Here is a 72,089-nt window from a genome sequence, read left to right on the forward strand (position 1 = left end):
AAGGTTAAATCGAAGTTGTTAATATTTTATCACGCAATTCAATTTGCTTTAAAATAACTTTTGAAATAGATTTTCAAAAATACCACTAACAGGCATGGACTAGCATGCATGGTAAATTATATCCGTTTTCCAACTAACTGTTAAAGTATCACTGACTAATATCATTTTCATAATTATTAACGATAATTATACTGGTGCACATAATTGATATCATATAAATAATTTGCAACATTATGACCAATGTCGATTTGATTTGGGTTTTTTTTTATTGTACAAAAATACCATTGGGATTGGGCACAAGTTCCATAACTTAGACCGCCCTCTCCCATTACAAACATATGATACAATATACAGTACACGTATATATGTACACAACATAAATAAAGGTCAGTGGATAGAATGACAGTATACATAATTATATGCAACAGACATCTATATAATTATCAAAGGTGTACTAGTAGTTTTTAGATCAGTTAAATTTTTCAGTGTTTTTGTTTTAATTATAAACTGCATGGTGTAAATAAATGCTTGTTTTCATTGTCACTTATTGCACTGTCACCCCAAAGTGAAACATGAGTATTGACAATGTTAAGATTTACAATTTGGAAAATGCCATTAAATAAAACAGTTCTTACATCTTTATATTTAAAATTTATTACATGTGAAAAAATAATGGTAAGTATCCTCGAGTTTACTGCCACCAACTGCCCATTGACCAATGTTTCGCCATGAATTTTTTTTTACTGCTTTGCCTTATCAAACCGCTTCAAATGTCCATTGTCGAGTGAGTCGTAGTATTTACAATATGTATGTTCAATTGAAAGTTGATCTAAAATCGTTGCTTCTTTTTACCATTTTTTTTCAACATTCTGCAATAGCTAGGCTATATTATTTTTCATTTATTAAATAAGCGTGAAAGAGAATGATTAAATGAACTTCTCTCCTTCCGCGTAATTTAAAACCTTATTTTAACATTTAATCGGGCATTGAACTAGATCTGAACATTGTGTGCTGGTGACACTACTTTTTTGGCTTTTTGCACTATTTTCATTCGCGGATGAAGCGCGCACTTGTCGAGAGATTACGGCGTGGTCATAATCTTGTGAGCGCTTTACTAGCAGAAGTGCGATCTCGGCAACAGCAGACTGTTTATTTGTAAATATCATCTCTCACGATATGATTATTCGAAGTGCTGTAATGAATAACGCTGGATTATGGCTGGTACTAATGGGATTAGTCATTGTAGGAACAGGTATGCATTCAAAATTTTAATGTATGTTTTTTTGGTAGTGATCAATATAGCAATATTATAATGCGGTGTAGGCCGTAATCTTGAGAGTCGACTATCATTGTTTCGAATTTCCCTCCTTCGTGGGGTTTATTTTGAAGATTTTAAAAAAAACTTGTTGACATTATCTTCTGAATTTGAATTCTAAAAGTCTTTCAACATGTAATATAATACAAAAACTGAACAAAAAGAATGTGAAATTAGTCACACATTTTTCTACGTTTTGTGACAGATAGGAGTGTCATTTATTTATAAATAGTACATAAGGTACCTATTAAAAAATATGTAATATACATAATATATATTGGTCTTGATTGGCCCGTATTGTTAGAAGTGATAGGTACCCTTATCAACGTTTATAAAATATCAGCTACAGCTTTTGCCTGTCACTTGTAGTACAGTCATAAATGTGAAACAACTTAATTGCCTTGGGAAAATAAACAAAGCTTCCTGTCTTTACTTTCACATTGAAAGAGTGTAAATCTTGGACTTTCGGTTCCGATATTGGTTTTTTTTTTTCATGACATTTTAATTGTATTCTTTTAAGAATTGTTTGTGAATTCATATAAATGAAAATGTGAACAATATAATAATACACTGTTATTTTTTTTTTAAAAAGAAGTGGACAATATAGCTTAGGCCTAAATAATTTATAATGTTATTAGTGATCTGTATATGTAGAATATTCTTTTCCATTTGAAGGAACAATTAAATCTACTAGTATGCTTAATACCAGCAAATTTACTTTGCCTTTTAGATTTAGTAACTAATATTCATAACAAGATGAAGAAGAGTAAGTTGAACCTGTAAACTTTTGATTTTTTCCCCAAACATACAATATTACTTCAGACAGGAGCTTATAGAAGAGGAAATGTTGTTAAGTGTTTCAAGATAGTTAACAAAGGTCAAGTTTATCAATAATTTGGTACTCAAGTGTTTAAAAAAGATAGCATGGGTTCTTGCAAACCCATCCATTATTTTACCATAAAGAACACTGGTGTGAAAGACCCTCACCATCTGCCTCTAATTAATGTGCTGTTTCAGAGCCTGAAATGCTTTGTGTCTAAGTGGTCCATTTCATTGACCTGACCAAAATTTGGAAACAATGGATGTCAGAAGCAGCCTGTTAACTCATCTGTGACCACATATCTCTCAGAGTGATCTTAAAGTTCTGTCTAATTATAGTTTTCAGTTGAGAGAAGAGGGAAAAAAATCAATATTTTTCCATCAATACCAACTGACACTCTAGCCCTTTATATTGACTAATATTGCAAATTTTTCTTGGAATTACAGTTATTAGTTTCTGTTATTGAAGTATTAACTATAATCCGATGTGAGCTTTATTATGTCATTTCTTGCAATTTTTTCCCAGTTCAGTATGTATTGTCATCTAATGGCATGTCCATGTGTGTTTCAAAACAACTTATTTAAAGGTTGTGTAAAAAAAAAAAAAAAACCCAGAAAACAAAAACACCATTGACATTTTGCACATATACTTAGAGCTGACAAAAGCTGTAAGAGTGGTTGATGTTTTTTTCTGTTCTTGATGTGGATCATCCAAATGTCTAGAAGATAATAACCTGTGGATATCAAATGCCAGCTAGGGAGAATGTCTGAATTCAGCTTTATTCGATCAATAAGAGCACACTTAGAATGAGAGTCTGCTGGAATCTTGACTCAATTTTTTATCATGCTCTCAGGAGGAAGATCATGCATAGTTTATTTAATTTTTTTTGCAATATTTGATTTTAAATCCTTTTCAACTGTAAAACGTTTTGGATGCGTGTAATTTAAACATGTTTGTTGTTGTGGGCATAAATAATAAATATTAAGTTATGAAATAATCAATGGACGAACCTTTTAATTTTTGTCTTCATAGTTAACAAATGTGTACATGCTAAATTGTTATCAGTATGCAGACTCTCTCATCTGTATTCTTAGTACATATCTGAGATGTGTATGAATGTTGGATAACTTTCAGTATATGTCACCTTTCTAAGCAAAAAGCAAACAAGAGTTATAATATATTTACATTTTTGGTTTATTTAATATAATATGTATTGTATAAAGCATAGTATTAAATTCACTATATTTTAGCTTTGTAGGTGTGGCACACTGTAAACTATAAGTATTTGACAATACAAGAGGTATTAATATATGAATTATTCCTAAAGTACTTGTAAGTAGTTTGAAAGTAGATTCTGAAGTACATCTACTTATAAATATATACATTTGCTACAAAATGGTGTTAATTTTATGTTCATATACTTCCGTAACAAGAGAAGAAATGGATAAGTGGTCTTGCAGAAATTTTTGATCTTAAACAAAGTCAACGAAGGTTAAAGCCTGCAGTTGACAAATCTGCATGCAACTTTGCACCAATTTTTAGAATGTACATGTATCAAAAACTGAAACTCAAGATATACTTGTCAAGTTGTATTTATTTGAGCTTTGAGTTTTCTTGTTTGTCACTGGATATAATTAGATGCAGGTGCTAGTCTTGAAAGCTCAACATTTCACCGCTATCACCATGAGATAAGACATTGTTAAAAAGCATTGTTCACCAAGGCAAGAGATACTGAAGGCTGAACTCACTGGTGCAGTGCATGTTTTGGCAGGGAGCTTCAAATGCTCAGGGCAACATGGTTTTTTTCATGATTAGCCGTAGCTTTGGGAACATTTAATAGTTAATGTGTCAAGTGAAGATTTGACAAAGAGAGTTTACTTTGTATAAGTTTACATCCCCAATACAGTGCAACATTGTAGTTTTGAATGCAATGCATGTTGTTTGGGAAAAAAAAATAAAATGGACATAAAAAAAGAAGCCAACCAAACCGGGAGGTTTTAAGCTGTATGTTAGCATCTTGATGAAGACAATTGCTGAGTAAGCCAGTCTGAATAAAAAAGGTAGGGGGGGGGGGCAGAGTTTTATCAAATGTACATCACTGAAAGACTTTGCCAAATTCCCATCAGTAATTTCATTTGGTCATTACATCTGTATGGAGTTTTGTAGGCACTGTGTTTTCCCCTGGTGTCATTAGCCTTTTGCAGATTTCAGGATGTGGGATGTCAGTAGATTTATTTTGGTCGCTCTGTGCTGAGGCTGGCTGTATTATTCTGGAAATTTCATACTTGTAGAATCAATATCCTTGACAGGACAGTTTGTGATGGAGAATTGAATTATGGTATTGTAGAGTAATGCAACAATAGAATAATGACTCATAGCTCTTCAGGCAACCCATTGCTGGTTAGATCTTTCATTCTTTAATTCATATACACAAAATGGTAGCTCAGCTAAATGCCAAATTATGCCAAACAAATTTCAATTATATGATTATCATAATTTCCAAACGATGGGGGTCTCAAATTTTTCAGATGGTACTCATTTATACTGAACATGTTCTACTACATTGCCATGTGCACACTACATGCATTTTTTAACCCCACGAGTATACATCAATTACGCTTTCTTCCTATGAGGATAAATTCCAGACTACACCTTGAATATGATGCATGGGTTTGTCAATATGACAGATGTAGTTTGAACTCTGACCTGGAGTTCTGGGTCACCAGTCAAGATAAGGCTCAGATTTGGTGGGTAGCTTTGTCATTTAGTGGGTCTCCCGACAAGTACAGAACATCTGGCACTAAAGGGGAACAGCCCAGACAGACACCAAGATATTTCCATAAAAATCACTGCTCATCCTTGTCACCAAAAACAAGAAGATGTAGTATTAGTTTATCGGGTGATGCCATGACTGTAAGATGTTGACTTAAAGAGTATGTTTTGCTTTAAACATGACGCACTGGTTGATAGCATAGCTATTTATATGTGTAATTTGTCATTGAAGTAAAGAAGCAATTTCAGCTCTCATGTTGGGAAAAGTTCTACTTATCAATATTTCATTTTAGACTTCAGATATTTTGGTTAATGTAATTTAGTTTGACTATCACATATATATAAATTGCACTCAGGATTCCTGTTTCAGCAACATTTTTTTTTATATTGAAGAACTTGATGTTTTCCAATGTAGAATTTATATTTGTGATATTGATTGATATGCATATATGCCCTTTGCATTTTTTAGTCTGGAAACATTGCTAGTCAAACAGATGCAAAAACATCTGTTGAAAAGTGAAGAGCACTTGATCAATAATAAGCTGATCTACAATATACATCCACTGATAGCCACACACAAATATCAGGGAAGTTTGAAAATTGACCCAACAGACTGAAATGATTGCCATTCTGATGGCCCATAAAACCTGGCTTGTGAAAACCAACTCGCTGTAAGACTGGCCAGACAGCTAGGAATAATGTTTGGAATGAATATTTCATTGGGACTCACAAACTGTAAATTATGATAAACTATTCCATTGGTTACACAAGGAGCTCAAGGTTGCTGTAGACAGATGATGTATAAATATTTATGGAACTTGAACAGCATTCTGATGTGTGATTACACACAATATTTAGGATTATCAGACTGCAGTCTAGCTGCCAGATATAATACTATCCGAGCCAGCAAAGCCCGACTGGACATAATTGCCATCATATATATAAAGTACTCTCCAGACAGTTCTCTGCTTAGAATGTATTTATTGCCCTGAGTCTGTATAGACCGAGAGTTTATTTATTCTTCAGAGTCAAATAAATAGGTATAATTCGCTAGAAGGAAAGTGCGATTCATTTTCAGTCTTGAAGTTGTAATTTAATCTTCTTGAGAAATTAAATTATAACCATGCCTATTGTTGAAGTCAATTGCAAATGACATGACAGATTGGAGCAGTAATAATTTCTTATCAGTTTTCAAAGTCTCAAAGGACATGGGCTGAGCTCAGGCCCTTCCTTTGGCTTAAGATCACTAATGATAATGTCCAGGATGATGGGATGGTTTTGACAGAACCCTCTTGTTCACAAGATGGAAGACATTAATACCAACCCTTTGTCCTCCCCATGTAGACACCAAAATGTGGAAGAAAACAAGCAGGCACCACTAGCCTGCTGCCATCAGCAATTATCACCAGCATTCTAGGATCGCCAACCCTGAAAGTCAGAGACTTGTTTACAACTTCATAGGACATTTTTTTGTAGGGGTTTTCAGTTCTCAGAAAACATCTGTGTTGGTTCCAGACAGTGGAAGTGACACGTTTTATGTTCAAAAGGTTGAAGTGATAAAGGGATGATGATTATTTGCATTTAGTTTTGTCAGTCTTTGATGATTGCATACTAGCTAGCTAGAGGATGTGAAACTAGCTTTCAGAAGTGTAATTACAAATAAACCTGTTGGTTAATTTAATCCCTCTTCTTCTAGAAGTAATATGGAAAGTGAAGCGTTTGATGATAATTAAAACATGGAAATATTTGATTAAGATACATGTAGTCTGTAGAATGAAAGTACCGGTATTACTTTTTCCTCAAGATCCAAAATATTGCCACCTTGATGATTTTGTTTTTGGATGGTGCATTTTTGCGTTTTGGAACAAATGTCTTGAAACATTGTTAGTATAAAATTAATATCATAAAATTTTTACAATCTATTGCACGATCCATCAATTTTATGAAGTATCTTCAGACATGCTTGTTAAGTTTTATTTACAGCAAGAGCAGTGGGTCATGTAACCTGAACAGTCAGTGCACGTGCATAAAAAAATGTAAAGATGGAGATGATGAAGATCCAGAGAGAAGTGAGAAAAAATCTACTCCCTCTCCTACACAAACAAACTTACAGAGCAGACACGGGGAAGCAATTTATCCAAAAAGACAAAAAGAACTTTATATATTTCGTGTAAAGAAGGATTGATTTAATAGTCTGATTCTCCAAAAATTTTTAAAATAGCATCAATGGTTCCTTTCCTATGTACTTTTGGTAAAACTGGGAGAGTCTTACAGATTTTTACAGCTTTCTGTAGCACGCTAGAATAATTTGTGTGGACAGTGACCTGCTGGTTTGATTTTAATTGCTATTGCTCTGAAATTTATGGGTAGGTTTAATGTATGTGCATCCTGTCCCATGCCCATGGATAATTGCTGGCAGTCTTGTGTAAATAGAATATTGATTACATGAAATGAAATACCAAGTGTCATTTCACAGTAAGCAGTGCTACCAGTGCAAAATTTAACTTGGTTAGAATTGATTTATCTCAATCACTGCAGCAAATATGTGTACACACAAAGATATGGTAGTCTGCACTCTTCTAGAGTATTTGTGTTAGAACTAACAGATGTGGTAGCAAAAACCAAAAAGCCTTGGCACAGTTCAACAGAATTGTGTTTGAGAGTGTGTTTTGTATCTAACTGCAAGTGTCATGTGCATTTTTCCTTGTTGATAATTTATCTTTGGTAAAGATACAGGGAATCTTTCATCTTGTTGAAAGATAGACATTACATGAAACTGATCAGAAATGTGTTCTGTGGAATTTAGGAGTATTTCTTCCCTCTGTTTCGTAACAAACACTTCAGAAGCTTTTAGGAGGACCCTCTTTGTAAAAGCTAGTGTGCAGTAGTTTATTTCTCTTCACCCAAAACCCAAATGTGAAATATGTTTGCCTTCCTGATCTGCAGGTGTTTTGAACTTTGCTTCTGTTTCAAATTTTTTAGACAGTGTTACTGCACCAATGTAATTGATTGTGCCAACTTAATTAAGATACTTAGATTGCAAATGAAATGCAATTTTTTATTTGAGCTGGCATTTATTAACCTTTTCCTAGAGTGCAAAGTCTGAGCTTTTAAGCTATGGTATCTTTATTTAGAATATGCTATGCTTTGATTTCTACATAATACTCTTACTCTCAGAATATATTTTAGTGGGCATTGAATGAAAGTTGGACTCACTCTCAACACAGGATTTTCAGTTCAGTGAATATAAGTTCAGTTAAGGACTAGTCTAGTTTAACAGTAAATCATATGGTTATGTTGATGTCTTGATTAGGATAGCTTCTGAAACCATATGTGGTGTAATATCCATTTATAAATGTCTGTTGTTTTTAATCTTTAATGATCTGAGAAATCAATAAAGCTATTTGTCAGATTAGTGTGCATAGATTTGGGGAATCATTGTTCCTACTAGTATGCAATACCAAATATGATACAAATTAGATGAACACTTTTTTTTTTATAAAGCTAAAGGCTGTTTTAATATATTTTTGATAATATCGTGCTGGATTGAGAAAACTATTTGCATCAAGGAGCGTGAGATGAAATTTCAGAGAGTGGATGATATTATGTAAAGCATTCCATGCAGTGTACTTGGTACTCAGAGGTCTATTTGAATTAAGATTTCGAGGTCTATTTGAATTTGGATATCAGCGTTTTAAACTCGGCATCAGCCATTTCAAATTTGTTCTTGGTGAGCATGATAATTTGCAAAGTAAATTAGGTAACAACTTGAAATAAGAAGGAAAGTGATTAGGGTCTGGGTGTGGCAAGATCGGTGATTAGGTCATGCCTCATCTAGTTTGCTAATAAAGAGCTGATTTCTTATGTTGGAAGCTGGGAATGTGTTGACTGTGATATACAGCTTCAACATCTGTAATCCCCATTCAATGTTACAGATGTTTTGCAGTGTTTTATTGTGCTGGTCTCTTTGTGGCGATGTATTCATGCAGAAAGAAGCTGTGTTATTACAGAAAAATGGGAGAGACAATTAAAAGTATCTGTTATACACAGACAATCTAGTTATTGAGTTTCTCGTTTTATTATGCGTAATCCTCGAGAAAAAAATCTGCCTTTCTCTTCTATTAACTGTCAGTCATTTGTAAAGATACACTTCGAGATGAAGTGCATCGAAGGCGTTTTATATGATGGATGGGTTGCTATGTTGTATATTGAACATGCAGCCTGGCTGATGAAACACTGCACATTTTATCGATTGGGCAAACAGGTAAATTAAGCAGACAGGAAGCTGATCCCCTAGCATTGAACAACCTTTTTATTTTTCCATGACTAAAATTAGCTCTAATCTGGATTTATACACATATTAAAGACATTCATCAAAACTTGATTAATTTTGCATTGATTTTAGGGATCGCCTTCAATTAATATAGCCATTGGTCAGGGGTCAAGAATTGTCTGTAGATAGAAATTAATTGATTTCTTAAATTGCATCTAAATTCTTGAATGGTTGAGCATTTGGTACTTAGATACTGATTACATGTAGTTAACTTGATATTAAATAAGACTTTATAAAATGGGAAAAAGTCCCAGTCTGAATGCAAATCTATAGCATTATAAGGACATTTTGGACCTTGTTCACAAATTTGTATTCCCACAAACAGAGAAAACCTTCTTATTCCCTATCCAAAAAATAATGTCATCAAGACCTTGTCAATTTGACAGTCCACATAGTAAAAGTCCCCATGAATTTAAATGATTGGAGCACAGTATACATAACTATATCATGTAATTTGCCTAGGATTGCCATCCATGTACACAAGGTTTAGAGACTGCATGCTAATCAGTAGACATCATTCTGACACTATATAACCTTGATGTGGTAAAAATGCATGGAGATAAGCCAATTTGATTCTTATTAGTGAATCAGTGGGACTTGCAACATTATAATTAGACAATTGACTCTGTTGATATCTTCCCTCTGATGATTCTTCATATTCCACATCATCTTTGGTTAATCAGATCAGAGCAATTTGTTAGGGGAGGATTATTTTAAATGCAGGTGGTCGTCTTATCTGCAGAACCCACTTATCCACACCACAACTAGAACATGGCCAAACTTTCATCATTATTGTTAGGCTTGGGACAAGCTTCGCACCATTCTATGGTTAAGAATGAGAATTTTCTAGGAAATGGACATGACCAGGGAGGCCAAAGATTTTTGTCATTAGCTTGGGTAATGACTGTGAGCTGTTTTCAATGAGCACACACCACTCATGATGTGAAGCCCTGATTGTCAGTTACTAAGGCTGTTAGTATGTACAATGAAGAACCAAAAAACCCCAATAAAACAAACAAACACAAAAGGATTACCAACATACATGTGTTCTTATTAAGTTTATCAGAAAAAATTCTACACGCAAGTTCGTTTTTAGGCAAAATTGCACAATTTGTACCAGTAATGCTTAAATGACATACATGTACATACCGATAAAAGGCTATTATATGTAATTTAATAGATATCATAACTTGGTTTTATTCTACAAGTTGTGATTTTAATCACAGTTTGAATGACCAGAGAGTATGATAGACAAACAATATATCTTTTACAAGAAGAAAATTAGTCTTAGGCTCTTGGAGAAAAGACTTTTATTTTACCCTGAAGACAAATCTGGAACAGGACTGTAAAGATTAAAGTGAATTGTAAATTTTTTTTGGTCGAGTTCAGCCTAGTTAATATTAAGCTAATCTATAACTGAGGCTGAGTCATCTAGTGACTTTATGCATCAAGTGTTGGGTGAGTGCACACACTGTAGCGAAGCCCTGGGACTTGATTCTGTCGTCATGTAAACCTTGGCAATCATTGAGTCATCACAAGCTTTGATATCGGCAGTATGTGATTCACTGCATGGTTCTAACTCATAATGACATCTTTGTTTTTTTTTTGTCCATGTTGTGAACTATATACATGTACAAAATGTATTAATTTGAAGAACCAATAGGGTTTAATATATTGGTCATTAAGGTATTGCAAAAAAATAAATTTGACTTTCAATTGGCAGACACAAGTACGCTAGTGGTTTAAAGATAAAGCAACTCTTGCTTTTTTGTTTGGAAAGCAATGACATTACTTATATTACATGTGGTAAAACCATAGAGGTTAAGGGGACCTTGGATGGTTAGAGTCATCTTGCTGGCATTGTTCTCAAATAAAACTTATTGGATTATAAAAAAAATGATAAAAAATTGGCCTTTTTAATTTCAAAGTATTTTTAATATTCACATTATTGACAGCTTTTCACCCCAAAACACAAACATTTTATAATTTTTACATTATTATGTTTAAAAAGTACACTGTAAATGCTCTATTTTATGCGAGTTTTTATTTACCTGATTTCGCTGCTTTGTATCAAATCACCACAATATAAACTACTGAGCAATAATTTTTTGTTTTAATATCACATACCGGGTAGTTCAAAGCTGTCTGAAAAATGAAAGCAAGATTTTAAATTCTGTGAGGGCTGCTTCTTGCTATTTAACGCAGATATTAATTCCTTATGTGTGATAAGGAATCTAGTAGTCATTTAGTCATGTCTGAAATAATTGATAGCCTACAGGTACTTTATATGGTACATACAATAAAGTTTAGGGGGATGGGGCTATACTTATATACATGTACTATGGCATTGAATTGGATAAATTAGAGTGCATCAACAAGAATCTCTACAGAAGAAGAGAATATTCCCATTTGATGGGAGTCTCAGATAGCCTGTAGTATTGTAATTTACCAGCAGTGTGAGAGATGAAACCGATGTGTGTGGGGGTTTCAATAATTTATGGCACTTCTATCTGTGGACTTGGCATATTTACAGTGGAGTTACTGCATAGATATTCTTTGTTCAGTAGTAAAGACAGCTTCTTGGGATAAAATCAATACTCAGGGACTGCAGCAATTTATTGTGTATAATTGTACACAAGCCAAGACCATTAAGTTTCCAGATATATAATACATCCAATACATTGTCCTAAGGTTTTACATAATGTACGGTAGTAGTGCAGTGCTATAGAGAAATAAAATAATTGTGAATTTCATGATCTTAATGAAATAGAGATTATATTTATACTTGCAAATATTTTTGTTGCAGTTGCTCTTATGTAGCAAAATTACTTTATCAAGCTTTTCATACTTTTTAAATTTTTTACTGTACATACAGTTGCAACTATGTTCCTTTTTTCCATTGTGCCCGGTGTTCAAAATAAAGAAATTATTTCTTTGTCATAGGACTATTTCAGGGCAATAAATTTTGCAATATGGCCCAATATATTTAAGGTGATGATAAGTACATTTTTTTTCAGAGGGTCAAGACATTGTGATTGAGGGTGAAAGTCCCTTAAAAGTGACAGGCTATTCCAGCAGCATGATCACTTGTAGAAACACTGCAGGGGGTGAGCAAGACAATCTGAAGTGGTATGGGGCCAACAAAAATGAAGTTCAGAGTTATTATGCCAATGCTTTGTAAGTATATCTCTCAAAGTTTATTGATATTTTAAACACTATTCCATCCATCAAAAGGAGTTTTAAGGTCATGGAAATATACATGTACATTTTTCTTTATTTCTATTTTGTCCATTATAGTATTTTCTTTTTATGCAGTTAGTGTACATGCTTTTTGCTTTATGTAATGTAACCAAAACAATTATGTATCCGGAAGCTTTGTGAAAGCACTACCTATGGGAAATCAAATATTGAGAGTACTAAAAGCTTGGCCATATTGATGTACATGTGCCACTTTTTAGCTCACCTGAAAGATTCAAGTGAGTTTTTCTGATCACCTGTTGTCCGTCCGTCAGTCTATCTGTAAACTTTTCACAATTTTGTATTCTTCTCTAAAACCACTGAGCCGAATTTAACCAAACTTGGAACAAAGCATCCTTTAGGAAAGGGGATTCTAAATTTGGCTAAACCTTTTTCAAAAGGGAGATAATTACGAAACAGTCAGTAAATGATGTGTGCCTTTAAAAGTCTTCTTCTCAAGAACCACAACACCATAAATGCCAGTATTTATCTATAAGCTTGTATATGTAGTGAAAATTCTAAATTGTAAAAAATCATGACTCCCAGAACAAAACTGGGGCCCCAGGTGGGGTTCAAAGTTTAACATAGAAATATATAGGAAAAATGTTACAAAATCTTCTTCTCAAGATCCACTACACCAGAAATGCCAATATTTATACAAAAGCTTGTATATATAGTGAAAATCCAAGGCGGGGCTTAAATTCTAACAAAAATATATAGGAAAAATGTTTTAAAATCTTCTTATCAAGAACTAAAATTTAACTGTATGAGATATAACTATGCATGCATGCATTTTGGAAAATGTAAATTCTAAATTGTTAAAATCCTGACCTCCTGGACTAATACTGGGGCAACAATAGGAGTTCAAAGTTAAACTGAAATATATAGGGAAATGTTTAAGAATCTTCTCAAGAACTACATTGCAACAGTTTGTAAGATTACTATGCAAGTATATTTGGCTATTGTAGATTCTAACTTGGTAAAATCATGACTCCTGCACTAATATTGGGCCCAAAGAGGGGTTCAAAGTTTAAGGTGGAATAACACACCTGGAAAAAGTCACTCAAATTAACAGGAGTTTTTTTGATAATGAAAGATATAATAATAAGTAAACTGTACAAATGTCAAATAAGCAAAAAATTTGCAGTTTGGGGATAAAAAACGAATATCTTAAATAATTATTCCAGTAAGTAACAACAAAAGCTCCTGCGGGATTCAAACTCGGGATGTACAGATCAGAAGTCCAACACTTTATCCACTGGGCTATGGAGTAAGTTATATGCTTTAGTCCATAAAATCCTTTTTATAAAACGAAATGTCGTTTCGATCAGCGGTCAGCCATTTTGTGATGATGTGTTATTCCACCTTTAATAAAAATGTAAAGGGAAAAAATTTAAAATCTTCTCAAGTACTAAAGTGTTACAATTTGAAAGGATCCTCAGATAGTGTAGATTCTAAATTAATAAGCTGTGACCACAGGACTAGCTCTGGGTACTAGCAAAGGAGGTGTTCCAAATTTAACAAAGAAGTTTATAAAGAAAAACATTTGAAAATCATCTTCCTAGAACTACAATGCTACAATTTGTGAGATTACTATGCATGCATCCTTGGATAATGTAGATTCCTTTTTTTAAATGGTGAACCCGGACTAATACTGGGGCTGCAAGAGGGGTTCAAAGTTTAACATAAAAGTTTATATATATAGGGAAAATATATAAAAATATTTACTTGAGAACTAAAATGCTTCAATTTGTCTGATTACTAAAGCATTGATCCTCAAATAGTGTTGATTCTTAATTGTTAAAGCCGACCATAAACCCTGGACCAATACTGGGGCCCAAGAAAGGGATTCAAAATTTAAAATAGAAATAGCATATGCTGTGAAATAGAATATTACAAGAAACTGTTGCCCAGGTGAGCGATGTGGCCCATGACATGATAAAAGTCAATATTTGATGTGAAGACAAAAGAAGTTAATTGGTTTGTGCATGATCCAATCTTAATTATTCATGAATGATATATATGTTCCTTTTTGATGTTGGTAATCCAGTACTGTGGAATCATATAATTTCGTGGGGGCCAATTTTCGTGGATTGTGGGATTTTTTTGCCTATTTGTGGGGACGGAATTTCGTGGATGCGTCAGTTTTCAGTTTCAGAAAGAAAACTAAATCTTTTATAATTAGTTTTCGTGGAGGATGTAAATTCGTAGGTGAGAGGTACCAACGAATACCACGAAAATTGAGCCACCTCGAATTCTAATGATTCCACAGTATGTGTTTAGCCATATAACATTGGATTTGTCTCAAGAAAAAAATCTTTCTCATGTAAATGCACATTTGTTTTTCAGAATTTATTCAACTAGTTTCGAAACCAATTCTCTGTCACTGGTATTCACAAATATCTCGGAAAATGATGCAGGAGAATATACTTGTAATGGAACAGTTAATGGAACTCCACAAAGTGCCACTGTCATGGTGATGGTGAATATGCCTCTGATAGTGACAGATGAAATGGCACCTCCTATTCAGAAAGTTCAGGAGGGCAAGAAAGGTTTCATCAAATGCACCGGTCCAGGGGGGTTTATTGTATCTTGGATTAGGAATGGAAACCAAATTAAACAAGGTATGCAACTGAAACAGACAATTAATATTTGAAAGTGGATAAAATTGTCATATTTTGTGAAACGGAAAATAAGTGTTACCATTTTGCTGTGAAGCATGTCTATGGTAAGAAGAAATTAGTTTGTAAAATTCTTGGCCTTACCAACCAAGGGCGTCTTTGACAGGGCCATTTATCCGTCATATAATAATATAAGAATAAAGGCAAATTTTTCGAAAATTTTCTATACTTCCATACATGTGGGGAAAAAGTAAATTCATGGTTATATTGTCCATTAAGCCCTCTACCAATATTGTGAAATTAATGGCCCCTGGGTCCTGGTTCAACCCATAGGGTGGGCCAATATGGCCATGGTATAGTAAAAACCAATTTAATATGAAATATTAGAAAATCTTCTTCTCAGTTACTGTGGTATGGATTTTAGAAGAACTAAATGCTAAATTCTGACAACCACTGAGGCCTTTATCTAAATTTTGAAATTCATGGTCCCCTGGACAGGCTTTCAGGACCTGAGGGCAGGGCCAATATGGCCATTTGATGAAAATATATTTAATCTTAAAAAAAAAACTTCTTTACTTCCACATACATATTTGAGAAAAATTAAATGCCTGGTTATAAGGTCAAATTGTGAAATTCATGGTTTCTGGGTGAGGGGTTCAGGCTCTAGGTCGGGGCCAATATGGCCACATAATGATTCAATAATATTTTTTCTGTACTATCTAATTGTAGAAGACATACTAATAGTCATGTGATGTTATTTTGTTCACAGTGTCCTGATGTTAAATTGAAATCTACTGTCCTGGTCATGAGGCAGAAGTTGGGGCTTTTTTGAGGGGAGGGCGGTCGGGGGTGATAAATATGGCCATATATTGAACATGTATTTTTATTTAGTATAATTGCTGTGTTTCTTCCGTTAACAATTTTAACATCTTTAAAACTACAAGGTAAATTGTCACTTGACAATATTGAACTAATATGTTTTCTATTTCAGAAAACCTACTTATATATCCTATGCATTGTATACTAAAAGTCTTGTAGAAATAAGCTTTATGCATTTTGTTTGCATTATGAATGAAACTGTGAATATTATGAAAGATTGACTATTAAAGGTCTGCAGATCTTTTATCACTTAAAGTTTGCAAATTTTGTCCCTCGAGGATAAGGTACATATAAGATATTACGGGATACCTACATCTCTTGAACAAACACCCCCCCCCCCCCCTTTTCATGAATAAATGTTTTTCTTTTTTCAAACATCAAATTATAAAAAGTATGGTAACAATCAGAGGAGTCACATAAGGACTTAAACTTCGAACATAATGAAGCTTAAAATGCAAACAGAAGACTAACTGACATGTTAATCAAGGGCTATGGTACTCAGGTGACCATCAAGGCCTGTTGGCCTCTTTTTCTCTGTCCAAATAAAAAGTTTTAAGTGAATCAACTACAGTGGTACCTAGCTCTTTTGAACTTGGTTTGATGAAGTAAATACCCTTCCAATCCTCGCTCTTAAGATACAACCAGCACTGGTTTAGCATGGTCTTCTATTTTTAATAAAAAAGGGGCTGTTTCATAAACATATTACTTATCTGTCTGTGTTCTTTAGACACCAATGGAACTGATGGTAAGTTTTAATATGCTTTGCATGGAGCAATGTTATGGCTTCAGAATTGAAATTTGGTTTCATATCAACGACTGGAGGAGAGAAAAAAATCTTTGTTTTAATTGATGCATAAACTCAACTTTGTTAATGGTTTTAAATGATGCATCAATTCAAGTTTGTAAACTAAAGTTTTGTTAGTTTGAAAAATGTAATTCTAAAATGTGAATTTTTAAAAAATCAGAAATAGCTTTAAGTGATGTGTTTATAAACATTACAATCCATGGACATTTTAAATTTCATTATGTGATGCATAACTATTTAATTTTAGGGACATTGTCTTGTGACTCATAACAAAATATATGGTTCAAAAGCATGTCATGATGTTTGTTTTGAAAACCTCCCTTTTGAATTATTAGCTTACCTGAGCTGAAAGCTCAAGTTAGCTTTTCTGATCACATTTTGTCTGTCGTCCATCTTTCCCCCATCCGTCTGTCTGTCTGTAAACTTTTCACAGTTTCAACAACTTCTCCAGAACCACTGGGTCAATTTCAACCAAACTTGGCATTAAGCACCCTTAGACAAAGGGTATTAAAGTGAAAATTAAGGATCACACCCTTTTTCAAGAGGAGATAATTGGGAATTATTGAAAAATTTTCAAAAAATCATCTTCTCAAGACCCGTTGTGCTAGGAAAGCTGAAACTTATGTGGAAGCATCCTCAGCTAGTGTTAAGTTAGGAAAATCTTTATCCCTGGGGGTAGGGTGGGGCCACAATGGGAGGTCAAATTTATGCATAGGAATATATAGAGTAAATCTTTAGAAATCTTCTTCAAAAATCTAATTAGCCAGGAAAGCTAAAACTTGTAGGGAAAGCATTCACAGGTAGGGTAGATTCAAGTTTGTTCAAACCATGATCCCTGGGGGTAGGGTTGGAGGGGTTGTTAAATTTTTACATAGGAATATATATAGAAAAAAAATCTTTAAAAATCTTCTTCTCAAAAACTAATCAGTCGTGGAAGCATCCTCACATCCTCAGGTAGGGTACATTCCTGGGTGGGTGGGGGGGGGGGGGTGTTACATAGGAAAATATAGAGAAAAATCTTCTTAAAAACCCCTTTGGTTAGAAAAACTAATTTTGGTGAAAGCAATCTTAGGTAGTGTAGATTCAAATTTTCAAAAATCAAAAATCTAAAGGATTAGGGTTGAGTCACATTGGGAATCAAATTTTACAAATTCACAAAAACTGAAATATTTTGACGTATGGTTTTACTTATTATAATGCACGCAATTTGACAAATTGCTGATTCTTTAAAACTTTTAGACTTTGGCCCTGGACAAATATTGGGCCTCACAAGGGGTTCAGAATTTGATGTAGTTTATATCCCATATATAAACAATTGTTAAAGATCTTGTTGCACTGTGGTGCTCAATCTTGTTGAGCTGTGGTGCTCAATCTTGTTGAGCTGCAGTGCTCAACATGCAATATGACTATATATCATTCTGTTAGAAAAGGGACTTGATTATAAACATAAAAATATCCAAGGGGAAAAGGGATTTCTATATACTACATTGTCCAGATATTTTGTATTATGACTCCATTAGGCTGATTTCACCATGCCTACTGTTGCTCAGGTGAGCGATGTGGCCCATATGCTTATGTTCAGTATGAATACATGTGTATATTATCTTTGACAATTTTGTCTATTTGCTTTAAATGAAATTTGTTCTTTGAATATATACATGTAGCTTAATATGTACTATCTTTGCAAATAACAGATATTTTAATGTCAGTAAAGCATATATCTATGAATTCTGTCTCCTTTTACTTCAAGGTGTTTTACAGGTACATATCATGTAAAATACAATTTATCATGAATTTAAAGAGTGATACCAGTGTCATGAATGCAAATCATATACTGTTATATTTGAAAAAAGAAAACTTTATTGGGGAGATCATCTTGATGTAGTAATATACAGGCTTGGTATATTATGGATTAAGTATGGAAAAGCTTATATCCCACTATTCATACAATCATCCCTTGTTCTGTTCAGTAATTGTCTTTATAAAAATAGTGAGGAGACTGTATGGAACAGGCGAATGTTATTTTAAAAATCAAACCAACATTTGTACTTTAAAATAATTTGTAATTTAAGTTAACTTTCTGTTTTTATTCTATGCTATGTATAGTTCAAAATCAGTTCAAAATTCATCATCCTGTGGTAAGAATATACTTTGATAAAATGGCCATGCATGCACAGCCATTTAGCCTCATTAACCATTGAGCTTTTGTCCTCTTGGTCAGTAGTCCTTGTTGATGATTCAACGCAGATCATTAAATCAAGGTTCATTGATTTTTTTGCATTCTTGTTTTCTAGAAATAAATTGACATGTACTTTACTAGTACATACACATGTATTGTCATACTGACTTTGCTCCATCCTTCAGTTCATCTTGCATTGCACAGGGAATAGCATCTTCTTTGGCTCAGTTCTTTTGTTTTGTGCCAGAAGCTTTTGATATCTGTACTACAATGTACCAGTATATAGACATATCAAGATAACTTCTGCATGCATGCCCCATTTTTGTTAATCTTTTATTTTGAATGCCTTATTATGGAGGATGTGAATCTGGAATACAATGTCATGTTATCATATCCCTTGGTATCATTAAGATGTATTTTTGCAGTGAAAACATACATGTATCTAAACAGGAAACCCCCTTTTTATTTTACACAGACAATCTAAATTAAGGCTTATCAGTTGAGAGAGAGAGAGAGAGAGAGAGAGAGAGAGAGAGAGCAAATAAAATGTGTTCTTTTGTTGACATTTTTTTATCATAAAATTTTGATTTGTTTATTAAGTTAAAGGATAAAAGAACTGTTCCTGTAATTATATTTTTGTGGGAAATCCAATTTGGGGCTCTGTTTGAAGCAAAATTGAAATTCTTGAATAATTTTCTAGATTATACTTAGCAGGAATCTTCCTCCTGATTGTGTAAATTTGAAACTCGGTCAATTTTATCATAAGTTAATGCATTATATACAAATTATCAATGAATAATATTTTTATAGCACCATAAAATTCAAAAATAACAAAGGTTTCGTTATTTTTTTTTTATGCTTAATGCATGAAAAGTACCAGACAACAAAGAAATATTATACCACATAGTTCTCTGAGAGGTTCTTGAAAACAGAGCCATCAAAAATTTGTCTGCAATCTATGAAAACTTTAAAATATATTTGTATTTAAATTTGTGTTTAAACTTTACACACATATACCGGCCGGTAAAAAATATATTAAATGGTTATTTTTCAATACATGTATATTCAGAGATGGATCATACATATCTCAATTTGATTGGTCATGTATTTATACTGATAGAGGCTCATGAGCCTTTGAAATATAATTGGTAAACATCAAGACAAACTTTTGCTTTAATGATTTCTTTACATTGGTGTACATATATATATACCGGGGGTATTCATTTACAAGATGAGCAGATATGTTAGGCTTTTTTTAAATTTTAGCAGTTGATGAGTTATTATACTACACTATGAAAATGGAGCTTAGATCATGTAATGGAAAATGCTGATTTTCATTCAGAGCAAAATTTATTTTCAAATGTTGACTTGTTGTAGATACCCCAAGGTATGCGCAAGTGCAAAATGGATTGGAAATCACAAACGTCAACGCCAGTTTGGATGAGGGAACATTTATCTGCAATGTGTTCAAACTAGGATCATCTCAATTCAAAAGAATCAACATAAATGTCAGAGTTACAGGTATGCTTAATAATGAAAGGGTCAATTTTCATTTCATTTTAAATCATTCAGATATCAAGATATTTGCTTTAAAAAATCATTAACTCGTTGTTATAAATTTAAAACTTGATTTATCAATGTTGTATTTTACAGTTCCTCCCAAAATTACCACCCCTCCCAGCGCTGGCCAGGCAGTTGTTGGGGAACAGTACAGATTTGAATGCTTAGCCACTGGAAAGCCACCCCCGGAGTACCTCTGGTTCAAGGTAAACTAATTAATAGGTAAATGGGGAGTCTTCATTTAGATTGCAGTATCTATCTTATTATCTGTGACTTCCCTCTCTCCATACAATTTTGCTGTCTATTTGAATCTGACAAAAATGAGGATATTGGTAATTTTTTCCGGTAAAGCTTTTCTAAAGTATTCAAGGTGTATTAAGTGAATTTCTGAGAAAATTCAGATTGTAGCTTGCAAATCAAATATCTTGGATAGCAAAAATTGATCAATTTTGAATCAGAATTTCATTCGATGTTGAACTTAAGTATTGTTGAAATAATATATATTTTTCACTCTTTGTTTCAGGATGGCAGTACAAATGAATTAGCAGGAGACCGATATGAAATCAACAAGCAGTCAGGCATTCTGATTATAAAGAATGTGATAAAAGACGATGAGGGAGTTTACAAATGTGATGCTCGAAACGAGGCTGACAGTGTTGTTGAATCCGCTAGCCTTAGTGTCATCAGTAAGAATTTTACTCTATCAATATATAAGAAAGGGGTGTTTAAAGATTTGATTGAATCTTAAGATTCCTTGCTTGCAGTGACATCTCCATGCCCAAATGGCAATTTTAGGAAAAGCAGGTCTTTTCCGCAATTATTTATTAGCAAATATCAAATTTTCTTAATTGATCTTATTTTTTATGATTGAGCAAAGCTTGAAAGCCATTTATTGGTGGAGTGACCAGATGTTGACAACAATTTTATGAACCAAATGTGTCAATCTAAATCTGTGGATGATTCCACAAACAAAAATATACTGCAGACATTTCAAATACACATGTTCTGGTTTTTTTTAAACAGAACTATTTGAAACACAATGTGATCAAGCTCAGTTTTGACTATGTGTGTGATCCCTGTTGTTAAAAGAGTATTAGTAGGATATTTTTGGCAAATTGTGAGATAGCAGATTTTCTTTCTTTTTAGTCCATGGCAAAAAGAGAAGGTTGTATGATAAAGTATTGTATAGAAATTTTAGGCTGTATCTTGTGTTAAAGCCCTGACATGTATGCTTTCAGTTCCACCTAAAATACTTGAACATATGAATAAGTCTGGTGAAGAAGGAAACGATGCAGTCTTGATATGTAAGGCCTACGGAGATCCCATTCCCACCATTAAGTGGTTTAAAGGCGATAAAGTTATCCAAGATGCAACAGCTGTAAGAAATTTATAGAAAAGATTTATATCAATATACAGAAACATTTCTGAAAAATTGTTTAAAAAAAAAAAATTAGTCAAATTAATAAAATATATATGGGATAAGTTGAAGTTTGCTTTTTTACATAGTAGTCTGAAAAATTGTTTTGGAAAAAAAAAATTAGTCCAATGAATAAAATATATATGGGATAAGTTGAAGTTTGCTTTTTGCTTTTGATAATTATGTGTACCTTGTGATAATTATATAAATATAATTACATTAATTTTACTAGACTCAGGATATAAATGAGAAAACTGTAGTCTCAAGTCTGACGATAACTTCCCTGACAAAGGAAAATGGTGGACAATATACCTGTGAAGCTGCTACCCAGGGTGCTCCAAGTGACAAGAAGAATGTTTATCTTTCTGTTAAATGTGAGACCATTTGAAACTTTCCACAGTTAAAGTCCTTATTTTAAATTGGAAAAAGTCCTACATTGTTTGATTAAGATGGTATGGGACATCTGTTGATATTAATTTGGATTAAAGTACATTTTAATTAAAATACTTTCACCAATTTAGAATTTTCAAATTTTTGCAAAATTTAATCAAAAAATTTGATTTAAATATTTTTAGAAAAGTAAAAAGTTAAAAATCCCCAGCATGGTTGGAACTCTTGACTGACAGATTCGTAGAGAACTATCTAACCCACTGCGCTACCCTGTTGGGGGACAAATTTAGGAAAGAAACTAATTATAAAATTACACTTGATATTATTGTTTATTTTGATAAATAATGCATCACAACATGGAAGTGTCCCATACCACCTTAAAGTTTTGGCTTTAGAAAGTCAGTTCAAAAAAGGAAAACCTTTTTGAGAAACTATTTTCATTAGAATTTTAAAAAATACGTTTGTTTGTACAGAATAGAGTCATAAGATGATCAACAGTTGACAGGAAATAATTTGTTTTTACATGTTTGGCAAAACTACATGTACTTCTCCAGTACTGATGAAATGAATTTCCTGTTGAAAAGATATTAAGAGACTCCTGGTATCTGCATTTCCTTACAGATAAACCTGCATTTGATCCTGATATGGCATCTACTGCTTGGACTTGGAAAAATGCGCCTGGAAATCTGACTTGCTTGGTGCGAGGAGAACCCAGACCTACTGTCGAATGGTATTCCATTCCCAATGAAAATGGAGACAGATCAAAGATTGAAGAAGAGAGCTTTTATTCCATCTCAACCAAATATATAGATGCCAACACAGTTCAAAGCATTTTAAGGGTATTTTTACATATATAGTATATCATATCGTTTCTTGTATAGCAGTATTAAGACAATATTTACTCAACACATTTTACTTTTTTTTTATTTACCATATTAGGTTGTGTATGACTTTACAACACCACTTGGAGACTATCTTTGTAAAGCTACAAATGATTTAGGAAGCACAAACAGAACTATAAGACTTTCAAAAGCTAGTAAGTTTGGAGTTTCTTCTTAATGGGTATAATTTTATTTTCATATGTATTTGGTGCATTTACATATGTCAGTTAATTTTATACATGTATTGCATTTGGTGCAAGTTCATCTAACTGTTAATGTTATACATAACAATAACATTTTAGTTAACTTATGGTGTAGAACATATAATTGTCATTGACCTAAAAATTCTTAAAGGTGGCTAAATGACATCTTATTATTGGATTCCATTGACCATGTATAATCTTAAAATATTCTTCCTCACTCTTTTCATGTGAATATAAATAGTAATCTTAATGTTCCAATAAATTGGGAAAAAACTGAACAGAAAAGCACAAATATGAAATGTGTTTTCCATTATAGAAGCTTTATTTATAAAGTATCCCTATGCAAACATAATAGTAACACATATTTTAAAAACATAATTATATTTAGATCATAATAATGATATATTAGTTTCCATACTTACATTTTCCTATGATCCAATGAGCAATGAAATGACTTTCCTACCATTTTACATACACTTACTATTTATAAATAAACTATGTCAAGTATGGTAGCATCAAAAACACATAGACCCACCATCACTACAGACAGTTAAAAACACCTAACAAAATTTTTTTTGGGGGGGGGGGGGATTAAAATATGCGTGAAAGAGAATGAAAATATGTAATCGTGGTAATCTGCATTATAATTACCTTTAAAACAAAATTTCACTTTCTAGCAACACAATTAAGAAATTTATAATGCATATTATGTGTTTATGTCTTAGAGCTCTTATTGTTAGACCACATACAAACAGCCCAAGAGGCTACTACTTTATAATGCAGAGGCGGTTAATTGAAGAGGGTAATAACTGTATGCAGGGAAATATTCACCCATTTTATTTTCACCCCTTTTGCCCTCATTATCACATTTTGTTTTTAGATCCACCATCCCAACCATCAGTAACAGAGGTAATGATTACACCAACCACTGCCGACTTCATCGTCAGGTTTAGTTCTGTTTCCAACGCTCCCCCACCAAAGAGGCTAAAGGTCACTGTAACACCCTTTCCAACCGAGAGGATTCAATACTTCACTGTTGGTATGTGTCATTTGCAGTATTTAATAAATGAAACAAACCCCTTTTGTAATCAAGGAAACTGGCTTTCCAAGAAAAAAGAAAAAAATGTAAGTTAACCATACATGCTACTATGCTACTCTATAGCTAAATGATCATTGATGTAGTGGATATTTGGGAGGCTGTATTTTTCCATCTTTTATGTGTGGCTTATTATTACACTGAGCAGACATGTTTGTTGCAATACGTCTTGTTTTAAAAATGTTTTATTTATAGTAGAAAGCCTCTTGTTCACTCTGGATTGTAAATTTCAGGAGTTGTGAATGGCAGACCAAAGGAAGTGACAGTCAACCTAAAAGACCTGACACCCAGCACTAGTTACACGTTTGAATTTACTGGAGAGAGTGATGCTGGAGAAGGACAACCCAAAAGGGAATCCAGGAATACCCTAGCACCTCGTGAGTATACTGCAGTGCTTGTAATGGAATGGTTGCAATGGGACAAAATATTACAATTAATTTTTTGGCGGATTTTTAATGAAATGTAAAATGAAGTAGATCACGGTTTGTCGGATGGTCCCATTCATAAAACAACTGAAGTACGAAATATTCACGTCAGTTTTTGATATAAATTTTTGTGTAATGGCATGCACATGAAGAATCTAACATAAAGCAACCTCAAGAAAGACTTTGTTTTGTTTTCACTATATCTGCTACTTGAGCGAGTTCACTTTTGATCTCTGTCGTACTTAATCACTATGTATAAATGGTATTCTTTTATTTAAAGTGAGACAGGGATCAAAAAGTATCTTGATTAGGTTTATTAGCCCTGGGACACAAAGACTGTACTCTCAATTCATGTGCTTTCAGCATTGTCAATGAGAGGCGTCGTACTGGCATCTGCATTATCCTGAGTGATCTACTTTTAGATGCACATTTTTTATGAAGCAATGATTTTTTTTTTTATTCCTAAATTTATGATTATTTTTACCTTGAAGGAGAGCCATATAAAGTGGTGATTAGGAATTCACTCAAGGATGGCGAATATCCAACGAAGTACCTTTTAGAGTGGGAGACACCAAAGAATGGAGGAGCTGATATCGATCGTATTGAAATTTGCCACAGAAGGGTATGTTTTGGTTGTAATAATCAGGGAAGCGATTTACAACAGAACTTACCACTTACGACCAGCTTGTGCATGAATTATTTTTCCTTTTGACTTTGAAGTAGTGAAAATTTGGTTCATGTGAATTTGATATGCTGTTTTAGGTCTAATTCACAGGAAAAATATGACGCAGAAAAAACCCTGACATATTGCATATAGTATAATAAATTATAATATGTGCTTTAAAATGCACACAATAAAGGCTTCAATTATTTCTCACCACTGGAGGTTAACGTGTACGATAATACAGAGTTTTAAGTCAAATCTTTCGCTTTATCCATTATAGGTACAAGTACTAGCAGACCAGTCCCCGAACAATGAATACCAGTTTAAGGAAACGATCACAGAATTTGTTTGCCAAAACGCCTTGCCAAACCAATCAACATATGAACTTACAAACTTGAACCCAAATACATATTACGAAGTTAGAATCAGGGCTAACAATGTCCATGGATTATCGGAAAGCAGCTTATACATCTTTAAAACCAAAGGGGGTAAGTGGTAACCAGTTTCAGAGTTTGCAGTAAACATATTCAGTAATTTTAGGAATTTGATTGCAATTATAATAAGCTCTTGTAACTTTCTTGGTACAAAGAGATGATCTAGCAAGTTTGCTGATGACCTCCGAGGCTGTAAATGTCTCATAATTGTAAAATTCCATACAGTAGAAACCCACAAGACAAATACTGGTGGACTATACTGTGGTTTCATCAATATTCAAGGGTATCAATTTTCGTGGATAAAGTGAAAATCACAGTTTCAAGGATACGTAAATTCGTGGCCAATGACCCTATCAATACAAAGTGTTAATAAAAATTGCTTTTCAATGAACATTTGATTTCGTGGATCAACTAAACAACGAAATCCACGAAAATTGGTATTCAACGAATATTGATGAAACTGCAGTATATGATTAAAGGATTGATCATAAATAAGAAAAAAAATTTATCTAGAAGCACCCCAATTTTTCAATAGGTAGACCTGGTTTTATGACATTCATAAACCTGTATTTGTGAGGCATTCTGCCATGAATGGAGGATAGGCTCCTAAAATGTGTAACATCGCGCAGCTTTACTTCAGCAGCATATGAATTGGATGTTTGATATTATACATGAAGTCAAATGTAGTTAAGTTCATTTGAAAAAGACCAAGTTTTAAAAGATTGTCAGTGCAGTGAAGAATTTGGCAAGTATTTATTGAACGAAATGCTTAAATTAATTAATAGAATAATATGCAGGCGATATGAATTTTGATTTTTACCATTTGACAAATCATAGCAACATTGATGCCCCAGCCTCACAGTGGTAAGACATGATTTAAAAAAACAGTGTGTTCTTCAAATGCAGACTCAAAACTCATCAATGGCAGAAAAAATTTATTCATGCAGCTGCCAATTGAAAGCAAAAGATAACTGTTTAGTCAAATCCAACTGTTTTGTAAATGTTGTGATCAGATGTAAATTGATTTAGTCACTGGTAAGTGTCAATTCCATCACATCTGGCAACTAATTTCACAACAATTTATTGATACATTTCATTAATATGTATTGAATTTTGATTAAGTAATGCCTGAAAACTGGAAGTTTTTTGGGGGTGGGAGGAGGGGGCTGATTAGAATGATTTAATGCACCAATGTACTAATGAGTTGAGAGTTTTGAGACTGTATCACTTTTGAAATTTTGAATGGTCATACCTTGTCACAGATGAACATATAAAAAGAATGTGTTTTTAGTTTATCGAAACATTTCCGCATGAACGTACCTGACATTTTCTTCGTGTATGATGAAATTGTGCAGTAATTGAAGTTAAAGTCAGTATTTAATCAGAGAGTGTTTTACTGCAAATTTTAATTCATGCCACCACAAGATTCATAGTGCAATGAACAATTCCTTCAGGTTTTGCCGTATTCTTAGATCTGGGGATATTCATCTTAGTACCCTTAAGTTGTAAAAACTTCTTGAGTGTATTCATTTTTGACTTGCAGATTTCTAGTGTTACTGAGAGTTCCCCCCTGTGATTTTGATTTTCATAGTACACACATACCGGTTAATTCTCCTTAGACAGACCTTGACCTTTGACTCTGCATGACAGACAATGTTATTCTAGTGTTTTCGTTTATCTAGCATTTTTGAGTGCATGCAAATGACTCGTTTTTTTTTTTTTCAAATGGCTTACATTTTTGGTAATACTTATAATTATATAACTATTTTTAAATGGCTTACATTACGGTAAAAATTATAACTGTATTAGTCCCTATACAATGGTGTCGGAAGCAAATTGAAAGAAAAAGGGGGGGGGGGGGAGGGGCTAGACTTATCAAAAATATTGATAAGCAAAAAAAAAAAGGTCTTTGGTAATGGCTATGTTTAACTTTGCCAAAAAAATAGCTGAGCCATTAAAAAAAAGTAAGAAATCAAAAATCTTTTATCAATGATCGGCACTGGATAAGATAAGAAGACAATTTCTCTGCATGTAATGCACACATACATGTCTATTATGAAATCATCAAATTTGCATGATGTTAAAAAGCCACTCAATATAATGATATATAATTGTTTAATGAAGCTAACATTGCTTGCTTCTATTTCAATTGAGACAAACAGGAAAATTATTATAAATGGTTATCAGTAAAGTCATGCAGAAAATGAGAAAGGAGAGGTAACGAAGATTGCAGGCCTAGATAGAAAAGTTAAAAATTCTATCTGTCTTTGCATGGATTTCATTACCATAAAGTAACCAATTCTTTAACTTTTTATATTGTAGTTAATGATCCTTAGGAAGTTTCTACCATTGAATTTTAATTCATTTTAAAAATTCCATTCAGCATTATGGTGTTTTTGAAGTGCATGGAAATTGCTCATTTCTGAAAACAGAAATACTTCATTTTTCATTTAATTAAAAGTATTTGTTGTATCTTGAACTTTACCCCCTAAGTTGCATGGCTTTTTTCTTCTTCTTTATGTTGTGCATGATAGTTATTATTTAGTTTTGAGATTTCCCAATATCAAGATGTTGGAAATTTGGAATTTGATCTGTAGATTCCAGAAAACCCCCCTCTTTTTAATTAATGAAAGTTTGAGATAGAATGTTTTCACACAATTTGTGTTTAAAATTCAAGTTCTAATTTATTTTGACATCATCCGTTTATATTTGAGTAATTGCTGAACACTATGAAGTTTTTACAATTTGAGGTGGTAAATAATAGTCCACATTTGCATAATATTTTCCTGGACTATTTAAGTTAGGGTAAGAGAATGAACTAAAGGTTAAGGAAGTCCCATTTCCAATAAAGTTTCTAACATCAAAATAAATAGGAACAGCAACCCTGTCTTCTGCACCATGTGTAAGAATTTGTGTTGCCATGGAAATTCACAACTCTTTTAAATACGATAAAATTACTTTGCAACACAAATTCTTAAACTGCTTCTTATAGATGTTTATTCAGCCTTTGGTGTATGTGTAGTGAGTCTATAAATCCTTTTTACTTTGCTTTTCAGCTCCATCTTCCGGATTTATCGGAAATTCCGCTTCTCTTTGCCAAAGTTCCCTGACTGGCCTCATTTTTGGACTGTTCACTGCATGCTTAGCAGTTTTCTAAAGCAGAAAAAAAAAACAAAAATGCAGAGTACAACTGCAGTGTCAGTTAGCAACTGATCATGATTATAGAGATTATCATTTCCAAATTTTCACATTTACGACCAGAAAGAAATGGACCGGTGCAGTTCATCAGAAAATTCGTTCCTTTTCTGATAATATGCAGCTAAACACTCAAAACGCATGAAAAATCCTTGATATGAGATCGGCATGAAAGTTATAACTATCCAAAGTGAATCTTGATATCACAACCTAATTGTCTTGTATTGCTTTTTGTATATTAAGATCTACCATGTATAAGTAATGAGACTGCTACAAGTATGAAATTGTTGAATACTCATAACTGCCTACACATCAAACAAAAAAAAAAACTGGATCAGTTTTCATTGAGACAGTTTGAGGTACGGGTGGTTCACAGCACTATGAAATCCATTGAAATTCTGTTATCATTTGATGTTTTATTTTGCAACATGGAAATTATCTTTCACACCTTATTGTTACTCGTAACAGAAGGATTTTAACATTTTCATTGTCTGAGATATCAGTCCCTTTTTTTGCCATACTGTCTGAAACATCTGTAGAGATCTGTAAATTGTGTCTAAATTGTGTTAATGTCTTCAAAACTGATATGTTCAGAGATGACAGTCACTTTGGTAAATTTTTAGCAAGTCAGAATTAAAGAAAATATCAAATGACATGATAACTGAAATATTTACATGTAAATGCTGTGAACACTGAAATGAACGGTTATCACTGATCAAGTTGAACATTGGTTATTGTCCCTCTAACAAACTTGCAAGATTGATTATAATCTAATTGAAATAATTCAGACTCCAGTGGGATTCAATTGTGATGTCCATTTTACTGTTCTTGAAATACTGTATGTTATATGTATATGTATGTTTCAGATGTACACTAGATGTGTGTTGTATACGAGCATGTTTGTTGTGAGTATATCAGAATTTTTTTTGAGTTGGTTGTATGTACATAAAGGACTGGTATGTCTTATCATTATGAATACCTATATATAGCTTTGACATTTATGTGCAATATTCATACATATTGATTATGATTATGAAGATGTTGTGGAATATCAATCGTCTCCTCCATATACATTGTATCACACATAAAGCTTTTAATGATAGACTACTTTATTTGTTGTAAGGTTGAGGAGGCATAAAGCTCTTGCCTTGTAGTTTTGAAATCTCTCCCAAGTAGAAGTCATACAGGGGAGAGATGTTGCTTCTTAGTGTTGAAATATTAGAGAATGTATGCATGCATCCTCCTGTGCTTATTATCAAATTTATTGTTCTAATGATAGATAATCAAAATAGGAAGGTTTTTTTTTTTGAGAATGATATACTTTGCATTTATATTACAGTGATAGCCAGTCTATATAGATAATATCTGTTAGAAGTAAAACATCATGTGGATTTTACCCCCTAGAAATTTCACTGTTCCTTAATATCAAAGAGATAACTCATCCCCAAAAAATTGAAAAAAATTTAAGGCAGGTTTGAATGAAAGAGTGACATATCAACATGTTTACATGATGTCCCTAAAATTGTTTAGAGGTCAATCCTTTAGCTCTACCCTTGATGTCTGTTAGTCAACAAAGGTGATAAGACATTCCAAATTCAGATTTAAGGATTAGCTTGGAGACCAGAAAGGAAATAAGATAATCTAGGGTCAAGCGCTGAAACCTAAAATAGAACACCCATGTCTGATTTTAGATGCGGCCAAGGGAGGCTATGTACTTACATTTTTAAAGAAGTTTTGCTCCTTTTTATATCATCTTTATTTTTAGACCTTTCAGGTAGAATCATTAATATTGGTGCTTGCTTTGTATTTTCTATAATTTTTTTTTTTAACTTTTGAAGTTAGGAACTTCATATTAGTTTTTTTTTTCGTAAATATTTTCATCATTGCTGGAGCAATGCTTTCTTCTATCAGACTAGAATCAAAGTACACACGTACATGTATATAGATTATAGACTTAGTTCTACAGCTAGTATAGGCTATGTTGTGAAATTACCATTATTGAGCAAAAGTGTTTTTGTGTATCGCATATGTTTAAGTGGTTTTGCATAGGTGTTGATTTTGATTGGTTGTGAACTATACAGAGTGCAAGATTAATAAAATATTTGATTTGTTCCTAAAGTCTACAAAGATTTTTTTTACAATCTTATGTATGTTGTAATGAACGGTTTCATAAATTAGTCACTGGTGTTTTAAATGTATAAAAGATAATTTCAAAACAGCAAATAATCTTTGTAAATTTGAAAGTATTAGACAGTTCTCTAAATGTTCTGTGTATATGTGCTACATGATTTTACATTTGTTAATCTTTAATAATATTTTGCATTCTTGTTTTAATAAAAATGTATTGATTTAGAAAATACTGGTAATGTTGCATGTGATTTTTTTCTGGTCTTTAAAACCACCTATTGCAATGACCTTGGACTTTTGACTTTTGACTTCGAGGGCTATACAAACAATTGGTCTTCTGACAAATCTGGAAAGGTAACATCTGAAATAAACACTGCCATTTTTTGTACCTGATGATGCCATATTGGGAGATAATGAAGAAATCACACATTTGGGATTTCACAAAGAATTTATTTTTCAATTCTTCTGATTTCAATATTAGAACTTTATAGAATATTAAATGAACTCTTAGAATATATTCTAAAGCTGTTAATGCAATTGAAAAAAAATCGTCTAAATCTGATTAAACGAAAGTTGAAATCCTGGTGATGTATAAAGCTTTGGTTAATTGCCTTGCTAGACATGCCAATTTAATGAAAATCTTTAAAGTGCAATTTCATCATACAACTTTTTTGTTTTTGATTAATTAAACTCATCGGTGTTAAAGTTCTCACTGTAGATTAGATTGTGTTGTTTTACTGAAATAACCTTAGTTATTTTATGTTAAAGTGTTTAGTAAAAAAAAAAAAAAGGCTTTCATGTTACATCTGCCAAGTTATTGTTCTAGATCAACCAATACAAACTACAGTTTCCAGTATAAAGAATTCTCGAGTCGAACCACAATCCTCAGGAGGTAGCGATCCATGTTTACTGCCATATTGCGTGCATGCCCATCCCCGCTGCTTGCCGAGTTTGAATCACGTGATTATCTGTCTCCCTAGCATTGAAATATCATGGCGCTGCGTCTCTTATTCTAGAGGGAAATTTGGCGTTTATTTTCCAAAAGAAATAAATCAAATATATTTCCACTTTTGTAAATGTTCCGCACATTAATATGTGTAATGCTTGATACTGCACCATCAATGCTTGGCTTGCCTTAGTCTTTGTATCTGAAACGGTACTTGCATAACTTCCGAAAAAAAAAGATTCATCACAAGCAAATCCGGCTCTGAGCCTCAGAAATGTTGTTGAAATGATTTAGTATTGCGTTATGTCTCTCTTTGCAGGACACTGATTGAATGCTTGCTTTGGGTTTAGTACAGAACTGTTCCTTGCCGAGAGGATTAAGTTCAGTTGTTGTTACATGTAATAAGGTTTGCATTGCAATCATGTACATCACTTCAATTGTATAAGTCGTACCATTTCATACCATCATATTGTGGATTTAATTAACATTTTTCATAGATGAAAGGTAATGACACATGCGCTTTTCCAATTAAAGATTCGCGTCTTTGCATTCTTTGAAATACTGGATAATAACTAGACTGTTACGCCTTCTGTTAAAAACAATATACCGGTAGGCCAGAGACATGACAAAAAGCGCTATAAATATGAAAGCCTTTACACTGCATGTTATACTACTATATTTGATCACTTCCTATTTTTTATAATTAGTTTGCACTTTTTTGTTGTTGATCGAGTTGACGACTGCATTTACTTCTACAAGTAATCTAAGAATATGTAACTCTTTGCTAAGAAATTTTGAGCGTGTGTGTGTGTGTTTTATGAATCGAAGATAATTTGTTTTTATCCAATATTAAGGCATAGAATATTGCGTTCATCTGCAATCGTAAAACACTAGAGATGACGACTGGTTTTATTGAATAATTCATCCTGCGCTAGTCTCTTATTGGAAGAGATTTCCATCAAACATACAGGTCAAAATTGCAACGTTATGTAAAAGGCAGAAAAAGTTGATCCTTATTTACAATCTGTGCACTAGTAGTATATGCAGTCGTCCCATCCTTATTTAATTTTCGTGTTTTGAAAAAAAATTAGGCGCAATTATTAATAATTAATAACGTAATTTTTAAAGGTTTCAAAGGCATGTTCTTTTTTTACACATTTTAAGTGTCAATTTTAGCGTTGGCTTTATATTTCTTGTCAATGGGGAAAATGTTGATCTATTGTACCAAGTTTCATCCGGGCGCCTTTTTTTGAGTTGTTGTATTGTATGTACAATGTATGTGTATGCCTGATACAGTTGTATTGTATGTACGATGTATGTGTATGCCTGATACAGTTGTATTTTGTACGATTTTTGTTTTTCAGCACTTTTGTACTCCGTGGTATAGTTTAGAAGAAACTTGCATGACTTCGGTATAGTTTTGTTTGCTTATGATTGTTACTTAAAACTATTTCAGTTGCATTTTGTTTTCTTTTTAGAGTAAATTGCACGTGTTACTTTTTATTTTTTGATTTAAAACAAAAGTTCATTATTTATACCAATATGAAAGAGATATGATATAAATGGTTAGAAAACTATAAATTGTAACAGTTCTAGATGAAAAAAAAGAAGTCTTGATTGAAATTAAACTCATTGTACAAAAAAACCCTCATATAATGTTATTGAAAAATAAATAAATGTGATTATAATTTGGGGTCAATTGTACACCTTTACAACAGAAGGTGAGGACGGTATCTCTATTGGTGTTATCATCGCCATCCTGATCATCGCTTTCATCGTCCTCTTCATTGTGGTCGATGTGACGTGTTACTACAAGAAGAGGTTGGGCGTCATCATGTGCTTCAAACAGAGGTTTTGTAGCGGATCCAGCGCCGGAGCCGGGGGCGCCAAAGACGCCGAGAAAGGCGGGGACGAGTATGTTCTTTGATACAGTAGTCCAAGACACTTTGTAGAGTTGTTTAAGTCTCTGTTTAATTATTGATAAGTGATTTTTTTAAATTCTTTATGGTAATACCAAACTGTGATAGGTAACATTTATAAGTATTAAGATGAAGAGCAGACAATTAGATATAAATTTTTTTTTGTAAAACTACAATAAAAAAAATTGACCAATCAACGCAAGAAAACAATAACATATGGAGACGTAAGAGACAGACACTGACTTGTCAACAATTTACAAGATTTTAAAATGCTACAAAGATGTACGTCAATTTGGTCTTTCTTTTTAATAAAAAAATCATTTGCGTTTTTTTTAACAGCAAAAATAAAAAGTCTGACAAACAGAATGAAAAAGAGTAAGCCACGTTTGCATGGTTTGCTCCCCTGATATACTAGTACTTTAAAAAAATCGTTTGCCTGTTAGTGTATTTATTAACAATTTGAGTATGCATAAGTTAAAACATAGTAATCCTTATTTATTAAAAATGGAAAAAAAATAAATATCATCACTATTACTCAAGGTTATTTTAGATTTGAATTTAGTTGATATAAAGAAACAGTACCGGTAATTTACAATTCTTAAGAATACTGTGCATGAGTACCAAATTATAACATTTCCTGGATTATTCTTATTTTCTGCTCATTAATTGAAGGCATGTACGTTTGATTAAAATGTTTGTCCTGGTCACGGGAATTTTTCAGCATCTTAAGTATCTTTTTGAAGCGATAAATTTTCATAAATAATGAATATTGAGTAATTAAATTTCATCTATACTTGTAAGAATTTTGAGGAAAAATGAAATTTATAATTCATTCCCTTTCTTAAATTTGTAAATTTATACTCTTACACTCTTTTTCTTGCAACTGAGTAACAGTTTTTACCTGAATGCAATAATGTCCACTCTGTGTTTTTTTTATAATTATGAAGTTCTCACTAAATCAGTTTATTCTTTAATTACATGTACATACATGTACTAGTGCAGACAGATACATCAATCCCCCGAAACAAAGATAAAAACAAAAATGAACAGAAGAAATAAACAACAACAACCCCCCCCCCCCCCCAAAAAAAAAAAAAAAACAACAAAAAACAAATGCATGTCAAATAATGTGCATATTTTTGTTATGAAAATTTGTTATGGGTTGGACATTTTTTTTTTACCTAATTGGTTTTATTTTCAAGTTTTAGATTCTTGAAAATCTTATAAAACTATTTTGTACGCATGTTTCTCTTTTGTAACTCGTATTCCTGTAATGTTTCTAGGGAGAATACCAAACCGTTACTGAAAACTGAGGAGGAAGAAAAGTAAGTACAGTACATGGACCTATATACTCAAAGACTTCCTGCCTTCACTGTAAGAGGACCTAATAGGTTTATCAGACATCTTCCAGCCTGCAAATATACGGGACTCTGTCATTAAACATTAATATCAATAAAATGCTCATTTATCTCAGATATTACTTCTTTTATCCCGCAGTCGATACATTAGTTTATGACTTGCTGACATGAATTTTTCATTTAGATAACATATAATAAGGTTTGGGTTTGATCACATGTCGCCCAGTACGATGTTTAGCAAATAAATGCATGATCAATAATAATAGAAACAGTCACGTTATCTTTGTGTGAGCACTAAACTGCACATCCATGCTGATATTGTGTAACGATTACCCAAATAAACGACCCATGTGCAGATTCCCTTGAAAATTCAATCTCATTAATTCACATAGTAAAGTTACCGAAAAGAGGCCTCGATCTGACCCCCCTCCCTTCTCCCCCCATCCTGGGAAAATTTAAACTTTCTGATCCGTGCATACGACTAATGTTACAATGCAATGTAAAGCGAGGTAATTGGTTTCTACATGCGCATTTTATGCATTGTTTTAGCCTATTGCAGTAATATTATTTCTTATTATTTTGTTCAATTATTGTTATCAGAAATGGGAAAGAAGAATTGAAGGAAATGGAACCTGAAGAAAAGGAGAAAGATGCTGAAAAATCACCCACTGTGAGTTGAATCAATTCATAAAATTGTGTTCACAATGTTTTGCAAAAGAGAACTTTACAACAATTTCAGGAAATCACGGTTATAGCAAAGCGCCAGGGAAAAGCAATTTTGATTCTATATACAAACGTTATTCGCTAATATATCTAGAAGTTTAAATTACATTTTTAGGATAAAGGGAATGAAACTGACTCCGGTGTAAGCGTAAAATAGCTAAAAATTAAAAGCCTTTTTGCTGTAATCGTGTTTTACCGTATATAATTTTTTCTTATCTCAAATGCCAGCTATTTTTAAAAGAAATAAGTTAAGCTACGTGATTTATAATTTTCAATTTATTATTTTCTTCTTATTTTAAATTCGGTAAGGAACCAAGCTAATAATGATTAACTATCCTGTATATTTAAAAGATTGAAAATGCAGAGGAGGCAAAACCTGCCCCGGAATCTCCTAAGCAAGAGACACCGAAGGAGACCAAGCCCGAGGAGAAATCCCCGACATCCGAGGCCAAACCCGAGGCTCCAGCAGCTGAGAAAAAGGAAGCAAAATAAAGGATCTTATACAATGGGCGAATTCCAGTACATGCCAGTTATTTCCATTTTGTTCTAACACCCAGTTTCAAATAAGCCAGGCCATGCATGAAACACGTGCGTTTCACGTTTCTGACAACGTCTACATATATTTTGGTAAACTGCCAAGAATTAAACAAATTATAATACTTACATTGTAGTCCATGATGCAGAGTCGATTGTACATAATTATACTTTATTTTACCTGATATTAGTCGTTGATAAAAAAACAACAACCCAGATTTAAATGTAAAATATTAAAGTCCTTAGTGTATAGATAATGATATTATGATTATGTTAGAAGAGTTGTGGGTAAATTTGAAAAGAGGGGACGAGATAGTTATACTTGTAGTAATACTGTTTTCCTTGTGACTTTGAATTTACTCAATATTGTTAAAAATCTGCTTTAAAGCTATTATAGAAGGATTTGTGTATGTGATGATGGTATTGTATGACAAATACTCAAGCTTAATACAAGCTTAGATAGATGTAATACTTTAGACAGTTACCGTTCTGAGATTTGCTGTATTAGGTAAGAGTTTCTGGTTGAAATCAGCGGTTGTTTAATTGTACTAAAAAAAAAATTGTGTGTGTTCTTTGTGTAGTAGTCAAGCTTTCTCTATCCAAAATCATTATATGCCCAGTTAAACTGTGTTGTGAATCATTTTACCTCTGACGTCTATTGTGTTGTGAATGCAATATATATCATATACATGTGCACGTATACACAATCATTCACTACAAGATTATGTAACTATGTATGTTGCCCTTGTAGATTATGAAATCCATGAAAAGTGCCGTACGAGCAGTGTCGTTACTATAAATAGCCTCTATACCACGTGACAGGGCGTTTTCTCTCTAGCATAGTAGGTGTTCGAAAAGCTTTATCCGTATTGTGCATTGAGATAACCACTGAGAAAACCCGATTAAATAGAAAACTTATACATAATCTTAAAAAAGCAATACACTGCTTATACTACGTATGAATTGTTGTATTATATTGTACATTTTCCATGGTTACGTGTAAATCATAGTATTTCGTAAGGTCTAGATATAGTTCTTGTGTATTGTGAATGTATGCAATCATAATTCAAATTCATTCCAGTTTCTGTGCTAAGTGATCACCAAGTATTTACGTGTGTGTATAGTCAATGGCCAACGTCTATTCTTCGTAATATAAATAATTATTTTTTTTCCTGTCAGAGAAAGGTTACAAATAAAATGGAATGAGTATTTTGATATTTAAAAGAATAGATCAAATATCTTTCAAAGTGTTTCATCGGTATTTTAATTATATGTGTATTTTTGTGACAGATTCAAATATTTTCATGAATAGTGATAGAGACTTCAAAATTGATGTGCCGTAAAATTAGTGTTTTAATAAATCGTAAACCTGTTCACTGTCATCAATATCTTTGCTATTCTCAATTTTTGTCTTCTTAATATGCAATATTCGTTGAGTTTTGGTTTGGTAAATGTAAATTGGAAAAGGGAGATTTTATGAAATGAGCCATGCGAAGCGTCAAAAAGACATTCATTAAACTTTCTAGAATTTTATCCTAAACTTTTAGCTCAGAGAAAACTGAAGCAGTCTAAAAAATGTTTTCAAATTCTGATTGTTTACGTGTTGTTACTGCAGTTATTTTTATTGTTAAAACGAGAGACGTGTTATGAAATTACAGTTTTCTTATTCAGGGGATTTTTTCAAATTCAGGTCTTAAGGTTATTTGTTGCGTATTGGAATTTTTCCTACCTCGAGAATTTTTTTTCGAAATACATCATCTTACAATGGACCTTTCTTGTTGCTAGAGTAGAAACAGGGAAATGAATAGAAATATGAAAACACAACGTCTGAATGTATATTCGAATAAAATGGTGACAACAGATAGGAATGAATAACTCAAAGCAGCATAATTTACTGGTGAAATTCGCATAATATATTTTATCTTTTTACATCTTGTGTGAGGGTTTTATGCTGTCATTTTTATTTTGTATTTTGCTGAATAAATTGTGCCATACATGGAACTGGTTCCGTTGTCGTTGGCTTTTAAATCTTTTCTTTAGAAATGTACCAAAAAAGATCAGAATTGGTCTCTAAATGATTAATGGAGGTGAAGGAATTTTTTACAGAATGCATTTTGATATAAAGCATTTTAAAATAGAGATGTAACCTTTGATAATTATGTTACATACAAAACAAAAAACCTCTTAAACCAAGTAGCCTTTGGTCCCACCTGAACCAAACCTGCATGGATGACGTATATGGAGATGCATAAAACTGGTCACGCTTCTTGAAAAGAGTGTATGTGACCAGAATTTTCAAAGCGAGTTGATGGGTAAAATACTCATTTGCTTGGCGTCTTGTTTTAACTCAAAACTTTTTAAGTTGGTGCATGCATCTGAATATAAGCACAATTTCAATCATTCTTCAAAACTGTCTACTACCAAGTATGTCATAATTTCAACATTAGTAGAGAATTCCTAAACGTGCGTGTTGATTGCATGCTAAAATGTACATGTATGTGTAGGTAGATACAACCAAGACCATCAGACCCCCGACTCAGCGGGAACAGCCACCGCCTACCTCTGTGGGGTATAAAAGACTAACCTGGGAACTATAGGGGTGGACGCCCAAATAGTCCGTGGACATTGCGATACCACCCAGGCTGCCAAAATTGTGAAAACAGTTTCTTGGTCAGGATGATGTTATTCTGTGCGGAATATTTTTTGTATTAATATTTATTTTATTCCAATTAGATTTTTTCCTTGAACTGTAGACTTACCTCCAAGACCATCAGACCCCCGACTCAGCGGAAAAAGCCACTACCTACCTCGAAACTATAGGGGTCGATACCAAATTGGTCGGGGGACCCAAGCCTTTTCTATGAATATAATCGTTTACAACCTGTTAATTAAATCCTTTTTGCACCTTAGTTTGCAAACATTTGAAATCAGCATTAACGACACTACAACCATTGTTTTTGTAGGATTTTTAATTACAATTTATTTTTCAGAAAAAAGTGATGTTGAACATGTATAGGAAAATGATTATACATATTGGTGCAACATATATATGAACAATTAACATAAAATTGTTTCAATCTTTAAAAAAACAATAACAGAAACAAGATATTAACAAATACAAATGACATTTTGGTTCATTCATGGATTTTTCAACAGCTACTAGTCTATGCCAGTCTTTTAACTATACGTCAGGAATTACAACATCCAAATTCAGAAGGTAGAAACACAGCTAGAATGATTGCCTGGAGAATGAATTGTGAAAGACTGTAAAATGCTACAACGGTGATCTATAACATAGAAATCGATACATTTTGCAAACCACACCTTTTATAATTAATACAAACATTAATGAGTTTTTAAGAGGACAAGAGAGGACGATACATATTCAAATGATCACAAGCAAATTAATTACAATACAACGGTACATAAACTTTCAACATATCATCATAAATATTTTGAATAAAATAATGCAAAAGGATGTCTTCACTCACTGAAGATTAACAACTAGAAGTAACATACCGGTAACAAAAAATTAGTTGAAGAAATGTACATTCTTTTAATAGAAACAACAAAGAATTTTTATCTTTGAAAATTGGAAAAAATGTCACTGACTGCACTGCATTTTTAAAACACTTTGTTGTTGTAGTTTAAAAACAAATGAACTTAACCAGAGAATTTTACAATAAGTATGTCTTGATAAATCATCAGTGATTATTATATGCGTTCCAGTTGTGTTTCAGTTAAATAATTGTGTTAAAGTTCAGATCTAATTGTCTTCAGGAATGTGCAGACTACTTATACTGATAATTCACACTTGTGATACAGAGATGATATCTTCCACTAGCTCACTGATTTACTTCTGTCTTGGGTACTGTGAATAGGGAGTACTCTGAAAGAAAGACAGAAAAAAAGAATGACATGGTTTTACACTTTAAGTAGTTCATCTACATAATTATCGATACAGTACACAAATTCTACAGATAGCAACGGAAATTTTTAAAAATTATAACTTTTCACCCACTTTTTTCTCGATTTTTATAAATGACCTAGATATTGAATTTAAAGAACTTAATAACAAGGGAGTATAGATGAATGATGAGAAAGTTTGTTTGTTGTTATATATGCAGACGATATTGTTCATCTCAATGAAAACCAACATGATATGCAACAAGTACTGGATACTCTCAGTTAATGGTGTATAAAGAAGTGGAGACTCAGTATAAACATTGCCAAATCATTGGAAGGAAACTTATATAAATATAACCAGAACAGATGGAGGAAAGGGTTTACCAGCATATCCAAAATTAAGACCAAATACATGTATTACATTTGAAACTACTAGCACTATTGAACAGTATGTTCAATCCAAATTCTCAAAACAAGAGAGATCATGCAACTTTTGCCAATTCAGATGTGGAACTCTACCGATTTGCATTTAAATTGGGCATTTCTGTAATGAATGAACATAGCTATGAGTATCTTTGTATATTATGATAAGAACAATGTATTGAAGATAAGAAACATTTTCTTTTATATAACACTTTAAATATTAATTAAATATTTCCACATGTGTAATTCTGACCAATTCGATAATAGTCATTGTTATATTCAGCAGTATATTCTCACTATATAACTCTAAATAGACGAATAGTCAATAATTGTAATATTAGCTCGTCCGAAAAATATTGACCGGTCAATATTTTTTTGATATTGACTGGCTAGGAATAATATCTAGAGAACATTCCCTCTATTTGTAATAATCGCCTCTGATTTGAGGATTCGTAAACGATGACGTAAATAACTCTTCGCTACTCCAAAACAAGGTGACGTCATAATAGACCGTCAGTCAAGGCAAGTAAACAACAGAGGCGCAATGCGACGGTTTGCTATTATAACGGATATAACGATTTGCAAATTACTGTGAAGTAAAATCAGGTAGAACATCTGTATTTTAATTCTTACAGTCGGCGGAATATCACCAGTGACTGTTTGATGCTGAGGATATTTTGGAAATGAATGTTGCACAAATTTGAATTCGTGAATTTTTTGTTGAGCTGAGAAAATTACAGCAATCTGTTTTCAATTACTTTCTTAAATTTTCGTTTGTTTCTTCATATAACAAAACAAATGTTGACTGTGTTTTCGGGCAACATTGATTATATCAGTCCCCTTGGGACGAAAATATTGCCCTCCGCGAAGCCATCTGCTTCGCGTTGGGCAATATTTCGTCCCTTGGGAGCTAATATAATCAATGTTGCCCTCAACCCCAGTCAATATTTTTTATATATTAACTAATCAACGATTATCCATTACAAACTTTATAACCACTGCCTATATGTACCAATTAACTCGGGGAAAAAAATGACCAAAGTAAATATGTTCAGAAATGTAATTTGTCAAAGTCCAGAAGTTAACATTGTTATAATTCAAATTTGAAATCATGCATGCATGAAGTTACAAATGTATAAAGTAACTAATAGGTCCAAGGGGCCAAATGCAACTTATTGATTTTAAAGGGTCACGATTTTGGTCAAATGTTATTTATCTGTTTTTATTATTTACAATGCTTTATGGATGCATTTCTAATGATCAAATGAAATTTGGGTGCCCGTCGATGAGTTTTAAGCAAGTTACAGGGCTCACAATTCTTTGATATGTAAACAAGGCTCGTGCCCTGTTTTTGTTTACATAGGTTCAATATACCAGTAAAAAATCTTTTTCAAGAAGATTTGTCTATATTCTTATTCTTTTTAAGCATAAATAAACAATTCCTAACAATTAACACATTCATTTTAGGTCTAAAACTGGAATTTTCACTTCAACATTCAAAATGTAAACAAAAGCCTTATTTACATAGCGAGGAATTGTAAGCTCTGTAACTCGCTTATAACTCAACCAATGACACTCAAATTTTGGTTGCCAATTAAAAATACCTTACTAAAGCATTATAAACATTAAAATCGAAAAAATAAATTTTGACCAAAATCGTGACCATGCCCCTTTGATATATTTTGTTATAAAAATGTCATATATGCACAATGTCACTATAATAAATTATTACTTACTTACTTACTACTTACTATAGCTTCTTGGTCTGACTCTTTAGCTATTAAGAATCAAATAATGTTTTCATGCTAACTAATTCCCCTAGAGTTTTATCAACTTTCACCAAATTATATTCCATGAAATGGTCACATTTTAAAGATATAGATATAAAAGTAATATTGCATTCAGTTTATCTTCAGAATCTCAAATGCAATGGATATATTTGGATGCAAGTTTGAAGTCTTTTGACTGTGTGTTTATCTCTTAATTTATCAATTCATAACTATAAGGACATATTCTCTCCAATTTCAAATTATTCTTCACATTATCAATAAACCTTAAAAAATTCTCAAATGCACAACAAAGGGACAAAACTTGAGTCTTACTGAAGGCTAACAAGCCATGCTTTAAAAAAAAATAAAACTGTAACCAACATGTCTTTGTTTGAATTAAATAATGAAAATGGAAAGTCCTTATTCTTATTTGGAGAAAAAGTATACTAATAAAAGCTGAATTCTTACTGCTAAGTACACGCCAAACTTGGCATGCTCATCGGTATTGGAGCAGGCCAGCGCTGGCTTCAGGGACCCATCTGCCAGAACCCCTACACACTTTCCTCTCTCGGACAGAGATTCCAAGCACACAAAGTTTTGCCCTTTCAACACCAGCTGAAACTTGGTCTCAATTCCAAGGGGGGCTCCCTGTGGCTAAAAATAAAAGGAAATGAATGATGTTAATAAAGAATTTCTTTAAAACAATAATTTTTTTTTAATGTTTCATGCAGGCATGAAGGTAGTACAAACATCTAAACATTTACATGCAACCAAACATGACCATATTGAGTAGAAATACATGTTGAAAATGTTCAATGATTGATTCTAATAATCTTAATTCACTTTGAACATGCGATGATCTTGCACCAACAGGAAGTCATTTATATTCCTGACCTTGACTTATACTAAAGGTCACCAAGTACAAGACTTATTGGGAAAGTTATCAATGATCAAAAGAAAGATGGCCGAGAAAACTGTAACACTTCATTGATTTAACATATGCCAATCAATGTGCACATAAATTTTTATGACTAAAATCACATAAAAATGATGCAGCCCTCACCTTATGAATGACCATAGTTTGACCTTTCACTATGGCTAGATAGTTGAAGTTGTTGTGAAGGCGTACTTGATTACTTCCCTCATTGATCACAGTCCATAAAGCTGAATAAAAAAATCAACAAATAAATCACTGAATGATTCAAGCTTTTCAAGCAGCATACATTCTACAGATGTTTTAATTCAGTCTTCATTGATGTACATACTTGTTAGTATATAATTAAAAATTTCCATTCTTTTTGCAAGGTTTATAGAACCACTACCCCACCAGCCTAAAGTATTCTGAATAAATCTTTTGAAATTTCTCAAAAATTCACAAATCATTCCATTTTTCAGATAGAATTCTGGAACTGCTGGCTTTATGTTATTTAAAAGCATCTCAAAATTCTGCTGCCTGACTTAGTAAATGCTTAATTTTTTCTTCTCAATTAATTAACTAAGACTGATCTGCATATACCAACATGCGCAGATCTGGGGGTGGGGGCCTCAGATCCCCCACCACCCCTGGAAAACCCAAATAACAAATAACTATTGAACCCCCCCTGGAAAAATTTTCTGGATCTGCGCATGTACCGTTTTGTGTCTAATTAATGCACCATTATGTGTCTAATGCATCATACAGCAAATTCATGTTTACCATTGAAGACTTGTTGTCCCAAGTTTCCAGTTCCATCCACCACTAGCTGGCCGCTTTGTGACTGTACGATCTGCAGACAACGCCCGCTTGCTTTGGACACAAGCTGTACCTGGTTTCCAGTCACAAAATTCTCCTAAAAAAATTTGATGTACAGTTTTAAGATAAGTTTATCAAAACTGAGGTTATAATTTAAATAGATTCACCTTCTGCAAGTGGATTGAATGAAAACTGACTATGAAATTGCAATACACAGAGTCAGAAAAATTCTAAGACATTTTCATGCTTAATTGTTCGGGTTTTTTTTTCCTGATTTTTTAAAAATTATGATGATAAATAAACTTCATTCTGATAACCACATATAAACAGTATAATTCTACAATTCTTAATTAGAAATTATTACAGGTAACCATTGATACTGAATTATATTAAATCCAAAAAAACACATTAATAACCTGCAGTTTCTAATTAATTCTGAAAACCATAACACAAAGAAGTATGGAACCAAGAATTCCCCGCAACTATAGAACTAAAAAGCAAGACATACTGGTATGAATTAATGTACATGTATCTAAAATTTTGTTGGTGTACCATTTGGTTTATTCCATTAAAAAGAATAGCATTTAGGTTGACAAAAACAATTGAAATGTAATGGAAAAGACACAATACTCAATAATTGAGAGAGAGAGAGAGAGAGAGAGAAAGAGAGAGTGAGTCAGACAGGTTACTGGGTAAATAAAGGGGTAGAATTAGACACAGATAATTTTGCATCTTCTCTTGCTGACTTTAAGGGTAGCATTTAATAAAGGAGATTTGGTGCATTTTGTCAGGGGCAGAGTTGAACACTGGTGATTTGGCACATATTGTCTCGGTAACTTAAAGGGTAAAATTTAGAAACAGATAATTTTGCATCTTTTGTGTCTGACTTTATGGGTATAATGGGTAAGAGTTATGTATAGGAGATTTGGTTGCTGACTTAAGGGTAGAGCATTACTTACATGTAAATTTTAATTAAACAGACAGCTTGCTCATATTTTTAAGACTTCATAAATGAAAGATTGGCAAGAATGTCATTATCAAATTGCTGTTGTCCATTGAATGAAATCAGGCCTGATATGATGAATCTGATGAAAATCTTAATTACCATAACTGGGCCGTAATTGTGTTGGTTGTACTCTGATCTTATCATGTTTCCTGCGGCATCTAGTTCCTTCTGTACAGAGCGACCAAATTTGTTCAGGTCTTTTGTTAATGAGCCAAGTATGCCATGCTGCAAGATTTAAACAAAAAAATTATACATACATGTATGTCCATGTATTTTCACATGTACAAATCAAAATGTATCAATCAAGTTTTGGACTTTTCAAAATAAAGTCAAACTCTGAGATTACTATTGAATTAAGACATTGGAGGTAATTGAAATACATTCATAGTTTAAATATTGGGACTGTCTATTCACAACATAATGTATTGATGAATACTTCATTTGTTCTTTTAAGTGGATTAGGAGATTATTTAGGATTAATTGACGTGGTAGAAGAGTTTAGTTCATGGACATATATACTCACATTTGTTCTGGGTGGAGGTGGTGCTTGTTGGACTATGACTGTTGTCTACAGAAGGAGAAAAAAGTTTATAATTTATATAGGATTATAATATGTACATATAATGTATGAAAACAATTATAAGTTTCTAATCAATGTAGGATTCATGATGATGTGTTCATAAATCAAAATATATGATTATCAGATTATTAAATTGAATCACTTCATTGAAGAAAAAACAATCTCATTAAATTGCATATGGTATATGATCTACATTTAGAGATATTCAAGGAAGACAACTGTCATCATAAGGATTACATGTTTATTTCCATTCTCTTTCCCATTTCCATGCATAGACAAGGTCAGTTTTATTCAAAAGATTAAATCATTAATCTTAAATTGTGTTCTGCATGAATATATTTCTCACAGCATCATGGTATGTAGTTTATAAGTTATTGGTACATGTACTGCACTTACCCCTGCCATCGGGTAATGGTAGGGGGGTGGGGCTCCTTGGTAGGGAGGGGGTGGTCCACCTGGATACTTTGCTGCCATATTTTTCTGAAGATGATCAATTAAGCTACACGTATTATATAATACAATGCATATATATAAAAAATGATATATCAGAATGAACTGGGGGTTGTAATGTGAATTATGCAGCTACGTAATCTTGCATTGAAAAATTCATTCTACAAAATGTACTTGTAATCAAAATTATAGATCTTTCATTTAGCTCTTTACTGAATTATTCATAAATTGCTCATGAGATATAAAAAGACAAATCAAACTTAGATTAAGATGAAAAGTCTAATATTAATGAGATTGTAAAATTTTTGAATCATTATCCTTGCTAACATTTCTTTGTTAGTTATATCAGCATAAATAAAAAAAAAAAAATGCAGCTGTAACATATAAAACTGTGTGTTATATTATTCAACTCATTGTGTATGCGTCACTCAAATTCTAAATGAATTAACTCAAATGAAACAGGAATCATCATCTTCAACATGTCTATCCTATATCTATTTACAATAATACATCCTACCAGTCACAAGTACATGAGGATGAATTATTGATAAATTGCGTCATAATATATGTACCGGGGGTATGCAATATTTGAAGAATAGAAAATAAAGGACTATAAAACTGACGCCTTCTTTTAATACATGTTGAATTTTCAGCAAACTAGAACTTTGGAAAACAAGAGTAAAGATTCAATTTGACAAAACACATTTATCCTCCCCAAAAAATCTAAATTAATTATCTTCTTTTATTGTATGGTACATACATGTAACTTTTACAGACTGTGGTCTAATTTTAATCGTCTCTGGCTGTAAATTTAATTTGTTCAATATCAAAATTCACATTTGATTGCTAAATATCTTTATACTGAACTTAATTCTAAAGCCTTCATTTCATTGAACTGCCTAGCTATAAATTCTTCCCAAATATCAGAAAATATGTTATACCTGTAAAATACCCCCAGTTCACAATATGTTATACCAGCTGTTAATCGATATGTACAAGTTGTAGACTCTCATTATAAATTAATTGTATTTGCATAGTTTTCTCAATTCAATTACTACAGTACTTATATATACACACAATAATACAGTGTTTTAGTTTAGATTGAAACAAGTGTTTTATTTCTGTTTCATTTGATTTGTACCACAATATTGTTAAAAATGTTTATAATATGACAGTGTTAACTATAAAATATAATTATGTAATAAGGAGAGGACTACCTAAGTTTAAAAAATTGTGTCCAATCTTTTGACACCTTTATAGTCAATAAATGATGTTCAATATCATTCTATTCATAAAGAATGGAACTGTGGAATATGTAAAGAGAAACCAACAAATTCCATGTAATTAAAAACCCATGCTTTATATGCCAAAATGAAGACATTTTTCAAAAACAAGATAAGTAATATTACCTTCTTTCCTATAGCCAGTCAGTTATGACGATTACCGCAGTTGTGAAAACAGATTTTATGGTTCGACCAATTGGCAATTCAGCCTATTGTTTACATTCACGAAACTTCCGTCATAGTCACGTTACTTGGGTTTGACTAATCAACGGAAATTCCAATTATGTCCATGATGTCTAAGGAAATGTATTAAAACGACATTCTTCAACGCTGTAAGGTTTTAAGTTATGTTAGATCTCATATATATTATATAAATAAATTATATAACTTAAGATAAATATCTGTAAAATGATCACTGATAATGTTTATATCATTCATGTATATGTCAGAGAGACCCATGGGCCACATTGCTCGTTTGAGTAATCTATGAAAAAAATGTAGATTTTTCTGTTATAAAATTTATTTTCTGTATTTCACTTCAAATGTCCATTGAGTTCAGACGCTAACTCCGGTTGGATGAATGGGTTATGACAAAAGTTTGAGTTTTTATTACATATGAGAAAGATTTACAATGATTTTTTTAGTTTTAATCCGAATTATTGGACTTATTTCTGAATTCTGACGAAATAAGAGCCTGCGTTTTACAAAAGAAGTTACGACTTTCGACCTAATTAACGGATGCTAATTGATAAAAAACTAATCAGATTTTCTATTTACTGAGCTTCATTAAAATGTAAATTATAGAAATTATAGAAATAAAAATAGTTGCGAATTAACGGTGTTATATAAATTTTGTTTATTAAAGATCAGTCCATGTGACTATAAAGATATTCACGACTTTGTCGTAAGTTCTTTTGTAAAACGCAGCAAATTAATAAAGAAGAGAACCACCTCCCCGGGGTTAGACCTCAGTATGGGGTTGTTTATTCTCATCTTGATAGAAAATTCTTTTTATCCATCAACGCAACATATCTATTTTAGAAATCTAAAAAAAAAAATAACGTAAAATAAACGATTTTAAATTAATAAAGCCTTTTGCCAGTAAATACATGTTATACAAATGGTTAATTTTCCGATAAAGTTAGATTTTTTAAATTTTTAATTTTTTTAAATGTTGTTTATATGACTTAAAAATGTATGAATAGAAGAGAGCTGAATCAAATACTGCAAATCACGCTATTATCTATGGTGACACAAAAAAGGACCGAGCGCCAACAGTGACGAAAATAGTGACATCACACTAACATCTATCCACACAGTTCTGATACAGCTTACACAAATGCAAACACAGATGAACGCTAAACTCACAAATATTGAGAACAAAAAGTCTCGATTAGCTGAAATTGAAAAAAATATCAACAAATTCTCTGAAATCAATAATGTGGTCAGTTCTTTGAAATCCCAAGTGGAAGTGCTTACTGAAGATGTCCAATTTGTGAAAACCAATTCTAACGACCTAGAATCGAATATGAGATCGCTAGGAAATATTTTTGATTCGGTTAAAGCCATATCGGATTCGAACACAGTTGCAATCTCAGAGAACCAAAAAAAACATTGACGCTCAGCTTCAGAAAACAACAGACCCTAACGTAAGGAAAGAGCTATTCGAAATGCGTGAAGTAAATTCAAACTTATAAGAAAGCATTATTGACCTGAAATCCCGATTAATGCGGGACAATCTTGTGTTTTCTGGAATTCGTGAAGAACGGGGAGAGAACACAGAGGACATTTTACAAGAATTCATCAAAAGGAAATTCCGCATTGACTACGACGTTAGCTTTGAACGGGTGCATCGCATGGGAAAGTGGTCTGAGCATAATCTATCCCCCAGGAACATTGTGGCTAAGTTCACCTACTTCAAAGAGAGAGAGAGCTGATCCGGACGCGTGCCCCTCAGAAAATTAAGGGTTCTAATGTGTGGGTGAACGAGCAATTTCCGCCAGAGATTGAGGAAAGGAGGAAGAAGCTGTACACGATCATGAGATTAGCGAAGAGGGATGGAAAGCGTGTGCGACTGGTCAAAGACTTGTTATACGTCAACGGAGAGTTATATGACCCAGAAAAGGACGTATCCACCCAGCCGGAACGCCTGCCTTACTCCCGAGTAGTAAACACTGGTAGCCGCCAACTGCAGAAAAGACCGCGCCACGGATCAACGCCTGACCGGGTCCGATAGGGACGCGTGGAAGATCAGACAACAAAGACTCTAAGTTTTTTTATCCCTTACCGTCTGCGGACTCAGGAAAAAATTACAGTATCCTGATTGTGTTACTTTTGTTTGTAAATATACATATGCACTTCCAGACCCCTGTCACTTACCAGCCGTCTGTTTACCGTGGACCAAACACAGTAACATTCTAATTTCATTATGCGACACTCCTCGCTCATGCATGGATCTAGAGGGGGAGAGGGGGTCCGCCCCCCCCCCCCCCGGAAAATTCAATATTAATCATTTTACGCAGTAAAACGGGAGAGGGAGTCCGGACTCTATCCTCCTGGATAATTTAATTTTATTAATTTTATAAAAAAAAAATTCCAAAATATGCCTCGGACCCTTTAAACGATGGAAAGCTCCGCAATTATAAAACCGAGACGAGGCATCACCTTTATGAGACCACCTTTATCATATTGTATGAAAACCATCCTTTATGATCTTGGATATTCATGGATTATGTTTTATCACAATATCGTATATCATTTGTTAAAAAATTGTATGATAAGCATAAGTTCATATGTTAATCAATACAATAATATAAATTAAATTAAAATTGCATCCTATCATACCTACAATATATATCATGTAAAACCATAAAATACCGTAAAAAATTGTGAGATATGATATTGTAACGTATGATATGACATTGTATTGTGTTATACATTATAATTGTATTTGATCAAATAATAGAATATCATAAAACATAATACAATATAGTATTATATGAATCAATATCATATTGCAATAATACATCATAACAATGAACCAATGATATTATATTGTATAATTAAGCATTGAATCATTATTTTTTGAAAGATGTGGTCTCATAACTGCAACGGTGTGTGCATACAAATAGTATAACGCGCGCTAGCACTCGTCGTTGCAGTTATAAAAAATAATGAATCAATGCTTATATTTACGTTTTTTAAACATGTATTTCCTTCCCGCAAATATGATTTGTTTTTAAAAAGCTCTGTCTTATTCAACGAGTTATGCGAAATTAACGGAATTGCCTCTGGAACAGCCGAAATATGCTGACAAAAATAGTGCACAGCTTTTAAAATTCTAATAACACAATTTTATTTTTGTAATTTAATGAATTTGCTCTTGGTAAACTAAGAAATTAATCAATTGAATTCATTTAACTGTCAACATATATTTACATCAATGAAATATTTATCAGCGTAAGTATAATAAAAGGTCCTTATCCGGTTTGAAGTCGCGAGAAGAGTCAGTTCCTGTTCTTCGAGAAAAACTAAAGGAATACTAAATGTATTCATACGCACCAAATTTGGTGATTGGGTCTTCTGTGCTGTGCGTAAATATCACTCAAATTAACCAATGCAATTTAATTGAGGGAAAGAAAGTGAATATAAATATTATAGTATGATATTGTATTGTATGATACTGTATCATATTTGATACATAACATGATATTGTATTATATAATACAATATAATTTGATAGAACATTGTATCATATCAAATGATACAATATCATGGGATAAAGTAAAATATTATATAATGCAATGATATTATACACATTGTATCATATGATACAATACAATATATTAAAATATCATAAAATACAATTTCGTGTGATATGATAATATATCATATAAACCAATATCATATCATACAATATCGTATGATACGCTTTTTTATAATATTGTATCATAAAAATTAATACTATACATAACAATATCACGATACAATATCATATCATAAAATATAAAAAAAAAATTGATACAATATTTTATCGTATCATATAACGTTTTACAATATAACATGTGGTATTAATATTGCATCCTATTAAACAAAAGTGTTTCAAATCATACAATACTATATCATAGGAATCATGTTACATCATTTAACAACAACCACATCTATCTATCAAGCAGGTTTGAGTGAGGTAGGAGATTTCGCTAGCATCCTTTTTAGCGGAGATCGGGCTCTGCATCTAACGAAACCTCTACGTTTCATTTATAATATAGTTAAATCAACTATGCAAGCTATCATCTATAAAACATATGACCTGTTCCAAAAAATTAACCTCATCAAGAATCATAAACCTATGGCTCTGATTCAGCATTCAAGCCTGTCAGGTGCATCAGTATCATAAGACACACCATCCATGCAAGTTTGGTGAAGTACGGACCAGCAGTAACTTAGATATTGCTATTAAAGGGCACATACAACAAAAAAACTTTAACCTGCTCCCAAAACCTAAACCTCCTCCAGCATCTGAAAGTTATAGGAACCAGATTCAGTAGGTCCAGATGCATCATGCATGTAATTTTGGTGAAGAAAGGACAAGTAATAGCTTAGAAACAGGAGCTGCAACTAAAACTTTAACCAGCTCCGGACGCCGACGCCGGGAGTATAGCATATGCTCCCATTGACTTCGTCTCGGTGAGCTAAAAAGGCGAAAGCGCAAAGTTTCGAAGGCGAGAGTGCGAAGTTGCAAAGGCGAAGAAGCAATAGTAGTATCACTTCTTCGCCTTCGCAACTTAGCGCTTTCGTCTTCGCATCTTCGCGCTTCGCCGTCGCATCTTCTATATTTTCATATTGTTCATGAATTATACTTGCATTGAGGATTTCCACAGTACAAACTGCTGGGTATACAAGTTCATCACCCAGAATTAATGATGAAACCAAAATTTTGAAAAGTTTACTCCACTGTTAGGCATTATAACCAAGCTGAAATTTGTAGGCACTGACAGCAGCCATTACGCCAGTAGAGGTTAACGGCCAATAAGGAAAATCGTCAAAGCACTGAGAGTACTCGTACAGAAAATATATTTTACTTTATCCTCGGCATACTTTAGTTTAGTTGATATCAAGATGATTAATGCTTCAATAGTTTGTATGAGCATTGGTAACTTTGGATACAATAAAGATCGTGTGATCAAAATCAAGCGGGATATAAACCCCTAACATGGGTCCTAACCTCTTATCAACGCTTTTAGAAACAATCTTTTCTTATTATAATCGATCAGTGTTTATCATCTATTTAGATTTACTATAGTCAGGTGCTCTTCACAAATTTGCTCCAAAAGAATAAAGTCTATTCATGATCACAAAACAACATTACAACAAATGTTTAGAATATTGATGTTCATGTATTACGTAGAAGAAAACAAAACTAACGCAGAATGATTTTTTAAAAAATCACTTTCCCCAAGAAATGTAAATAAGAAGTATTCATATTCCTACGTTACCTGCCCCTTAGTCTTTTTCCATAAAGATATATACATGTATCATGATCACATACATGATCACAAAACAACATTACAACAAATGTTTAGAATATTGATGTTCATGTATTACGTAGAAGAAAACAAAACTAACGCAGAATGATTTTTTAAAAAATCACTTTCCCCAAGAAATGTAAATAAGAAGTATTCATATTCCTACGTTACCTGCCCCTTAGTCTTTTTCCATAAAGATATATACATGTATCATTCTTCGATTGACAATTCATTCACCAATGAATATTGCTTCATTATTATCATTATTATATCATTACAACAATTATTCTTTAATGATTATTGTTCGTTACTTATCACACAATATCCTCATTGTGTATGAATTTTTCTTTATTTGCGTCATTTCCCGCCGTATGTCGACGAGAAAAGTAACGTAACTGTTAACAATAACGTTAGAGTGTTTTGCGTGTGCTTGCTACGAATATGAAAAACTATATACAGCGATTTATTTACAAGTTCGGTGTTTATAACTTCAAAATCAGTTAAACAGAGTGAAAAATTAAGTAATTTCAAAGTCATTTCTTGGATACGGGGTAACCAATTTCTATTCATGTTTACGGGGGGGGGGGTCATTTTTTTATGGGGGTCATTTTTCTTCATGTTTAACATGAAGAAAAATAACCCCTGGGTCTTTTTTCTTCAGAAAAATCCAATTATTCTTCAGCTAGGGGGGTCATTATTCTACGTAGAAAAATGACCCCCGGTCATTATTCTACGGGGGTCATTATTCTTCATTACACCGGCTAGAAGTACTGTAGATTATGTATTATGTAATGCTTCTTTGTTGCAGTCAGTTAAAGGCTTTTTTATTCACGATTTTTGTAACTTATGTTCTTATTCGTTCCACTCAACCGAACATAAATTATTTACAATAATAACAAAACACATGATTAGTGAAGGAAGCGCTTATTTTGCTGCATTTATTTACACGTACAAATACATATAAAGATTCTTCAAACTTCTTTCTGAAATAAAACATTTTACATAGTGCACAGTCCTTGATTTTTAAATGTCACTAAATAAGTGGGTGGGTGGGTGGGGATTTTGCAAATGCGGCAAAGAAAAGCCTTCGAATGAGTGAAAATCGTGCTTAACTTGAATACCTGTTCTACAGGTTATATGCTATAAATAGTAGCCAATGGCTACAGGTTTAAAAATGTATAAAACCAAAACATATAACATGTGTTCTTGTACCTATGATAAATTAATTTATACTCCGATGTTCACAGTCCAATCACTTGTGAGCTTTTAGATCAATTATCAATAGAGAAACAATCAAGTAGCCAATCAGCCGAAAAAGTAGATTCAAACTTACTCATTTGGGAGTCTGGAAAAGCTACAGAATTATTTGCACATAATATCAATAGCGATAAATTAAACGAAACTATCAGAAATATTGAATATTTACAAGGTAAACCCATTGTAGAACAGTACGATATAGACAAAATCACTAGTGAAGTCTGTAATATTTTTATTGCTTCAGCAGGAAAGACATTAAACTATAAAACTCCCCCGAAGAAAAGACAAGACGATGCTAATAAACCATGGTTCAATAAAACTTGTCGCACAGCCAGAAGAAAATTCCACATTGCAAAACGTTTATATAATAAAGAAAAATCAAATGAATCTTTTAATAATCTTAAAATGTATGGCAAAGAATACAAGAAAACATTGGATAAAAGCATCAAGGACTACAATAATAGTATTTCAGACAAGCTTAAGGAACTCCATAAAGGGAAACCTAAAGAATACTGGGATATTTTAAATAGTACCAATAAGAAAGACAAAACTAGTGTAAATATTGATTTAATGTATGAGTTGATGTAAAAAACAAACAAAGGCACAGTTGAAGACCAAGAGATAGATATAAACATAAACTTAGATAATAATACACTTCTTAATCAGTCTATAACTTGTGAAGAAATTAGGAATGCTGTAAAAAAAATTAAAAAACAATAAAGCGCCTGGCGGTGACCATGTTATCAACGAATATATTAAGACAACTATGGAAACCTTCTTACCCTTCCGAATATGTTAAATATTTCAACTTGGTTTTTTATAGTGGCCTAGTCCCAGACGATTGGCTATTAGGAATAATTAAGCCAATTTACAAAGGCAAGGGCGACAGGAGTCAACCTGAAAATTATAGACCTATTACATTACTCAGTTGTTTAGGAAAACTTTTTACTAGTATAATATGTGACCGTTTAAACACCTTTGCTAACGAAATACACTTAATCAATGAAGCGCAAACAGGTTTTAGAAAGGGTTATTGTACATCAGATAATATATTTGTTATTGATTTTCTTTGTAAGTATGCACTAAACAATAAGAGGAAACTATTCTGTGCTTTCATTGATTTTAAGCAAGCTTTTGATACAGTTTGGCGAGATGGACTATGGACGAAAGTTCTTAAAAGTGGGATAGATGGAAAATGTTTGAGATTAATTATTAACATGTACAAGGGTATTAAATCAAAGGTAAAAATTGGTCAACATTTATCAGATTTTTTATGTGTAACATAGGTGTAAGACAAGGAGAAAATTTGTCACCATTTTTATTTTCTCTTTTTATTAACGATTTGGAAGATTATTTATTACGAAACCAGATGGAGGGTTTTACTTGTCCTTCTCCTCAAATACAGGATGATTTATTTGCTATGTTGAAACTCTGTCTACTTTTTTATGCCGATGACACTGTCTTTATATCTGAATCTTCGCCTGATTTACAAAAGTCATTAGATGCGTTTGCAAATTATTGTGATATATGGAAACTTAATGTCAATATAGCCAAAACAAAGATCCTCATTTTTTCAAAAGGTGCAATGTCAAAGCGTAAATTTTTGTATAAAGGAGTAACTATTGAAAACGTAAAATCATTCTGCTATTTGGGTATTGTTTTATCAAGAAGTGGAAAATTTAATAATGCTAAAAAGCATTTAGTAGAACAAGCGTCAAAGGCATTATATGGTGTTTTACGAAAATTACGTTATTTTAGCCTACCAATTAATTGTCAGTTAGACCTATTTGACAAGGTCATTAACCCAATTTTACTTTACTCGTGCGAAGTGTGGGGTTACGAAAATTTAGATATTATTGAAAAGGTACATTTAAAATTTTTGAAATTTATTCTTAATCTTAAATCTAGTACTCCAAATTGTATGGTGTATGGAGAAACTGGAAGGTACCCATTGTCACTCTTTGTTAAAATTAAAATGATAATGTACTGGGCAAAAGTTTTGACAGCCCACGATTGTAAACTCACTAATGTAATCTATTGTTATTTTTATGTTTTATGTTATATTTAGATGTTACAAAAATGGATCTTTTATACATCCATAGATAAAATGTATACATGATATACTCAACTCGTGCGGGTTGTCTTATATATGGGAAAATCAAACAATATGTAATTACAACTGGCTTAAGTCAATAGTTAAAGAAATATTACAAAATCAATTTGTACAAGATTGGAGAAGTATAGTAGATAACTCACCAAAATGTATTAACTATAGAATTTTTAAAACAAATCTCAATTTAGAAAAGTACTTGCTGATTTTACCTACAGATCTACGGACCACGTTAACAAAATTACGAACATGTAATCATCGATTCCCCATTGAAACAGGTAGATGGCATAATATTGAAAAACATTTAAGAAAATGTACAATGTGTGATTGTAATAGTTTTGGGGATGAATTTCATTATATTTTAGAAAGTACACATTTTGTAAACGACAGAAAAATGTTTTTACCCAAGAGATATTATGAAAAACCCAAATATTATAAAATTTAACGAGCTCATGAATACTTTTAATGTAGAAAAACTAAAAAACTTGTCAATATTTATTAAAAAAATGTTCAAAGTCTGTTCTTCCAGAAACCAACTTTAACAACCTGTTGTATTGTGATTTTAACCTTTTTTTGTCATTATTACTCCTACTGTACATGTGATCCTTGACTGTGTTCGTGTACATTTGTATATACTGATTTTGAACCTCAAATACCAGTGAACTGGTCTTGAGCGAATAAAAAAATGAAATTGAATTGGGGGTCTAAATGGATTGGGGGGGGGGGGGGTTACCTCAAGCATCTTGTAACGACTAATTGGTCCTGTTGGTCCGCGGGACAGTTATCACAATTCAGACAGTCTACAGAAAAATATGTTTTATGTATACTTAACTAAAGTTTTCATCTGTAAAAGTTTACGAATGCTAATTTAAATTTTTCTGTTTCTAAATAAACGTTAACGAAAAAAATTTAATTTGCTGATAAATGTCGATCTATAATTAACATTCGTTGACAATAATTAAGAGTTGTTAATCCCAATTTACAATCGTAAACCTCTGATCGTAAATGATAGTTAACGATTCGTTAACTATAGTTTTCATCCGGAAAACTATATTCAATAGTTGTAAACCAAAATTAACAAATGATAATCTCAATTCATCTGTCCGTACAATAGATTTTGCTGATAAATATAGATGCACATCTGTAAAGTATAAATTAAATTTGTGAGACTTGTGAATCATAGTTTCACAAATGTGAAACTATATTTACCAGATTAACAATGTTCTGCATTCGCAAATAATTGTAATCGGCGTTAAGTATAGTTTACTCTCTGATCGCGGTAAATTTGGTTAACAGATGTGAAACAGATTAACGTCGTTAACTATAGTTTTCTGTCCGTAAACTGCAGTTTACAACCGATGAACCTAGTTTATCAACTGTGAAACTATGTTTAGCTAATTTTCGTGATTTTGGTGGTGACAACAAAGCGGCTCCTTTTATCCCACGTTCACGGATTGAACAAAGAATTAAACAATGATATATGACAATATATATGCTTTATTTGGTGGTTTATGGGGGTATGAAGGTAGCAAGCATTGTAGAAAAGAAGATGGACAGTGGATATACATATTGAACCTAGTATGCTATTCGTTGAAGCAACTATTGACATATTGTGCATGGTTCATTAATTCGCAAGAAAACTTTTCTGACTCACAACAGTGTCTCTCCTTTCAAATGAGCGTAGTTCTTCTCATGAACAAAGCTGAGTTTTCTTTACCATTAGGTATACATGTTTATACACCTTGCCAAGTTTAATCAAAATTGGCCCATGGCTTCCGGAGAAAATAATAACACTGAGCAAGTTTACAACAACGACCATAGATGGACAAAATGCATGCTTACGTGAGATTTTTTTTTTTATTAGAATTATGAATGCATCATAGTCTTTTATATCCATTTGTGGTATAAAATTTCAGTATTTAGGCTTCGTTTACTTTTTTTTCTCAGTAAAAATGAATGTTTGGGTTAAAGGATTTGAAATTGCTCCAGAAAAGGAAATGAATTAAACGCATGAATTATAAGGTAAATATACCAACTGCATAACTATATGAACAAATGAATTTTGAAAGTTAAAATAATTATACATTTGAAACTAGTACAATAATATACATATATACTATATATGGCGCTGAAATCTCACATTCCCTCATTGTCAGACTCGCAATAATTTTTCTCATTATGAAATGGGCATCTTGTTTATTTGAGAGTATTGCAATTTGTTGTGCTTAAAAATTACAATGTATATATAATATATCATAAGATGTTTATTGTTATGATCCTTTGAACGATTCTGTAAATGAAAGTTTACTTCTAACGTAAGATCATATAGTGTGTGGCAATGTGTCAAAGTTCCGTTCGTCATTAAAGGCAGGTTTTGGTTTGTTTTTTGTTTATACCATTGTGGTATGCGCGCTGGCGCCACTTTTTTCTAGGACTCATCCCCAGCCCGCGGGGCGAAGGTGATGATCCAATACACCTGTACATGAATATAATACAAAAAAAAAAAAAACCATACAAGCTTAAGCTTGCGAAGATTTTTTTATTTAAAAGAATCATATAGTAAAAATAGAAAAAGTTTAATGATACAATAAAGACATAAGTTATTACAAAAGTAAAAAGTCATAAAGTCTAAAAATTAAAAAAAAAAAAATCGAAAAAAAAAATAATTGTAAGTAAACGGTACATAAACCACATTTAAAATGGTTAATTTTTATCCTATCAGGCTATCACAGTCAATGAATATCAAAAATACATGTCAAAGTAAACGACAAAAAAAAAAGAATTATTCCCCTTTAGTTGCAATTGCCTTTTCAACCAATGGAGCTTCCTACAAAAAAAAACATAAAACAATTTTCAATAAAAAGAAATACGTGTACAATGTAATGTTACATGTTTTTTTGTTGTTTTTTTTTTTGGAAAAAAAATAATAAAACGTACCAGAACGTATACACAGAACTGCGCATGCTCGTCTGCCGGTAAACAGTGTAGGGCGGGTTTGATGGTACCATCTTCTCGTACTCCCACGCATCTGTCGTATTCATTAGCAGACTCCAGAACTACGCAGTTATCTCCCTTCGCAATCAGTTGAAATTTCGTCTCATCGGCCACCTGGGCTCCTGCCCCCTACATATAATGAAATCAATGTAAGCTTGTGTGTCTGTTTATGAGCTATCATTTTATAAATGACAATGTAACCTTAAAGTTTGAATTAAGTTTGGCGTTTGTCGCCATGGTAAACACATGTTTATCATTGCTTATTGCCTCTATTATGAAATAGGCAAGGAAACAGATTATATATCAATACGGCTTTCAAGAGTCTCTAAACACTGACAAAAATAATCACAGCCGTAAATGGAATATATTCGTACAACCAATTCTACTGTATGTTTTATGAAAGAATATTGAAAACAGATATTTTTTATGATAAAGATTTGTGAAAACTTACAAAGTGCACGACTTATACTTGTCCACTCACTACTTACAAAGTACATGTATAGACTAAATAAATGTTTGTCCGCTAACTACTTACAAAGAACATAACTTGCGTTTGTCCACTGATAATGGCGAGGTAGTTAAAGTCGTTGTGGATGTGGACTCGATTGTTTCCTTCATTGATGACCGTCCAAATAGCTACAAAAACACATTGACTAATTATATTACCCTTAACGTATCAACATTCAATAATTCCATTGCAGAAGCTGTCTTCAAGAAAAAAAATCTCATTTATCTGTCATGCATGGTAATTTCTATCCTCGAAGAGGGACCCTACTATCAGATTATTTATCAAGTTATTTTGTTTGGATTTGCAGAGTTCCAAGGAATGTCAACTAAAGATACATCTTATTTTTGACATTGAACAGTTTCATAAAAGTGTATACTATATTTGATTCTTGCATTTTATTTATAATGCTAAAACAGTCCCTTTTGTTCAGATTTACGATTTCTTTTAAAATGATATTGGATAAATTTATACCATTTTGTGCAGTAGGCCCTAAATCTCCAGCTCCATTGACGATGAAACCGCCATCGTCTGTTTTTGCAACCTGCAACGCACGCCCATTGATTTTTGACACCAACTGAATTTTGTTACCTGTTACAAAGTTGTGCTGCAAAAGATAATGATACATTGTACACATGTATAATAATTGTGAGATACGTTCACATTCAAAAAATGCATATCGTATAAGACTGTCACAAGACCATGTCAAAATACCATGAGACACATAAGGTATATGTACTGTTGACAATGTTCCAGCATGAGCATTAACCATTTTTAAGTTCCCATGAAACATTATTATTTATGTTGCTGGCTTTCTGATGCCATCATGACAACGAAGCTTAAAACAATATCATATTCCTTTCACTTGACTTCATGTATATATGATAGTTGAGTTATCTCTCAGAAATTCCCAATTCTTTTTTCCCCTTTTCCTTCTGCAAGAAGGATACTACATCTAAGCTTCTTGGTCTAAAACAGAGACCTATACCTAATGGAGAGATACAAGCAAGTGAAATCGCCAACGTACGAGAACAGGAGCGTGAGTATGCTGATGGATTTCTGACGTAAGCTTGTGTCCAACGACGTCAAATTCCTTCTGGATGGTGTTTCCAATCTTATTCATTTCCTCTTTCAAACCATCAAAGCAGCCATGCTGGAAAGGAAAGAAAACCATTGTTTGAAGCAAACTTGTATGTCCGTTATTAACTTATTACCCCAATACTGCTTTTACCAGCCTATGTTTAGTCATATGTTTTTTTTGACTTGGAAAATACCTTTCTAGGTTGTGAATTTATTTGCAACGATTTTAAGAATGCTATCATGACGATCTAACACTTTTACTCACTTTCTCCTTTTCTTCGTCACTCATCTGAAAAGAAAAAAAGTAGATTTAAAAATAAAAAAAAAAGCATAACATGGTAACACGATTACAGTATTATTACAAAAATTACAGTAATACAGGATGGATTTCATTCTAAAAAAATTAATTCAGGACTATTGTGTAGATTCATATACTTAATATTAGTAAACACGAAGGTCTACTTAATTTCAACACGTATTTGTTTATACTTTTATTAATAAATCTTGTTTAAAAGTTATATGCTATGTTAACATAAGCTTCTCAAAAGCAACAGAAATGACAGCAACCCCTTTTTGATAATAGTATTAAAATCAAGATTTTCCCTTAGTAACCCCAAGTGTGTAGTTCATTTTTATTACCCATTTAACTAAACCATGCTCATTTTCTCAATCTTTATCTTCAAAAGCTTGTAAAGTTAAACTGAAATTAAACCGAGGAGCATACATATAGAACCATTTTAACAAGAGCTTGGACTTTGGGTAGTTGTGTCAATTGGCAATGTGACGTAGGCGTGTCTATTTCAATGCCGACCACTCAGTCACGGATCTTTGAAATTAACAAGATTTGTCTGACTTTCGAATCGGTGTATGTTTCGCCTGAAACCAGCGTCATTAACTTGTTTTGACGCAAGAAATAGAATGTTACATCCTACTGAAAGTTCAAAGCCTTGTTAAAATGGTTCTATAATGTAAAGGTTAATGTTTGCTTGCCATTTCATAAACATGTAATAATGTGGTATCGATGTTTCCTCAGTCAAATTTGCACTTCCATTTTTTTAAATCTTCATTACACTTATTATATAAACAAAATTGTGGAATGCGAACTTAATGAGAAAACATGTAAACCTCATACCGTCTGAATGTTTTTCTCTTGACTGGAAGTCTGTGACATTCTTAATCTAAAAAAAAGAACCATTGTCTATTCACAAAACAGAAATTATCCCCATTAATTTATGCTTCCACAGCTGTTTTAGAGGCGACATGTGCACTGTAATTGTTAAAGAAGATTACAAGAAAAAAACACATAGCAAATTATGCCTTCAACTAGGACATTTGAATGCTAAGCAAAATACTTCATTTAATGCAACCCTCTGCAAAAACAATTTTGTATATTGTCTTGTTTTTGAAGGACAGATTATAATTGTTTGCTTTTTGCAATCACAAACAAGAATAAACATAAAGTCTGACCTGATGTTTGGAACGATTCTGGATAGTGAATTAACAAAGAGAACTAAATTGGCATGGAATAAAACACGGAATTGGATGATTGCGGATACTGTTTGTTATTTGTTAAATCATGATGTGTTATTCCACTCCCCTTTTTACTCTTTGCCATTAATGTGCGCTTTACTCGGTATATACTGCGCAGTATTTTAAATAACTCACTAGGGTCGATGATAAAAAAGAATGCTCTGGCAGAGGGTTCAGGAAAATTCTAGAATATTCAATAAACACAATTTAACGCAGTATTTTAGATTACAAAATGAATGAGACCGACTGAATCACTGAATGAATCAATAAATGAATGAAATAGTAAAGAAATGTTTCAAGATACATTCATTACTATCCATTAATAATGTTTTATGAGCCTTCTTTTTTTGCTTGTATCAAAATAGCTGCCTTTCTTTTGATTTGACAAATCAATAGAAAAGTATGTTAATTTCGTGTGTCATGTTGTTAATTTTACTCCATGTTGCACATCGTACGTACTGTAGTTGAAACATGCAATTTTTTCAATACATATTTCAACACTTTAAGCATTTTAAGGATGGTTTAAGTTGAACAAACTTTATTTTAAATAACTCACTAGGGTCGATGATAAAAAAGAATGCTCTGGCAGAGGGTTCAGGAAAATTCTAGAATATTCAATAAACACAACGCGGTATTTTAGATTATAAAATGAATGAGACCGACTGAATCACTGAATGAATCAATAAATGAATGAAATAGTAAAGAAATGTTTCAAGATACATTCATTACTATCCATTAATAATGTTTTATGAGCCTTCTTTTTTTGCTTGTATCAAAATAGCTGCCTTTCTTTTGATTTGACAAATCAATAGAAAAGTATGTTAATTTCGTGTGTCATGTTGTTAATTTTACTCCATGTTGCACATCGTACGTACTGTAGTTGAAACATGCAATTTTTTCAATACATATTTCAACACTTTAAGCATTTTAAGGATGGTTTAAGTTGAACAAACAAAAAAATCTAGGTCAGTGACTCTAATGATCTTTGTGGCTTAAATGTGACACATCACGGCCTTTTAAATTTATATTTTTGCATTAAAAAGAGTTAAATTTTGGTGGTCATCACGTGTTTCAAAAATCACATGTTAGTTGGGACCATGGAACGTGTGTGCACCAATCGGTTTGGTGGGACCTTATCTTTATTTAGTTGAATGTTTTCAAGCTTTTAAAAAACACGCAAAGAGTAACGTTTATTTTTGCGGTAGATGGAATGCAGATGACCCCATTTAATCCAGTTTGTTTGTGAGATACACTTCAGTCGATTTGTACGTTTTACAATTTGTACTTCTGCAAAACAATAAGAGAGAGACATTAACCATTCTGTACCAAGGTTTTGTTTATAGAATTCAATATCATTTGACCAAATTAATTCATAGAAAATGGTTACAAATATTTAGTAACCTTGGTATCAAAAGTCAGCCTTTGTTTAAACTATCTGACACCTGTTTTTAATTCAGTTTAGCTAGACATACTGAGTATCGGACATGCATTTCCCCCGTATTGAACATTGGTTTTGTTGTTTTGTTTTTGTTGTTTTCTACATGTAATTTGCTGAAAATTTTTCGTTTTAATGTAATAACAATGTAATAACAATCAAAAAATTGCACCAATCCTTATACTGTAATAACACAAAACAAATAAAAGACTTCAATGTCTTTATTCATCATTTGTATTCTTATACAATAGCAAGTATACTTTCAATAACATAAAGCGTATCTATAGATGTAACTTAATTCACATTCACGCAATATCTAAGATACAACAACAGACACACAAAGAACCGGATGTAGAGAAATATCACGGGAAAAAATGAGAATTTTTACTTCCTAAAAAACAGAAAGCAAATAGTGTCCCTGATTGTACACTTCTTTCTTGAAGAACTAACTGTGGCAGATCCTCTTCTGTGCGTTCCTTCTCTTCTACTTCTTTTCATTTGATCCCTATAAAAACATAATTGATGTATGAGATTCAATATTAAATTTGATTGATTATATTCTAAAACATATTTGGAAATAAGATGTTGTAAAAATCCAAAAATAAGTTTGCTTACCACCATGTCTGAAACCTTCTCCTTTGCATCCTCTACTTTCTCCTTGACTGTGTCTTTGACCTCTGAAAATGAAACCAAAGTTTACATGAATATTTGAATGGATGGTTACATGTTGTTTTTCAGTGTCACGGCCAACTGACAACAAATTACATCAGCAGCTGGTTTTTTTTTATATTTAGTCATACAACTTACCATCTACAGTGGATTTCTTTTCCTCCTCAGGGTGCTAAAATTGATACAAGAATGATTTGGATTAATCAAGACGTCTTTAAAAACCATGTTTTCTTTTAACACATTAATTTTGAAGTGGTTCATTTGAGTAAGAGTATACAAAAGTACAAGTTACACATTGACCTTCTAGTTAATATTCAATCAACAAATACCCGTGTCTCCGAAATTTTACCTAAACCAGGCATGAAAAGTTTACATTCAGCCAAAGCTCTGATTGAAAACTTACCACTCTTTTGTTCCATTCCTCAGAGATTTTGTTCCCAGCGTCGTCAAATTTTTCTTTTACTGTTTCCTTAATTTCTAAACCAAGTATACAATTTTTTTAAAAAGTTTTTTTATTTTACGTTATGAGGATGTCTTTTGAAAATGTGCTCATAATTTAATATCTACTTTTAAATTTCATAATTATGTGACCTTACCTTCAGTCTTTGATTTTTCTTGTTCTTCCGGATGCTGAAAGTAAATATAAACAGAGGTGTGATAGAAAGGAAAGAAAATAAGAACTTATTCATTACAATGGATAAAATTCATTCAATTGGGTGAAAGAGAATACATGTATATAACAAATAATTATCTAACCATATGTTCGTTCCATTTCTCCGTAATCACATTTCCTGCAGCATCTAACTTTTCTTTCACGGTATGACCAACATCCTGAAGTTTCTCCGAAACATTTTCCAATACACCAGGCTATAAGTAGAATATAACGTTAACTATTAAGCGTTGTCCTTATTTATATGAATGTTTCAATTTTTTTTGGTTGTTGGATATATACTAGACATTTAATGACAGAAAACGCAAAGAATTCTTACTTGATTCTTTTTGTCGTCAGACATGTTTGTAATGTATACAGTATCTGGAATAAAAAACGTAACTAATTTTAATTTATATCATTTTTATTTTTATGTAAGCTGTTTTGTTTTCCTAGATTATTACTTAGATTTTGTTTAAGTTTTTGTATTATTTAATGAGTCAAACACTCGTTCTTTTTTATTTCAGTAGCAAATCGAGTAACTAAATTCTTTGGAGTAACATGTGCTTGATCCGGTCCTGCCTCGCGTTTGAATTGCAACCAATCACATTCAACTGCTTAATTATGCTCGCCCAATCAAATTTAAGAAAAATATCTTACGAAACCATATTTTTTGTGTCACTAGGTCGTATACACTATCTTTTAAATATTTATTCAAATGTTCCGATAACTTCAAATAACTTAAGACACAAATACATGAAAATTAACGGCTATGTTGTGCAAATATATATCAGCAATGTATCACCTAAAAACCTTAATTAAATAACTAATAATAATTAATACTAGTATTTTTAACAAAAGAAATGGTAAAAATAAAGTCCATCTAAAGCTACTTAGCCATAACATTTTCTTCAAGACAATTTAAAAAACAGTTTTCATATATTTACTTCAGTTTTTGCAAGATCTGCACAGATAAACATCTTGTACTTATCTTAATTGAAGCTAAATAGGCAAACTAAACATGATATATTATTTATCATAAAGTTTAGAAAATTAGGAAAGTTTCTTAACCTTACCGGAAAATCAAGCGTGCGTTTACTTCTGATGAACTGAGCAAATTGCGCGAATATAAATCGTCTCTTTTTTCTACGTCGTAAGTTGCGTATTGTGCGCACTTCATAAGCTATCGACTGAGGAGGCCATCATAGGGATGGGGTTATTTCAAGTAAACAACATTCTATGGCTATTAAAGAAGTTAGATTTCCCAAAAATGCTAAACCTTATCTCAAATCATTTACATTGATCAGCAAGAACAAGAAAACATTTTGACGACTATTTGTATATATTCTGTATTAGTTTCAGTGAATTACCATTCCATAATTTCAGACACATATATAACCTACCGATTATTGTTTAACATTGTCTAAAGAACCTTGAGAATGTCATAAATTTCAAAACGAGTTATTATACAATAATAGATTGTCGATACTATAGTATTTATAGATAAAATACAGGAAAAAATATGATTTGGTTATCCTACACCTCTCATTAAAAGATACACTCAAGCAACAACATCTTTAAGAAAAACTTACCAAATCTTTCCAGCTGTCCTAACTGCAAGAAATAGTAACAATTTACGCTCGTTTGTAGATGACGCCTTTTTATTCACAGCGGACAAGTCACTGAACTCTTGGGAAAGAGGCCACCGATAGGAGATGCAATGCGTTTAACGTTTGCCAATTGACTTTTCTTTTTATATGTTGGCAATTTTCCTAGTGTTTTTGAGTATGTTTTGTATAATTTAAGGAGGGTGTTTTGCTAAAGTCGTGTCTTTTATATTTTGTTTTCATCCTTTTATAAACAATTAAAAGATCTATTCAATTGCTGTAGATTTTTTTTTGAAATTACAACAGCTTTCTTTTATAAATATTGAAAATTCTTATAATTTCTTCATTTTAATTTGAACAAAATGTTTTCGATAAATGGATATTCTAGTATGCGGTTTTCGCCATAATTTCCATCAGACAAATAAAATTCAATATAAGATAGGAAGGATGAATTATTTCAATGTGCATGTTGATTTACAATTTCACCTTATGAGTACCCCAAAGGTTGTGTTTAAGAATTTTCATTCAGAAAGAACTGATAAAAAATCAACATCAATTCAAAAATCAATTCATGACCTTTGTGTATCTAAACCTTCACTCTTCAATACTTGTATCTATTATTTGGTTTTTTTCTTTATGTATTCATGCTTATATGTTATAATTTGTTTTGAGATGTGTTATCGTTTTCATTGATAAACATCCTTTTGAAACTTATGATCTAACTTTCCACCAGATTAATTTTCATTGTTTCAGTTAGATTTTGATTGTGACTGTTATGATTTTATATTAAACCAGAAACATACATTTAAAAACAAATCGCCAGCGTATCAAGAGTACATTCATATCTGTTTTTAGTGCAAAAAGGAAACGCAACAACATTTGACCTTTGCGAAATGTAGGCTGTTGACCCCCTTTCTCGCTGCATACTCCGCGAACAAAAGCAAACACAACACAGGTTCATCGTCCTGCAAAAGCATTTGGGCCTTTGGATCGTCATTCCGAGGATTTAATGGCTAACATCGATCGCTTGTTTGTTACTGCGAATGTGTGTGTGCGGGATCTGTTCCATTCAGTGTTTAGATCACAGCTAGAGTTATAAATCTTCATCTCTTAAAATTAATCTTGTTTGATGCTCAAATATAATAAAATAGTTTTTTGAAATAAGTATAACTTAATAGTGGAATAATGTTTTATCCTGCGAGTAATCTCAGGTTTGCCTTTTGAATAAGAATTGAAGTTTGAAAAATAATGCAATTTACCGAACTTAAAAACAAAACGAGTCCGTATATTAACTTACTTGCCCTGATTAAATAGGTCAAATGAGGCAAATGACATCTAACCTCTAAGATTTTTGATATTTTTAGTATAATTAGTACATCTGCATAGTTTACCATTACATTTAAAAAACCCTTTTTCACCTTAACGCTCTAAATAATTTCTGCTTTCAACGATTGAGTCAGCAGTTGACAAATTCTATTTTGAGGATTTTCGGAATGACTTTATTTTTTAAATTATTGATTCAAATAAAAAATAACGTAAAAATCAGAGTTAATTTGTTTAATTAACGTATACTAAAACAGGATAAAAAAAAACCCATTACAATTAAAACAACGAAATGGTCATTATAATATTTTAAACACATTTTATATCTATCTATTAATATGATAAAAGTAAAGCGTCACTTTTACAAGGGTATAAACTGTCCTTCCTGTTATGTCATTCATATTAGGTCACTTCGTTTTCTGAAAAAAAAATATGAAAAAAATCCAAGATGTTAAAAAAATCCCATTAAAACAATCGAATTAAGATATGCAGGTATAAATATAAAATAAAAGGTATGTATAAACGTGTTATGAGAATTAAATACAACTGGGTTTTGTTTTTAAAAAAGACTTAACTGGATTAAATAAAAAAAAGTTGCTTTCAAATTCGAGGTGTAATACGATCTCTATAATAAAATCTATATATGTCAAAAAAAACCACACAATTTTTTTTAGCAAAATTTTCATTTCTTTCTTACAATCAAATGTACACCAAACATGGCATGATCATCCGAGGAGTAACAATTCTCGGCAGATTTCAAGGAACCGTTTTCTTCTATCCCCACACATTTCTCTGGTTCTCTAACCGACTCTAGTGCCACAAAATTCTCTGGATCCAACACCAGCAACAATAATGTCTCCAATTTATCATGTTCAGACCCCTGTGGCTAAAAAACCGATTGTTCGTGAATTTGACATGCAAACCGTTCTAACAAATATCTACTTACTCCGTCAAGTTATTATTCAACTTCTACAATATAATTCCATGGGTTTAATTCATAATATAAAATTTATACTATATGTGTTAGACAAAAACCCCCCTCTGGCCCAAGGAACAGAGAACTTAAAGGAGACCGCTTTTGATCTCAGTCTCACTTTTCCACTATACACTAGTGATCCTTTTATGAAAGTGAGACTTACATTTAGATCATCAGTGAGCTTTCTAGGTTTTATGGCTATAGCGTATTTTTATTTTAAAAATATACTTAATTGCAAAAAAGAAAGAACATACATACATACTTACCACATGAATAACAATAGTCTGTCCATTTACAATGGCTAAAAAGTTATTGTGGTTATGAAGGCGAACCTGGTTGTGTCCCTCATTAATGACTGTCCACACAGCTTTTAAAAATTTAAATAAATTGTTTTCATGAAATACTGGATGACGATGGAGTTACATGTTTAATGAAGATTAATAAAATTCTTTTCTTATTTTCTTCCGACACTAAATAAAAAAATAGCCCCCATTGAATTTCTCAATACAATTAACATGAATTTGCATCCGTGTATTTACTTGTAATAAACATGTTGTACGTATTCGTAAATTTTGCATTGAAAAAAAAACCCCAATTGAATGAAGAAAGGGGGGGGGGAGGCAGATAACCTTTTCAGAAAAGGTAAAAATTTATTTCAAATTTGTATTTCTTGATGAAAGAATGAACTCATATCAGGAAAGTTAGAGGTCTTATCTACTTCCCCTATAACATTAGGTACATCGATTAGAATACAAGAAATATTTCTGACCATTCCAGGCTTGTTCACCAATGTCTCCCCGCCCGTCCGCCACAAGTTTACCAGAGCGTGCCTCCGCAATCCTCAGTGATCGACCACTGGTCTTTGAAACCAATTGTATTTGATTCCCCGTCTCAAAATTGCTCTGAATGCATTACAAGTATTAAAACTTCAAAATATATATCAAGGCATGAAAGGTAATGAATTGAAACACAATGGCATTTGTATTTATGAAAAACAGCACACCAGCTAAAATTTCATCTTCGTACCAAAAGAGGTCCAAATTTTGTCTTCTTTGTTTCAGATGTAATTACGTTTCCAGCAGCATCTAACACTTCTTCAACAGCATGCCCAATCTTGTGTTGATTTTGAGACAGCATTTCTAATGGATCAATCTTTATTTAAAACATACATATATAAGTTAACATAGGATTTGAAGGTAAAGTTTTCAAAAAATCTTTGTAAGATGATTTTGTGCTATGTTTAACTTATATAATGTTAATAAAACATATAAAAAAAAAATTTCAAACCTCAAGAGGAGGGTATTTTATTTCCTTAGTGGATGTTTGTGCCATCTCTGTAAGGAAGTTATTCTGGTCCTGGCTTTGAAAAATATCAAATTGTGAAAAGATATTGCATAGAATGTATTTTAATTTTTCAAAATTTAATCTATCATCAGTTATGCTGAATCACAATTTTAACGAAACCGAATGAAGACTGTACATTTATTTGGAATGAACGACTAAGAAAAGCAAATTTTCATTTTTGGACCTAATCCAATGATAAAAGTAAAATGATAAAAACAAATTCACAACAAAAACAAATATACGAGGGTACGAGTTAACATGCATTTTTTTTTTATCGAGCATTATGATGTAGGTTTAAATGCCATCCGAGGTACGACTCATTATTTAGACGTATGCATGATAGTTCATGTCGTAAAGAACATATTAGAGAAGACTTGTTTGATCAAACCCGTCTTTGACAATTGAAAACAATGCTTACATGTTTTGTAAACATAAAGGCTAGTATCATTAACTCTGGCCACATCTATTATTGATAGTAACTTACATAAGAAATTGGGAACGTTCACAGAAACAATACTTTATTGCGTCTGTTACGCTACTTCCCATGTACTTTCAAAAACATTATAGTTAAAGGCTAACATCGATTGCTAATTGTGGTAGAGAAAAGCCCAGGGCTTTCTAGAAAGATGCAGAATCCTTACTTAATAATAATAATTTACAAATAATCAACAATATAAAAAAAAATTCCGAGAGAAAAATCCAATGTAAAGCATTTATATTTGGGATAGCTTATCTGAATCTCTGAGCCCCTTATTAGATATCTTAAATATGAAGCAGCTTATTTGTAAAACAGCTTTAGTTTTCAATGCGTTATGAACTTAAGTATTAGAAAATAAATGCATGAAATATCAAGGCAATATCTTGAACAACAGTCAACCAAACTATATAATTAATAGATGATTTAAGCATAACTTACCCTTGCAAGATGTGTACAGTCAACCTGTTCGTTGGATTTCTGGAAGGTCTATTTAAACACCACAAGAGCGATTTGAATTTGTAAGCTATCGCTTTATTGAACTTTAAATTCTTTACATTTAACACAACGTTTTATATTTGTTTGAACAAATTTACAACTTACTAGATGCATTGTTTTATAATTTTAT

At 32.4% G+C, this 72,089-nt stretch overlaps 5 protein-coding genes across 17 annotated transcripts; 1 reads left to right on the top strand and 4 right to left on the bottom strand.

The window, feature by feature from the left end:
• Positions 1-1,061: 1,061 nt before the first annotated feature.
• LOC128191461 (neural cell adhesion molecule 2-like) lies at positions 1,062-38,839 on the top strand. 9 transcript variants are annotated; one of them, XM_052863532.1, is made up of 22 exons: positions 1,062-1,252; positions 12,258-12,417; positions 14,827-15,101; positions 16,705-16,722; positions 20,339-20,482; positions 20,615-20,727; positions 21,045-21,207; positions 21,760-21,899; positions 22,171-22,312; positions 22,950-23,167; positions 23,268-23,364; positions 24,293-24,451; positions 24,742-24,885; positions 25,425-25,555; positions 25,878-26,085; positions 26,869-26,895; positions 32,180-32,245; positions 34,018-34,213; positions 34,558-34,593; positions 35,502-35,543; positions 36,177-36,246; positions 36,651-38,839. In XM_052863532.1, exons 1-22 carry the CDS (start codon positions 1,177-1,179, stop codon positions 36,789-36,791), a joined length of 2,766 nt encoding a protein of 921 aa, XP_052719492.1. In that variant the 5' UTR covers positions 1,062-1,176; the 3' UTR covers positions 36,792-38,839. The 9 variants fall into 9 exon arrangements, with proteins under 9 accessions (XP_052719492.1, XP_052719493.1, XP_052719498.1 ...); XM_052863533.1 differs by having other exon boundaries at positions 34,021-34,213; XM_052863538.1 differs by lacking the exon at positions 34,558-34,593 and having other exon boundaries at positions 1,063-1,252.
• A 945-nt stretch (positions 38,840-39,784) lies between these two features.
• On the bottom strand, positions 39,785-48,180 carry LOC128156045 (uncharacterized). 3 transcript variants are annotated; one of them, XM_052818009.1, is made up of 9 exons: positions 48,109-48,180; positions 46,646-46,729; positions 46,193-46,237; positions 45,769-45,894; positions 44,628-44,760; positions 43,995-44,095; positions 43,400-43,585; positions 42,914-42,939; positions 39,785-40,722 (listed from the first exon to the last, which is right to left on the bottom strand). In XM_052818009.1, coding segments are annotated over exons 2-9 (696 nt in total). In that variant the 5' UTR covers positions 46,724-46,729; positions 48,109-48,180; the 3' UTR covers positions 39,785-40,721. The 3 variants fall into 3 exon arrangements, with proteins under 3 accessions (XP_052673969.1, XP_052673968.1, XP_052673967.1); XM_052818008.1 differs by lacking the exon at positions 42,914-42,939 and having other exon boundaries at positions 48,117-48,180; XM_052818007.1 differs by lacking the exon at positions 42,914-42,939.
• Positions 48,181-59,399: 11,219 nt separating this feature from the next.
• LOC128156046 (uncharacterized) lies at positions 59,400-63,011 on the bottom strand. Its single transcript, XM_052818010.1, has 8 exons — positions 62,921-63,011; positions 62,586-62,631; positions 61,707-61,742; positions 61,401-61,526; positions 60,848-60,980; positions 60,404-60,504; positions 59,812-59,997; positions 59,400-59,701 (listed from the first exon to the last, which is right to left on the bottom strand). The coding sequence occupies exons 2-8, from the start codon at positions 62,622-62,624 to the stop codon at positions 59,657-59,659; spliced, it is 666 nt and encodes a 221-aa protein (XP_052673970.1). The 5' UTR covers positions 62,625-62,631; positions 62,921-63,011; the 3' UTR covers positions 59,400-59,656.
• Positions 63,012-64,626: 1,615 nt separating this feature from the next.
• Positions 64,627-67,439, bottom strand: LOC128191176 (uncharacterized). 2 transcript variants are annotated; one of them, XM_052863262.1, is made up of 8 exons: positions 67,329-67,439; positions 66,077-66,120; positions 65,844-65,954; positions 65,684-65,717; positions 65,491-65,564; positions 65,226-65,259; positions 65,034-65,095; positions 64,627-64,923 (listed from the first exon to the last, which is right to left on the bottom strand). In XM_052863262.1, exons 2-8 carry the CDS (start codon positions 66,098-66,100, stop codon positions 64,903-64,905), a joined length of 360 nt encoding a protein of 119 aa, XP_052719222.1. In that variant the 5' UTR covers positions 66,101-66,120; positions 67,329-67,439; the 3' UTR covers positions 64,627-64,902. The 2 variants fall into 2 exon arrangements, with proteins under 2 accessions (XP_052719222.1, XP_052719221.1); XM_052863261.1 differs by lacking the exon at positions 67,329-67,439 and adding an exon at positions 66,813-66,926.
• A 1,446-nt stretch (positions 67,440-68,885) lies between these two features.
• Positions 68,886-71,975, bottom strand: LOC128191175 (uncharacterized). 2 transcript variants are annotated; one of them, XM_052863259.1, is made up of 7 exons: positions 71,903-71,975; positions 70,930-71,002; positions 70,669-70,794; positions 70,412-70,544; positions 69,909-70,009; positions 69,364-69,552; positions 68,886-69,085 (listed from the first exon to the last, which is right to left on the bottom strand). In XM_052863259.1, the coding sequence occupies exons 2-7, from the start codon at positions 70,972-70,974 to the stop codon at positions 69,074-69,076; spliced, it is 606 nt and encodes a 201-aa protein (XP_052719219.1). In that variant the 5' UTR covers positions 70,975-71,002; positions 71,903-71,975; the 3' UTR covers positions 68,886-69,073. The 2 variants fall into 2 exon arrangements, with proteins under 2 accessions (XP_052719219.1, XP_052719220.1); XM_052863260.1 differs by having other exon boundaries at positions 70,930-70,998; positions 71,903-71,946.
• Positions 71,976-72,089: the final 114 nt, after the last annotated feature.

This window comes from Crassostrea angulata, chromosome 7 (genome assembly GCF_025612915.1).
Source record: "Crassostrea angulata isolate pt1a10 chromosome 7, ASM2561291v2, whole genome shotgun sequence".
Classification (NCBI taxonomy): domain Eukaryota; kingdom Metazoa; phylum Mollusca; class Bivalvia; order Ostreida; family Ostreidae; genus Magallana; species Magallana angulata.

What these genes read in the sequence shown, in the direction of transcription:
- LOC128191176 (XM_052863262.1), bottom strand. Translation starts at nt 66,100, where the DNA reads ATGTCTGACGACAAAAAGAATCAA. An exon ending in AGAAAAATCAAAGACTGAAG is followed by an intron (nt 65,565 to 65,683) that starts GTAAGGTCACAT and finishes TACTTGGTTTAG; the next exon opens with AAATTAAGGAAACAGTAAAA. An exon ending in AGAAGGTTTCAGACATGGTG is followed by an intron (nt 64,924 to 65,033) that starts GTAAGCAAACTT and finishes ATGTTTTTATAG; the next exon opens with GGATCAAATGAAAAGAAGTA.
- LOC128156045 (XM_052818008.1), bottom strand. Translation starts at nt 46,723, where the DNA reads ATGGCAGCAAAGTATCCAGGTGGACCACCCCCTCCCTACCAAGGAGCC. An exon ending in CACCTCCACCCAGAACAAAT is followed by an intron (nt 45,895 to 46,192) that starts GTGAGTATATAT and finishes TAAATCTTGCAG; the next exon opens with CATGGCATACTTGGCTCATT. An exon ending in AAACTATGGTCATTCATAAG is followed by an intron (nt 43,586 to 43,994) that starts GTGAGGGCTGCA and finishes TTTTATTTTTAG; the next exon opens with CCACAGGGAGCCCCCCTTGG.
- LOC128156046 (XM_052818010.1), bottom strand. Translation starts at nt 62,624, where the DNA reads ATGTCACAGACTTCCAGTCAAGAGAAAAACATTCAGACG. An exon ending in AGGGCCTACTGCACAAAATG is followed by an intron (nt 60,505 to 60,847) that starts GTATAAATTTAT and finishes GTGTTTTTGTAG; the next exon opens with CTATTTGGACGGTCATCAAT. An exon ending in AAACGCAAGTTATGTTCTTT is followed by an intron (nt 59,998 to 60,403) that starts GTAAGTAGTTAG and finishes CATTATATGTAG; the next exon opens with GGGGCAGGAGCCCAGGTGGC.
- LOC128191175 (XM_052863259.1), bottom strand. Translation starts at nt 70,974, where the DNA reads ATGGCACAAACATCCACTAAGGAAATAAAATACCCTCCTCTTGAG. An exon ending in TAAAATACCCTCCTCTTGAG is followed by an intron (nt 70,795 to 70,929) that starts GTTTGAAATTTT and finishes TTTTAAATAAAG; the next exon opens with ATTGATCCATTAGAAATGCT. An exon ending in CAAAATTTGGACCTCTTTTG is followed by an intron (nt 70,545 to 70,668) that starts GTACGAAGATGA and finishes TAATGCATTCAG; the next exon opens with AGCAATTTTGAGACGGGGAA.
- LOC128191461 (XM_052863532.1), top strand. Translation starts at nt 1,177, where the DNA reads ATGATTATTCGAAGTGCTGTAATGAATAACGCTGGATTATGGCTGGTA. An exon ending in ATTAGTCATTGTAGGAACAG is followed by an intron (nt 1,253 to 12,257) that starts GTATGCATTCAA and finishes ATTTTTTTTCAG; the next exon opens with AGGGTCAAGACATTGTGATT. An exon ending in AGTTATTATGCCAATGCTTT is followed by an intron (nt 12,418 to 14,826) that starts GTAAGTATATCT and finishes TTTGTTTTTCAG; the next exon opens with AATTTATTCAACTAGTTTCG.